The sequence below is a fragment of the Poecilia mexicana genome, unplaced genomic scaffold (genome assembly GCF_051168715.1).
Source record: "Poecilia mexicana isolate PSO_F unplaced genomic scaffold, ASM5116871v1 scaffold_11, whole genome shotgun sequence".
NCBI classification, from domain to species: domain Eukaryota; kingdom Metazoa; phylum Chordata; class Actinopteri; order Cyprinodontiformes; family Poeciliidae; genus Poecilia; species Poecilia mexicana.
In genome coordinates this window covers 24112092-24173039 of record NW_028263380.1, presented here as the reverse complement: position 1 = coordinate 24173039, position 60948 = coordinate 24112092, and the positions used below count along the sequence as shown (strand labels likewise).

Genomic DNA, 60948 nt, shown 5'->3' with positions numbered 1-60948 from the left:
AATGGACATAATTAATTTAAATTGCATGCATTTCAATTCAGTTTGCAAACAAAGATTTGACGCTACTCTTGAAATGTTTGACACATGCTATTGCTAAGATCTAAGCACATCAACTTAGCATTTTTGAAAAAAAATTGTAAATGAAATATTAACACAGAAGAGAAATAAGACAGTTACAAAACACTTGAAGACTAAACATTTATGAATATATTTGTTATTGTCTTAGTTGACATACAGACATATTTTGACTTATTTAGTTGGCATTCCGCTGCATGTTAACTGAGTTATAATTAAAAACTTTAAATTGCATAAAGAAAAATATTCCAGTCAACTGAGTTGCATTAATGAATAAGTATGAATATGTAAGTTTCCACCTCACATGCTGCTTTATAAACATTTTAGAAAAAAAGACCAGTATGTAAAAATGTGGGGAAACGATTTAAAAGAAAGACTAAATGAATATGTGTTAAATGTAAATAAAATCTAAATACAATAATTAAAAAAAAGTTTCTTTTTACATGCTGGCAGGAAAAAAAAACTCCTATTTACCACCTTATCCGTGTGCGTGAATGCACAAGGGTAGATTTTAAGTACGTCGGGGGGTGTAGTTTTGGGGTTGTGGGCGTGGCCAACGTATGCAAACGATCCACGCCTCCGAGCGCCTTTCCCCCGTGAGCAGTGACGTGACGCGAGCGGCCCGTGTTGGTTCCAGCTGACAGGCGGAGGGAGAAAAGCGAAAACCGAGGAAAAAATGCGCGAGTGTGTTTGTGCGCGTGAAGGTGAGAGAGGGAGGGAGCGCGAGAGAGAGAGAGGAAAATAAGAGCCATCATCTAGCTGGCTCTCTCCACTACTGGATTTTATTATTTTTCTTTCGGGGGGAATCTCTTTATTTCTCTTTATTTCTATCATCGGATCATTTCGATCATTTCACCTCAGATTTGATGGATTATTCCGCCCTGGAGACTTCCCACCGCCGATTCTTCATATTCTGCTGATTCTAATCATCTGTCTTCGCTCAGTGCACGGGACTACCTTCAGCCGCCTTCTTTCCTGCTTTTATTATTACTGTCACTGTTTGTTGCTTCCATCTGGAAGGGAATTTTTAGGGAATCTGTCAGGCTGACAGCCGAGCTGGACCGGTTTTGTTTCCACAAGCTCTAAGAGGACTTGGATCAGTCGTTTATAAGTGCGGCGGTGTTTGTTTCGAGAGGAACGCGGTTACAGCAACTCCAGAGGGATGAATTAAACCCGCTCAGCATGCTGCCATTTTGGAGATAGACCCCCCTCCCGCCCTACCACCCTCAGTTTTTAAATTTTAATTTCTTTTTGCACATTTTACATGGGCCGAGGGGAAAGCGGGATATCAAGAGGAGATCTCACGCACGCCTCACCTGTCTGCGCACCTTTTTTACGGCGCGCGCGTTAACTACAATCTCTGAGTGGATTATTTTGATCTTGAGCTCCAACTCTGCAGGTTGCTCCGCTCCACCTCCCTCCACCTGCCCCCTCCTCCTCTTCCTCCTCCTTCTTTTCCCTAGAAGTTATGTCAAGGCCTCTCACGCAGCTCCTGCCGCCGGATCTCCCAGCAGGGGCCACCAGCCCGCAGTTTGGGGCCAGCAACCCTGCTGGAAGTGGCCCCCAAGGCGGTCACCTGACCTCCATGACCAACCTGAAGTCTCTACTCCAGCTTCCAATCAAGGCCGACCAGAGGGTCACCAAGGACTGCTGCGAGATGAAGGGTGAGTGAGTGCACGTGAGAGCAGAGGAGGGGTTCCTAAAAGCATGGGAAGTATTAAAGGGAAACACCTCAACCAGGGAGCCAGTGCTGGGATAGCACACAGAAATGAGCAGGAAACAGGAACAAGAAGTTCTCAAACACCTGTCAGTGATGCTTGGATGCGCCTTAAGGTGTTTATACGATGCATTAAATGGATCCAAAGCAAGCATGGTCAAATCTAACAAAAACATTTGTAACGATTTGCATTTATTTTACTTATATCTCTGAATTCTGAATATTTAATCACTAAAAACCCCCATCTTATTGAATTATAACCAATTATAACTAAACTTGTGTTTAAAATAATTTCACCTAGCTGGTTTAACCTCCCATATTAAAAATCAAGATAAAAAATACAGTCTTAACACATTACTGAGACATTTGAATGTATTCTATGAAATATGTAAGCCTTTTTTCCCGACAACTATAAGTGTCATTTATTTTAAAGAGCAGGGATTCCTTGCAAGTGTGATTTCAGCAGTCATGCTGTCGTTTAAATAGCCAGATATCAAGAACTAGAGTCTCATGAATAGTCTGTTGTGATCAGGAGAAAATAAGCAGGTAAGTTTAAATTTTTGGATAAATGATATATTGTGTCCCCTGCGAGTCACTGTAGTATATGAGAGACTTGTTATTGTAACATTATGCACAGCATATAACCGTTCTCCACATTGTTTCTTTACAATACATGCCAGTAAAAGGAGTTAACAGCAGTTTTCAAATTTGAATGTTTTTGTTCCTTTCATCAGGTAGAACTGAAGCCAAAGACCGCAATGTTTGTGCATGTTAAGGGTGCGTTTGATTTATTAGTCAGGGACATTCCCCATTTTGGCTATTACTGCTTCATAATAATCTGAGATTTGTTATTAATGACTTTGGGTTGTTTCAGAACAAAATAGACTTAGCATACCTCCAGCATTTTACACTCTCTCTGCTAAGCTCACACCTCTACAACAACGGTTTTCCACTCTTGAAAACAAGCACTTCCTGTTTCATGTTGCCAAAAATTCAACGTTAAACCTTTTAAAAAAATTTCTTCCAACACCAGTTAGGGTACGGTTAGGGTTTTTGGAGTTAAATCACCATTGAAAATTGTACTTGCAAGCTAACATGCTATATAAAAGTGTAAATAATTCAGCTGGCGGTAAATACTTCAACAAATTCAGTTTTATAGTGTACATTTTACTCTCCAGTGGAAAGCCTGGAGACTTGTAAAGAGCAGTAAAATGTTTTTGCATTTGCTCATGTTTTATTTGCCTAATTTAAAATCCACTCTCCTCTAATTTTCTACTTTTTAAATTGAGGCAAACACTATAATAACAAGGTTTGGATTTCGACATTTAACTTTTGCCATTCTTCTTTGCAGATTTGGAAAATAATTACCTGGTTGAGTCTTGTTCTGAAATGCAAACAAGCATTAATCATTATAGAGTCTCTCAAAGGAATATTCTGGGGGATTATTCATGGGTGTATGCATGTGTGTGTGCATGTGACTGTGTGGGTATGTGTGATTGTAAAATACAGAGGAGCTGCTTACTCAACACACTCACATGCACACTGGTTTCCCTTCAGCACTCTGTCTGCAGGCCTGCTGGATTTTTTTAGAGACTTTTGTTTTGCATTTGGTGGTGAAATGCACTGATCTGGATGAGAATGAGGGGAAAAAAAAGAGTGGTTGTTTCTGTTGAGTCTGATTCTCCTGACTGTTTAGAAAGAGGTTAGTGAGAGGAATTGAATTGTTTCCCATGCCCCAGCTGCCACGACAAAATATTAACCAGGCTGCTTCTTCTTTCTCTCCGGCTGTAGAGATGTCATCGCTGCTAAAACATACACATGCACACACACACACCTGATAGGGTGGCTTTTTAAGTTTACATTGATCCTCCAGCTGATTACTCTTCTTTTGCAAACATCTCAACTCTTATCTTTTAAAACAGCAAAAATTGTGTCACAAAACCAGCCGTCTTTGGACTAGTGGTGTCCTGCAAATCAAGTCCTTACTAAGAGTAGTGAAAAGTGAACACACACAGATGTAGGAAAACAACAGAGAAGTTGGCTAGCGCAATTTGGCGACCCCTGGTGGTTTGTTGGTGCAGCTGCCGCTCTTTCCTCTTGATTTTTTTTCCCCTCTGTGCATGAGGAGGAGGATGATGATGGTGAGCACAGCTGACAGGCTCTCCGAGGAGCCAGAAAGCATCTGAAAGGCTCCCACTACCCTCGCTGTCAGCGCGTGCTGCATTCTCTGCTGATAGGTGATGCATCCAGGGGCAAACCAAGGAAGGCTTTTCCTTTTCCAGTTTGCCTCTGGATCTTGTTGCCCTTCCTTTTCCTCTGTTCATAGTGGACTCTTCTGCTGTGTTTTTACCCCTCCGCCCCCTGGCTGGCTTTGTTTGACGCCTTTGCAAACACCCACTCCATCTCACACATTTCTCTCCCTCTCTCTCACACGTCTTTGAGTTTTTTTCCTCTGTCTTGCTCTCTTCTCGCCTGATCCCTCTGTTTTTCACTCCCCAAGACTCCCTCTGCTCATTTACATCTTCTCAGGGTTTGTTTTCCTCTTTTCAGTCTCCTCACTGTGGCTCCTTCTCCAAAGTCATTCATCTCTTCTGTCTTTCTTGTTTTCTCACTCTTTTTTTTCTTGAATGTCTTTCTTAGATTTATTCAAATCATCCATCTTTAGAGTTTCTTGCCCATTCTTTCTGCTGTATTACATTCAGTTTAAGCCCTGGTGCACTTTAATGACTTGTCCACATTAGTTCAAAGTGTCACTATCGCTTAAATTAAAGGTGCCACTTTGCACGTATTCCTACCATCTACTTGCCCTCTGTAGCTGAAGTAGATGGTAGTCGATGGTAATGTAGCTGAAGTGTTACAGCTGCCTTATAGAGAAGATCTTTGATGACTTTCTGTACAGTTGATTTTGAGTTATTTTCTTACTTTATTAGGTTTATGCTGCTGCTTGTTACGGGGGTACTGTAAAAACGCAAGCACTGATTGGCTGATTTATTTTGTTTTTCCAACCATTAAACTATCAAAATGTCCCTGACCTCCTATTGTTGTAGCACAGCTGCACTGCTGTGTCTTACATATTTCAAACTACAAAGTGTTCCAGCTTCTTCTGCAAACAACAATCTGCTTCATAAAGTGATGAAGCCTGAAGGAAAATAATGCTGATGGTATTCAAGACAACAACAAAAAACGAGGACTTTCCTCTTCATGTTCTCATTATTGAACTGCTCAGTTCCATCAAACGAAGTGTGAATCATTTCGGGGGACTTTAACTAACTTAAATTAACACGCTAATTGTGCACTTTAATCGCTGCCCCTAATTTATTAGTAGTAAAGAAAACATTTCTGCTCAACTTAATAGAGTGAAGAAGTTCAGCAGGCTCAGCAGGTGCCTCTGGGTAACGTTTAGATCATCGTTCTGCACCTGTGACCTGGAGTTAGAGAAAAAACACCCTGCAGGGTTCCTCTGAAGACATCTGCTTCTATAAATACCTTCTTCTTATAAATAGTTAAACACATCTTTGATCGTGATGACATACAGGCTTTTATGCCTTCAATTACAGCCCTGTGCAAAAATATTAGACCAGCCTGCCGTTTCTGTGGCCTCATTCCAAGCTGTCAGAGTTAATTTGATTGTTTTGATCATTCCTCAAGGCTCTTTGATGACCTTTTAAAGCACCCTCTGAAACTACTCTCACTGGCCACTTTATTAGGTATACTTGCTTAGCAGACACTTAACTCAGATAGTAAACAACTTAACATTGAGCATTTTGGAAACTGCTTATCTACTCATATTTTTATGCAGTGCCATATCTCAGGTTTACTAGTACTACTTTAAGTGACAAATTATTTTGTTTATAACAGAATATGTTCCCCATTTTATAATGAAAATAATCTGCCAGTGGAACTAGTACTTTTTCATCAATTATAAGGAATTTCTTACTTAAAACAAGCTTCTATATCTTGCTGAAAAATTACTTGTAAGTTAGCTTTGTCTTAATTCAAGTGCATGAAGATGTTTGCACTGGAAACTAGAATAGAAATACTGGAAAAATCCAGTAAGTGCATATTAAATAACACTATAACTACACTTTGAGTTTGCAATAAAGTCACACTCCTTAGAAGCAAAATATCAAGAAAGGAGGAATTTCTCAATCAGTTGGTAGAGATATGAATCCAAACAAACAACAAACCAATCTCGAAAGCGACCGCTTAAACAAAAGCTAAAACGATCCCTTCTTCCTCTTGTTGTGACAGTTTGTTATCCTGCCATTGGTGGCATGTTTAATTTCCCCTCCTGGTTTTTTTTTCTCCACTCTGTGGAATAACTCAGAAAAATTAGGAGAAAGCTGCCAGGCAGGTGGTAAAGATGCTGCCGTGGAGAGATTAGAACGAACACAGTGGCCTGTGTCCTCTCCTCCCCGTCTCTCCGTCCCTCCGCAGCTGTTTTCCAGCTGTATTCACTCACGTGTTAAAGCTCTTCACTTCTTGGCTGCTGAGAGACTCTTCCACAGTCATTCTATCCTGCTCCATTTTCTACCCCCTTCTTCCTTTCTAAATAAGCTCTTTTGGTATTTCATCACCTTTCTAATTTAGTGTGCCACTTATTTGCATTTTGTGGTGACGTTGCCATTCTTTAGAGTAACGCTAATAGAGAACCGTTGCATGACATCATTGCTCCATGTATTTATTTACTGACTCATTTTCCTTGGCTTCCATGTATAATGTGAAGGATTTCCTTTTTTGTGGTGATGGTTTATTGATGCGGCAAGCCCGCATCTGTCTTTCCATCGGTCTCGCTGCCTCTCTGTGGGGTCAAAGTTTGAGGCTGGTCAACTTTATTTTTAGATGCCTTTTAATGATTACAGCTAAGTGCTTCTGGAGAGTGAGGGGGAAAAAAACGAGAGAAAAAAGGAGAGGAAAAAATGGGTGGAAACAAATTTCTCAGCTGCTTGTAGAAGTGTTATATTTTCTTGCCTTAGTGTAGCACATTAGCTGTGGAAAGCCTCCACAAAAAATGAGACCATAATAAAAAATTCATAACCTCATAATCTTTTCCACATATATTTTTACATTTATCCTGAACTATTGAGCTGAAGAACAGACATTATTTTGGAAGAAAAATAAAGAAAAAGATACATAAAAACGTCACAATAACCTAGTTGTTTAAAACTATGTGTTGAATCACGTTTCAGTTCGGTTTCAACACTCAGCAGCAGAATTTCAGATTTCTTTCATAGGAATATTTTAGCATCTTGACTTGACAGCATTTATGCCATTTAAATTCATATATTCCATATGATACATAATGTTTCAGGACCATGGACAGTGCACAAGAATGAGAACAACACAGAGACACACAACCATGCCCACACGCACATGTTTATTGGAGAGACCAATAAACATAACGTTTATGTTTTTGGACTGTGGAAGGAAAGCCGGAGTGCCTGGGGAAAACCAATGCATGCACTTGAAGAACATGTGAACTACATGCAGACAGATGCTAGGAACATCCTACCTGCAAGGCAACACTGCTACCCTCCTGTTTGAACAATTATGACTAAATTTCTTATTTGAATCTGACATAAAACCAGAAAATGCACTGAAAAAAATCAATAAGAAGAGCAAAATCTTGGTATGATGATTTTTTTGCTGAGTGTAGAGTAGATTTAATCAGCGACTGAAAGGCTTGGCTGTGTGAGGTAATGTGTCATCGCTGTGTTCTGCCCACTAAAGATCAAACCTGTTGAGTGTTTTGTTTTCTCCTTTGCAAAATGCTGCCATTTTCATCTTTTATTTGGAATTTTAAAGCATTCTTATTGCAACTCTGCAGCTGTTCTGTTGAGGGGAAGAACAGCTGTGAAATGAAGTGGCATTTTACTGCATTGTTTTGACAGGCCTTTGTTTAGTGTTTAATAGAAACATCAATAAATCATTGCACATCGTGGTTAGAGGGCAGTTTAAGAGGAACAAACTAATTAGATCTCAGTGGAGGAGATAATCAGGCCTCTGCCTTTGTAATTAGAGTCCTTGTTTAATGTATTCATTGTCTAATTGCTCCGTTTCCATTTTTCCAACATAATAGTTCCAACTTGTCTCACCTTGTCAGAATAGAGCTGATTTTGAGATTTTATTTGACCAAATAGATTCCAGCAACTCAGAGAATGGATCATTTTTCTGACCTTTACTTGTCAAACTCAATCAGTTTCATTGGACTGTTTTCTGAAATGTCCTTCCTTGTCTTCCTCCAGACAAAGATAAGCCGCAGGACTCTGATGAAGACTCGCTGGGCATCAATAACGGGGGCCCCGGCGGGACGGGAGGGACCCCAGGCTCCGGCCCGCTGCGACCCAACTCCCAGTCGGCCTTCCTGGGGCCACTGCTGTGGGAAAGGACCCTTCCATGCGACGGAGGCCTCTTCCAGCTGCAGTACATGGATCTGGAGGAGTTCCTGACTGAGAATGGGATGGGCATGCACAGTAATGGGCCCAGCTCAACCAGCGCCCAAATACCCTCCCAGGTAGGATTATGACACATGGAAACCACTGAAGGTGTGTCCGAACTACTGACTCATTTCCACTGAGCAGTACGGCCGTTTGGTAGGCTGTTTTGTCTGTTCCTACTGTAAAAGCAGCCAGTATAACCGACCCATGCCGCACCGAACTGCTCAATGGAAACAAGGCGAAGGATTGCAGCTGCTTTTTGACATTAAAATGCATAAAAACAAAGGAAGCTTAAAAGAAATGTTTATTTAGGCAAAACGTTATTCTTTCACTGAAAAACATAGCTAAAGCAGACCTTTGGTTTGAGTGTTTGTATTCAAAGAGAAAATTAGTTTTTTTTTGTATCATGTATACATTTCTTTTATAAAAAGAGTAACTGAAGCTGATAATGTAATTCCTTTCTCACTTTTTCAACATGAACCGAACAGAACATTCTATATGTAATCCATGACTTTTCTGTTTCTTTGTGGTATACATGGGGTCTAATGAAGAGGCTTGTTTCTCTTAGCAACACCTTATAATAGGAAAGACAAGAGAACATCCCATTCAAGTAGGATATATGTGTGTTGATCTCTAAACCTCACTAAAACAATTGCAGAAAATAGTGAGATCTACATAGCAACCACACTCTACACGCCAATTGGTTGTGTGGGAGTCAGGTCTGGGAAAAGCAATTTCTTCACAAGTGGAAATGTGTAAAGTTTTCTGCTACTACTGGAACCATGCATGACAGTCAGATTAGATTAATATGGAAATGGTAGCAAACACGGTGATGCTGTGGACCTGTTTCTATACAACTGGCCTTAGTAAACGAGTGCCTGGTATTATGAACTCTTTGAATTACCAGGACATTTTAAATGAAAATCTGCCATCCTCCTCCAGAAAGCTGAAAATGGGATTTCATTGTCTCTTTCAGCAGGATTATGATCCAAAACATGTGGCTAAGTCATAACAAAAATAGTTCAGAAGACACTAAATGAACCCTCCATGGTGATGTTAGTTTATCGTCCTACGGAAAATCATAAGTGCCTATAAATTATTTACCTACTTGAATGTATTACCTTTTTCTTGCTTTTACAAATCAGTCATGGTCTACATGATCTGCCTTTTAGACAAAGAAAAATAATAATAAAAAAAACATCTTTAAAGTCAAAGTAGAAACTGATTTCTACAAAATAATGATGAAAGGGCAGACAACATGGATGATCTTGAAACATTATGCATAGACATGCTGCACTGATGAACCCTGACACCAGGAATTCATCAAAAAGAGAAATAATTATTATTTTTTTTAAAGAATTCAGTAATCGTGATGATAGTTTGGATACTTTACTGAATAATTGTTTGGAGTTTATTAAATAAAATTTAAACTACCTGCTTTAAAATAAAGCTAAATATTTATTTTTAGTCCATCTATACATTCTCACTGGATGGCCAGATCTGTGTGGGACAGATCAAACATGAAACCGATGTAAACATTTCCATGAAGTTTTTACTCTGATTTTCACAGTTTGAAGTTTTCTGCTGCCTCTTCTGCATCCAGCGGAGCAGCTGCTACTCTTCCCTCTCTTTATTCCAACAAACCAGCTTCTAATGTTCACTGCTCAACGTTTGGTTTGATGTGTCGGGTTGGAAACTGTGCGCCGGATTCTCGCAGTGTGACAGTGACACTTCTGTCAAATCTAACGCACTGCAGGTTCAAATCCCGAGCAGAATGAATAATGACGCTACAAAGGCTAATGTTTCCCTCGCGCAGCTACAGCTTTCCTCATCACATGGAGGCAGAGCAGCTGTTCACAGCCGACATCCTCTGCAGTGTCAGATCTTCTCACTTATCTGTCAAATCTGCAAAGTGTTTCCCTAAGTCACAACGTGTCATAACAGGATCAGATGCAAGCATAGCTATTCTTGTCCAGAGTGAAAGTCTTAAGTCATTCCTGTTTTCTTCCTATGTCATTTAAGGAAAGTTTTCCAGGCTTCCTGTGGTTCTTTTATTGTGTTTCTTTGAACATTGGTTGCTTTTTTCCCAACATTGCTTTTGCTTCACTGTTTTGTCTCATTGATTTTCTTGCATATATCATAAATATTGTAGACAACGCAGTGTTTTTGACAGTTTGACATTCGAAAACAAAATGATTCCCACTGAGCAACAGGCTGATAACTTGACATACAAACTTTACTAGAGCTTTTCTGTTAGGTAGGTTCATTTCAGTGTTAAAGGATCCAGAGTAAATGAACAGTTGGATATTGTAAGTCAGCTCCCTCCACTGTTCTCACTGTTTCTTCTGGTTTCCAGTGATCTAGAGAGCAATTTATAACTATTAGTTGTGTTTTTGGGAAATAACGTTTCCGAACTCTTCCTTTTTCGAATCTTCCCAGAGCTCCCAGTCTGCAGTGCCGAACCAAAGCTCCCAGTGTCCTCCCACATCTCCTCCACCTTGTTCCTCCTCCTCCTCCTCAATGTCCTCTTCATCCTCCTCCTCCTCGCTCCTCGGATTGGAGACCGTTCAGCCACAGGCGCCGCTGCCGCCACCTCAACAGCAGCAAGGCATGATGGGAGGTCCGGAGTTACTAAACGGTGAGTGATGGTGAATTTCCTAACTCCAGAAGCGTTCGGTGATTTGATGGGAATTTGGTCAGTGGATCAGTAATCTGTGAATATTTGAACCACTTTTCGAGTGTTTAGGCCTGGTCTTTTGAATGCTTCATGGAGAATTGTTGAATAATTGGGTTTTCTAGTTGTTTGAGGAAAAATTAAGGAAAGTTTCATCCAAAACATATATAAATAAAAACATATTATTTAGGGGGTGACTTGCAGAACTTATTGCTGCTGCCTGCAATTTGACCTGATTTGTGCCCAGTTTTGTGCCATTTTGACTGTTGGAACCATTGTTGTACATTTCCGTTCCCGTCTATTTGTTCATTGGAGCCTGTGATGTTATCTGGGACACTAATGAGGACTAATTTGTACAAACATCACATTAACTAATGTAAATTCAGCAGTCTGATGGCTTGAACAGTAACCAGAGAAGGATTTACTCTAATTATGGCTCTGTATGATAAATGGCTGTGGTCTCTGACCCTCCTTTCAAAAGCCTGTTTTCATCTTTTATAATACTCTGATTTATTGGTTCATCTGCGCAGAGTTTGATGTGAAGCAGAGATACCAGAAACCAGCTCTTCTTCTCTCTTTTCTATTTATTTCTTTTGGCTAAGAGGAGTTCACAACAGTTTCCAATTTTACTAATTCAATCCACAAAATTCTTCTTCACAAAGCCAATGATCCTGGCTTTTGTTCATAGATGATCTCTATCCCTTTCCCCGTGATGATTTGCAAATGACAGATAGCCACAGCTCTTTCTTAAATTTCCCCGGATGTATAGACATTTAGAAGAAGGAAGACAGAGTAAGGAGACAAATGTTTAAAAAACAGTTGAACAGAAACTGAGGGAAACCAAATCTCTTAGAGCGCTGTATGAGAATTGCTGTGACACATTCCAGGGATCGTACACCGTCTGGAAAATTATGGAGAGGTATGGAGAGGCATGGGATTTCATTTCAAACTCAGGTTAAGTTCAAAGAACAGAGCATGGTATGGAGAAATGTTCATCTTTTCAGACTTAATTCATTTTCCCATTCTCCTACATTTTTTTATGTATTCATATGTCCATCTTTCCTTTGCTTGCACAGAATTTCCTTTTATTCCTCCATTTCCATTTCTTTTCTTAATTTAAAGTGTTTGAGTTTTATTGTATTTTATTGTATATTTAATTGCTGTTTTGTCTGACAACATGAGGCTCTAATTAAAATGAGAAACAACTGCACTTAGTTGACTTCTTAAATCTCTGCCACGACCAATAATTGAGAACAAAACTTTGCGATTTGTGGTGATCTTGTTAGGTCTGGGTTCCCAATCTGTAGGGTTGAGACCCTGATGTGGTCCACGAAACATTAAGTTAGGAGGCTTGAAATGATCTTCATGGATCAAGTTAGATTTGGAAAGGACCTAGACCAGCATACTTGCCATTAAGTGTTCAAACAAACAGAAACCATTAATGGATGAAAACAGCATTATATGAAGCTGTTTTCAGTTGGTTTGTTGGTTGTGTTTTAACTGGCTACAGAAAAGGCCAGAAGTCACTGTTGCTGTTAATGTGCCTTGTTAACCAGAAGCTGAAATGTTTGGCAACCTGTGGTACGAACCCAAACCAAAGCTGTTTCCTCAGCACTAAACTGAGTCAGCAGCAAGGAGATTTCAGTGGTATTGAGCAGAAATGTTTTAATCAGGTTGGAAAAGTCCAGAAAGAAAATGCAGCTGGAGGTGTAGGTGTAATGCTACTTGACACGCCAATGGCTGGCGTTTGCAAAGCAGCTAATCCCGTAGCACCAATCATTTTCCTAGGAACTGATAGGCTCTACACCCAAGAGCAAAAATAATGAAGACTGTAGATGTTAGCTTCTCCCGTAGTTTTAAGAAAGTTCCCACTGTGCATATTCTCACACATTAAGATATATTTAGTATTTTGACTATTAAAATAGGAAAATATAAGCCTTTTGAGTTGAGTCTCAAGTATTCACAAATTTCAGCTATTCACAGACAGCTGTGGTCCATAAACTCCACAAATACCGGAGGATTCACTGGACGTGGTTTTACTCCTGCCGAGTTCTGCCTGTAGTGCTATTGATATTATTAAACTTAAAGTCCATTTTTAAGATGATGTTAAACTATTTGAATATTTAAATATAACTCATTAGTTTTGTTGCCTAAACCAAAGCAGCCAAGAACTAATTATTTAAATTTACGCACCAACAATTCCAGAATTTCTCCAGTTTGTACAACGGCCTATCTTTACATTGAACCATCAGTAATAATCATTTCCCAGTATCAGCTAATATCAACTTTGTAATTTTATGAAAGATTTGTTCTTTTGGATTACACATTTCTTCTACTAACCAGATGCTCTCTAATATATTAGTATAAGAATTTGAGATTGATGGCTCTTAAAGACACAGAATCAGTGACTGAGAAATAAAACAGTTAATAAAATAGTAAAGCTGTTCACTGGGGAACCAAACAAACACTGAAAGCAAAAAGATGGAACAGAAATGGGTTAGTCATCTGGTATTCATAAGTATGGATGTATAATTAAGGGAGATTCAGATAATTCAGAACAGTTTTCCTACATTTCAGTGATTATTTTGCAAAACAAATGTTGGAGTGAAATGTTGCATCCTTAAATCACCTTAGAGGTTGATAAAATCCAAAGATGTCCAACAAAACAAACGGTTTCTGCTGAGGTTTTAGGTAAACCACTCAGGATCTGTGAACCTGTTAGTCTTCCTTTGTTTGCATGGATTTCCCAAAATGTCCAGCTTCAATGCGAAATACAGGATCTTCAAAAATGTAATAAGTCGTGCAAGTTTTGAATCTGCCCCTTTCATCTTCTGCTTGTCCTGTTGCAATGATGTGAAGAAAATACCTGCCTGACCTCATTACTTAAAAGGATGCTTGTTGCATAGTTTTCTTTGTGCTATATTCAAATTTCTTACAGAATAAACTGCTTTGAATTTGTAGAATGAAAGTCTTGCTGCAAAGAAAAAAAAGGGGGAAAAAACCAGATATGGAGCCCTGCAGGATCTGTTTCTGAGAATTCTTCCAGGGACCCTGCGCTCGGATTTTTATTCCAAGTCATAAACAACAGAAATAAGCTTCAGAGATCTGTGAAAAAATATTCTTTTGATGAAATGAGATACAGAGAGAGAAGCAAGAGAGAAAGCAGCAGAGGTTCAGTCAGGCTAGCGAGGCTGCTACAGAGAGAATACCACTGCTGCAATTCAAATGTGCCTCCAGTGATTGTGTGTCTTTGAACATAGTGTGTCAGTGTGTGTTTGTGTAAATGCATACCTTTTAGAAATGGGTTCAGTTTTGTGTGCAGAACTTTGTGCATTCGAGAGCACCTTTGTTTGTCTTTGTTTTGGCATTTGCATGCTGCTATTTTAGCTTTAATGGAAACAGACATTCATCCTGGTGTGTGTGTGTTTATGTGTGTGTGTGTGTACATGTGTGCTCTTTATTCTGAATTATAAACACGTGACTGGGTTGAGCTTGATGCATCCAGCCAGAAATCCCTCCGGTCGTTGTGGAGCTGAAGTGTTACTACAGAGCTGCAGAGAGAGCGAGAGAAAACCGGGAGAGAGAGTTAACCAGAGAGACTGATGGAAAATAGGCTGGAAATAATAATCTCATCCACATGCACATGTTTTACTTTGATTTTAATTTGTGCTCAACAGAAACGGAGAACAGCTCAGAGGGAGGCGACGCATAAAAACATGGATGCAGCTGTGGTTTTGCAAAGCATCCTGGTGATAGTTTTCATCTGCTGCAAAGCATGAATTATCACCCCGTGTCTCTTTGTTGAAAGGAAGTAAAAAAAACGACAAATAGTCACATAATGTTGGAGGTTAAGTGATGGTGAAAGTTTTGACTTCCATATGAACATTAAAAAAATCCAAGAGAGTCAGTGGAGCTTCAGGCAAAAAGTCTGAGCCCTGTTTTATAGGTGTAGATGAGTTTGAGAACGATGAAGGTGTCTGTCTCTTTAAATGGAGATTTTCCTAAAGGAGCTATCCTTTCAGATACAATAACTAAATACCCTGCAGTGTAAGATGACTGTAACTTAAATCCTCATCAGCATTCTGCTGTTGGGTCTACACAATACTGACCATTTTATAGCTAAAACACATCAAATAAAGTGCCTTTAATCAAAAACGAAGGTGCTACATACAATCACTAAATCTGTATCCAAAAATCTAGTACTTATTTTAATAAACTTATAAACTACACATAAAAATCTAGGCGGATCCTAAATGAGCTAAATGCTAAATGAGAGAATCAAAGTTTCTTACAGCAGTTGACTAAAGTGGTCAGTAAAGGAATAAAATTTGGTTGGACTTTGGGTTAAACTGAAAGTATTGGTTTTATTCCAAAGCCTTTGGCGTCTCCTGCTAAGCTTGGCATTTTCATACATCTTTCCCTGGTGCTTCATTCAATACCACAAAGAGAGGCTGGTAAAATGCATGGGCTGTAACACACTTTTAAGAAATGAATATGAATTCATCTGCTGCTAATTTATGATTTATGCGAAGCAAAGAAAAAATAATCTACTTTGTTATTGATATTTGCTATTATTGTCTAATGGGTTTCAGGCTTTAATGATACATTTGAACCAGTTTTTCAGATGGTAATGATTAAAACAGAAAGATTTTCAAAACAAACATGGGATGCACAAGGTTTTCTCTAAAATTTACCTACACCTTTAAGTAGTATCTGGTTATTGTTCCTTAAGTTTCAACTCCATCACATGCTTTTTGTTACCATCTGCAAGCCGCTGCACCTTTTGCAGTCAGGTAGACGTTTTTAACTCTTAGAAATCTGTGATAACTTTCAAACATGTTTGTTTCTGTGGTGCTGGTGTTGTACAGAATGGATTCAATAATAAATTGTTTAAGCTTTCCTGAGATTAACAACTAGATAGTTCTGTCTATAGCTCCAAAAGGAAAGTGAACTGAACTGCTTTTACAGTGGAATTAATGATTGCAATGTATGTAAACATCTAATTTAAGCATGCATAAAAACTTACACTTATGTTAGTTTTTATCCATGTTTTGGGCAAGAGTATTTACTTTAAAAAAAAAAAAATCTGTGATAATGTATCAAAATGTATAAAACTTTTTAAAAAGTGTACGATTTTGCATTTGACACCCATATCTGTTTTTGGATTTGAAATAAGTAAATAAATATGATTTTCTGGCTGTTTTTGCATTTAAGATATACTTATAATGAATGGCAAGCTCTATTTGTTGGCAGATACTTAAATAAGTCTACATCATAAAGTGAAACAGCATTCTCTGAGACAATGAGAATCCTTATTTTAAAATTGAAATTGACCTGTAGCAAGTTTCTATTCATTGCTTTCTACTAAGAAAAATATTGATCCCAAAAGTTTATCGAAATTCATTACTTCATCGCGTCCAGGTCATCATATCCAACAAAAGAGAAAAAAAAATTAAATTGCAAACAGATCGCTATCTTAACATTCCCTAGAGCCATTGCATGAACTCATTACTCGTGAAACGTGAAAACATGTGCCGCTCAGATTTTCCTCAGCTGTTACCCAGGCGTTCTTTAACAACGAGCAAATGTTACGCCACAGATCCAAAGGATCAGAGTAGATGACATTTCTACGAATAACCGTAGAATCTGGAATCTTGTCTTGCTGTCAGCTCGTCACATCTGACTGTGTTTCAGGTGAAGTACGATATGAAAAAAGACAGGAAAAATATGGTAAAGTGAAAAAAAAAAAATCACAAGTCTGATCAGTTGTTCTTTTGCTCGAGGCTGATCTGTCCTCCCAACTCTGTGGGAATCCAGTGGAGAAACAGACGTGTGGAGACTGACAATAAAGGCAGAGGTGGATGAGCAGATAGAACATTTATGCTGAAATGCTTCATATGGTCTGAGAATCACAAACAGGCCAGTCAAGTTTGAGATGTTATAAACAGATATGCATGTCTGATTTTGTTGTTTTTTAGACAGACTCGATAATATAAATACTAAATAATATTTTTGCATTATCTCATTTTCAATATTTAAAAGCAAAGCAGAATACTTTCCTTATCATTGAGTGGTTTAGCTGTGAAGATGTTTGTATTCATATGTGCAACGTGTGAAAAATAGTTTAGGTTTGTTTAAGCTTGTTTTTATGCTTTAAGACAATTATGCAAATGAAGCCAACACGTTATACTGTAGTGAAAAAACAAATACGAGGTGTTGTTCCATGTTTACATGCTTCAGACTGAACTCTGCTGTTGCTTAGTGTAGCTTTGAATCAGTTAAAGGTAAAATTTAAATGAGCAAACTAATTAAGTTCTGGTTTGCAGATATTTAACAGGAAGGCCTTTGGTTTTCTCGTCATATTTAAGCTAAATCACTTCCTAACTGCAAACATGCTGCAACATTATTTTTGAATAGCTGTGGCTTCTTCCTGGCAGGCATCCCAAGTACACCAGTGCTGATCTTTGTTCACTTGATGATAATTAATATTAACACTTCCTGGAGGGAAAATCTCTGAAAATCTATAGACGATGGCCTTGCAGGACTTTAAGCACTTTCTCTATTTGGGTTTGCTGTTTTCTTTTCAAGATTCTGATGTTTTTCTTGATTGCAGAAACAGTTTAAGTTGTTTAAGTTTGATGTATAAGTCATTACTTTGTTGTTTTGTGAATAGTAGAATTGAATATGTTAGGTTCAGAGGATCTGTAATAATCTGATGATGTCTTTGGGTTTGGTTAGACAAAGATTCCAGGATTTGACACATTTTGTACAAGAATGTACAAAATGCTTTTTCATATTCCCCAAAATGTTTAGCACAAAAAGTGCTAATGTACATTTATAAATAATACATTTTTGAGAACAATGTACCCTTAGGCGTCACAATAACAAATTTTGCTGAATGATAAATTATCCCTGAAGTTATTGCAATAAGTGACAATATTATTTTTCAGACCATTGTCAAATAATATAATATGATAACGCAAGTATGTCTCCTCATAGCTCAATAAACTTTAATTTCTAAGAAATATTTAACACTGGAACTGGAAGAATAGTAAAATATCCCCCCCAAAAAAATAAAAACTGAAGCCTCGCTGTCATCCGGTCTTTGGTAAAAAGAGAGAGAGACACAAGAAAAACAATCAATCATGCAAATAGACATTATTGAGCTTGTTTTAATTTATCATGCGGTTAACTGTTTTATTGCGACAGGTTTAACTTTACATTTTTTAATAAATGCAAATATATTTTATCCTTTGCATTTTATTTGTTTTCTCCAGCCTGTGTTGGAAAAGCTCAGCAGTTCAAAAGAGGCGATTCTTATCACTTTCAGAAGGCAGCTGACCTAAACACCGATTAGACCATCCTTGACCTTTGGAGCAACACAACAGTAACAGCTCAAACCCACAACTGAGATGGAACTATGTATGCAGTCAATCACAATTTCTGCAAACATGGCGGTTCTAAATTCCTCTCATGAAATGATGAAATCCTTAGCTGGTTGCACAGCGACTAAACCGGGCGCTTGTCTCTTTAAAAGGATAATGGCGAGCTTAGGCAACCAGTGATTTAACATTCAAGGCTGTGATTAATCCAGGGAAGTGTAGGGTTAAATGAGACACTGACTCTGCACTCTATAACACAGCAGAGAGAGAGAGAGAGAGAGAGAGAGAGAGCGGGAGGGGGGCGGGGGGTGGGGTAGAGAGTTCGCTCTGCATGTTCAGAAATCTCTCTCACTCTCCCTGTCTCTCACACGCCCGGGCCATGTGCAGCCGCCACATCACGTGCCGCTGCAGAGATCATCCAAGCTGGAGAGGCAGCATGCGAGCGAGAGCAGGAGACGGAGTGGAAGGGAGGGGAGGGGAGGAGGAGGAAACGGAGAGCAGAGCAGGGGGAGATTTACAGAAGGAGGAAGGAGTGGAGATTACAGAGTAAACAAACACTGGAGGAAACAGGAGACAAGTTCAGGCACTAATTCTTAACATTTCTCACATTTCACAACGTGCTCATGGCATAGATTACACGCCTAAATAAACTCCTCCTGAAAGCATTCTGTGACATCATTCAGATTTCCAAATAAATTTGACTTATTACATCAAAAAATCCACAATTTTAAACTAAAGATGCAACAATTCTTGACATTTATGATGATGAAATGTTTCCAAAGCAGGTCTACCTTCAAATGTGAACACTAACAAAATGAGTGCACATTATTTTGTTGTGTAAAATGTATGCAGGCATAAAAAATGTTTTTTAAAGAGGTTTTCATTTAAATTTAGAATTTTTTAAAAACATTTTCAATTACACATTTCTAAATGAGCAAAACAAATTGATGGAAACAATCCCTCACTACTGCTATTCATGCCTTTCTTATCCCCTTTAGTCAAAATCATGAGTTTCTCAGCTCACCAAAGGATTTTTATCACCTTTTGGTCTGTGGATGACCATAAAAAAGTTTCTTTTGTTTCTAGCTTTTCTGTTCATTATATTTTGGATCATTATCCTGCAGAGTTAGGTTTTAAAAACTCAGAAAATCAGACCCACAGCATCACAGATCCTCCACCTTAAAATCATCAGATGTCAGACACACCTGCAGGGTTTGTTGTGTTGCCGAGAAGCTCAGCCTCGACCTCATTTGACCCTGGCTCAGATTTCCTGTTAGTCAAGCAAACTCCAAACATTTGCATAGAGGTAGATGTTTTTTTTTTTTTCCTGGCATGTCTGCTACCTGCTTAGCATGTAGATTGTGTTAAATGCTGTTATGACGACTTGGAAACTTTTGAGACTTAGAGATGTGTTTATTTTGTTCTTTTTTTAACCTTCTGTATCATCCTGCTCACTGTCTGGTGAAAAAATAAACATGGATTCATATTCTGCCTTGTTTGTCAGAGTAACAGTTGCTTTAAACTTTAAAAAGGAATTTGCTCTCACTCTAGATACAGGCTGGTTTAATCCTGTAACCAATTTCTTGTTGTTGTTTCTAGACATTTTGATAAAAGTAAAAACATCAAATATTATTATATTTTAAAAAAATAATGATTTCATAGGACTAGATAAGCGTGTTAATAAGTTTGGCAGCAGTTATTGTCTTGCATGTAGTTTTGCCCCACTGATTAATGTACTCATAATTAAATGTTTTTCACACATCCTTAACCTGGAGTGTATATAAAAATGGTAAGCAATTAAAGAGCAGTGAGGAATAACATTAATGGCATCATTATAAAACACTTTTACGTCTTGGTTTAGCAGGTTCTAGAGTTACTTACCCCAAAGCCAGTTTCTTATTTGTGCTGATCTGATTGATTAAAGGTCCAATAGTTTCTGTCTTTTTTAAAGCACATCATCAGTTTAATGTAATTGGTTTGATGAACTGTTTGGAGTGTCAAGTGTGATTTTTTTTTAAGACATGGCAAACTTATCCTGAGTAACAAACAGACCATAAACACTATATTTTAAACTACTTGCTGTGCAGTTGTGCACTTTAAGCAGTCATATTCAGCTAAGTGAGATTATTTTCAATAGACTCCCTAATAATATTGTCTTTTATATTCATTTTTTCTTCTACCAGAATCAGAATCTGAGGTGGTAGAGAGAGCCGGTATGATGAAATCTGCAGATGTGTTGGTGATCGTACAGCTGAGACTGGGTTTGAGGAATGTCATGTGTGTCCAGACTGAGCATCTGCTGCCGTGGGCCTCTGTCCAACTGGCTGCATGTCACATCCGGATGAAAAATGCAAGTTCATACACTCGGAATATATTAGCCAACAATTTTTGCACTCCAAACAGTCTTGGAGTTTTATACACACACCAATATCAGAATGACTGTATTTTCACGATATATTTTGAGGGAATCTTGGGCCATATCTGCAGGCAGATGCTATTCTGCAAGTCAGGAAAGAGCCTACTTGTAGTGGTGGTCCCATAGCATTGACATCTGACATATTTTAACTCGTAGAAATTAGTTTTCTTTAAAATATTTTTTAGCATCTCCTAAATAAATTTTTCTTAAGCCTTTTTAAACACTTCACTGTTACTGAAAATAGTTAACTTTGAGCACTTACCTGTTGTTTTTGTTCTATGTTCATAGTGATCTGGTGAGATCGTCTGATCAGATCACTGGTTGGAGTCAAACAGGCTAAATCTCAGCAGAATCCAGGAACCAGACAATTTCTTAGTGGATCTCTGACCTCAATGGATGTAATAATACGTTATTATTTTCACCCTTATAACAGTGGTCATTGTGTTCAAACACCCTATTTTTGCTTCTGCATTCTTTTATTTCTTACTTTTAACATAATTTGATTTATTTTGGCAAATCTACAACATCAAACTGATAATTTACCAAAAAAGGAATAAAAAAGCCTTTTCCACCCTACTTGAGTCTGCAAAATGTTTTAAATTTATGTGACAAGTAAATAGCTGAGATTTAAGAAGACCTAAGCCTTTCAACAGACCGTCCTAAATGTTTTTGTTCCCTCTATTATGTTTGTCAGGACCTGTCAGTGCCTATTTACTTAACAACGAAGCAGAAATCCTCTTTTTATCTCAAATGTGTACAGAGAGAGAGAACAAAAAACGAATGCTGGCTTCAGTAAACAGCAGCATTTCATGGTAAACCTGCCATGTGGCATCTGCACGCCGTCATCTGATGCATTCAGAGGCCCAGTCAGTGTGTCATAATCTGATCTGACCACTGGCAGAGCGTCAGCGGTGATTTGGAAAGACGACGGTGACAGGAGGGGGAGGTCACTACGATCTCCATAATGCTGTGACATAACACGCAGTCGGTGTGTTGACACTGGGTGCAACACTCCCGGGGTGTGTCACCTGGACTCAGCTGTTTCTGGTGTGCGTCGGTGTTCTGGTGTTTTTGTACACTCATGTGAACACACACGTGCCTGTGTGTGTTTGTTCAAGTGTGCGAGTCCAGGCCTGTCTCGGTTTTTACGCACCGTCTGTCTTTTTTCAGATTCTCACGGTGAAGTTAGGAGACACAAGTCCCATTTTTTCCCATTTTTTTGAGCAATAGAAATTAATTGAAACCTGGATAAGCCAAAGCTAAACAATCATTCAAAGAAACTATTAAATTATTTTATTTGTATGTCATCTAGTTGACACATACTCCATTGTTATATGCAAGTAATTCAGTATTTGGTACTTTAAGAGAAATAAACTCTGAAGCTGACCCTGTGATGTTCAAGTCAAACTGAAAAATTTGATTAACTCTCAAAGCAATGAACTCCAACTATTTGCCTATAAACAAACCAACCCACCGTGTGCACTTTGTATATTTATGAGTGCAATAATAATCAGATAATGATCTGGGACATGTGCTTTGATGCATAAATGAGGATAAAATCATGGAATTAGATCATTTCCTGCTGAACCCAAACTACTACCGCTATCAAACTTCAAACAGTTTTATGTGTATCTGGAAAATCTGAGGCAAGCCAGACCTCAAAGAAAACTGGAAACCAGTATTGACCTGGAAGAGTCTGATCTCTAACAAGTCTGGAATTAAAACATCTCTCTGAATCCTGGGTGTTGCCTAAGATGAAGAATTAGGGCCAAAAAAGAAAATATTACGCGAATAAAGTTGTAGTATTATTTGACTTCATCATGTAATATCATTAGTTAATTCTCTTTATTTTTTCTTAGTATGACCCTAACACTGTCGTAGTTGCCAAAGACAGAAGAATTTAACTTGAAAGCATAAAGAGGCGGTGGAGCGTGGACCTGCCTCAATGTTTACATTCCAGGGAGGGAAGCCCTATTCATGTAACACACTCCTTATATCACATCGTGTTCTCTTCCCAGCTTGTAAATGGAAAAAAAAGAAAAGAAAAGCAGCTGCTGACAGAGTTCACAGCTTGTCTTTGTATCTTCCATGACAGAAACAAACAAAGAGGAAATGAAATGCTGCTCAAAGTCCTCATCTGATTATAGCTGCTGACAAGGTCTGCTGCGACTATTATTACTCATGCTGTTGTAAATGTTTCTAAAAGTAATGCTAAGCCCAAAGCTGTATCTGAAGGACTTTTGTCATAGCTGCTGCACAAGCCACAATTAGAATAGCAAAGATTCCTGCTACTGGACTGTGTTTCTGCACTGAAATCTTTTCTACTTGCTCCATTTTTCTGACTTACTAATGTGTCTGAAACAGAAACTTTGGCAATTTCTTTGTCATAGATGTAGTGTGAAATATCCAATTGATTGTTTCCATCATTTCTGTTTCAATCATCTTCGCCTGATTGAACGGCTGCCAATATGTTGCTTTTAAATATCACAACAGAAATGTTTGGTCCGAAATGACCTGCAGTATATGGCAAATCAGCAAAAATAATTACAATAAAATTTAAATATTTAATTGTAAAGCATTAGTTAAATCAATTTCATTATCTGACAGGTTTAAAATGAACTGGGTTAAACAAACAAGCTGATATGAAACTGTTCCAGCAATCATATTTAGAGGTGAAAAATAAAAGGTGTCTATTCCCTGATCATGTGTATTAATAACAGAATCTCTGTTTGATGTTGTATACGTTTTGGCACAACCAGCATAACAAAGGCACCGCCCGCCGGATTTACTCACCCAACATTAAAGTACAACGTTCCGCTCAGTTCACAGTGGTTCTGCTTTTGCCTCCGGGTGTAACGGCTGTGGAACAGTCTGAGCTTAACAGGACAATTAGGTAATTTTTTATAAGTATTTAATAACTTATTTGGAGTTTGTAGCTCATCTCGCATCTCCAATAATAAAAACAGCAGATTAGTATTTGCCTAATGGCTTATCTGAGCTGGCAGAGTTCCAAAGTGGACCTTTACCATCTAAAGACCACTCGTATTTCTCCAAAATGTTTATTTAAATGCTAGTGTGACTCTTGACCACTTTCTTTTTTGCATTACGTTGAAGTCTGTCAATATTTACATAGTAGAGAGGATAGCAATCTTCCATCTGAAATAATGTTGAAGTGGACTGGTTTTCTGTTTCCACTCAGAATAGAGAAATTAAACTAGAAAATTCACCATCATACTCAGTCAGGATGGTGGTTTAAATGTTCCACAGACATCATCAGAATTAGCATTTTGTGAATGTTTTAGGATGGTAGAAAAAGAAGAAGCTCAGCTCAGATTAGTTATTAGCTTCAGCATTTGGGAAACACTTATGGTGATACTAAACAAAGACATAAACAGCTTCTACTGCAGGTAATGACTGCACTGTCAAACTATACTAACTGTATTTATATATATTGTATTGGACACTTAATAATATAGTTACTTCCTGGTTTAAGTCTTTGGATGGATCACCGATAGTCAGCAGCACAGAACGGAGGAGGAGTGAATTTTTTTTGTGTTTAAATTTAAATGTGAAAAATTGTTTGCTTTCCAATATCTCTTATCTAAAGCAATTGGCATGACATTATTTCTGCATTTCTGTACATCTTCCCATTGTTAATAGCTATTTTTGCAGAATGGGCTTCATCAGGGAAGTGAGTGTTTATTTCGGTGGTTTTGAATGTTCTCCCAACCGGTAGGGTGTACCCCACCTCTCGCCCAATGATTGCTGGAGGTGGGCACAAGCTATCTCCTGCAATCCTGCACGGATAAGTGGGCATGGATAATGATGGCTGACTCACCAAAAATCATAAACACGTTTCTTTCTTGAGAGATTTCTCATACTGCCCATTGTTTCAATTTTGAGCCTCATTCCTCTGCATCATCTTATTTCATTGCATTACGCTGCGTTGAGCCGTGCTGTGTTAAATCAGAGTGGATCGTGGTTGACATTCAAATCAAACTGGATGAAATTGGTGTTTGCTGCTCATGAATCTGGAATCGGCCAGAGAGCAGAGCTGCTCTCGTAGAAATGCAAAATAAATAAGAGGAAAAGGTTCAAGGTCCAAACTCTTCCTAGCTGATAAGAACAGCTAAATTAAAATATGTTTTGCTGAAAACAATAAAAGTCAGCCCTGTTTTATTTAATGTTAGCCAATAAAAGAAAACACAACATTTTCATTTGCTGCTTCTTGTAATTGCTTTAAATTGTAGTGGGAACTCTTTTGAAGAACTAATTGAGTACAGTGCAGTAATTGTAAATACAATTTTAAAGGCTGCAATAAGAATTTGCTAAGGGTGAAAAGTCAGCGAAAAAGATACACAAAATTAGCTAAATTACAGTAATTTCTGCATGTTAATTGTTATCTTTCTCCTTGTATAATTAGCATGATTATCATTCTTTTTGTAATAGCTTTGCTTCCTTTTACTGCATAAGAAAGCTGATTCAGAAAATGACAACCTGATTTATTTTTAGGACAACATAGAATTAGTCTGTTTTTTTTTTCCAGCTTTTATTGCGTGTTTTCTCTTAAACATATTTCTGCATCACCTTCCTGCCAAAATGCCTTTTTTTGCAGCTGTGAGTTTGTTGCATTCAGATTTACATGTAGGTGGATCACGTGAGATTTTCAATGGATCAAACAAGAGATTAGTCAAGAGGAAGAGCTGCTCACCTGACTCTCGAACCGGAGGCTCTCTATTTTCTGCTGCTGTGGGCGTCTCTGCCCACGGCAGCTGATGTCTTCACATGTTGTTGGCAAACATCTGAGTGAAATGACAGCTCAAAATAAAATAAAAAAACAAAATAATCCTAAAAATGAAGCAAAGGAAAAGGTCTTGATGTATCAATATTCAATTCAGTTTCATTTTAAAACACTTTGCTGCTCTCAAAAATGAAAAATTAATGTTGCGACTCTCAAAGTTCTCCAGAGTTGTCATAGATGCTGATTGTTGTGGGCAGGAAGGATCTCCTGTAGCTGTCTGTAATGCAGCTCTTCTGAAGAAACCTGAGACTGAAGACACTGTTGGAAAGTGTCTTCATACTTGCTTCCTCTGTTCTAATAATGAAGGATTTTAACTTGTATTTCTTGACTTGATTAAGCATGATTAGGAATGAAACCTTTAAGATTATCTCACTAGATGGGCAAAGACCTTGAAAAGGTTTTATGTTTTCTTGTTGACATCATGACCTTTGTGTTCTGATAGGTTCATTTGCAAGATATTGGCGAATTTAAATCTTAGTTTCACATCATTTACTCACTGAAATATAAATGAATAAGAGCCTGGCGTGCAGAAATAGAGAAACACATAATCTCAGTTAAATTAATCCAAGCAGAGAGAATCAACGGCTGCTTCCTCCAAATGCCTCCTGCTCTCAGACAGGAAATGAAGCCAGACGGGGCCGCGTTAGGCGGCTGTTTACCCGGCAGCAGCAGAAGCCATGTTCTTGGATCAGCGTCAACTTTTCACCCAAAATGGCTTTTATTAGGACAAGGCTTTGGACAGACATATCCAGGATCAACCCCTTTCAGCTGCCAGAGAATCATCAGCAGGATTCACAGATGGAACAAATAATGTATAGATTCATATATTCCTCATATTTAGTGATTCTTTGTGATTAATAGGCAAGAGTGCAAAAAAAGAGCTTATGCATTGGTGCAAATGCATTTTTTTATATTTTGCGTCAAACGATACAGATGTTTTACTAATATTTTAAATATTTCTGGAGCTATAGTGCTCTAAGTTTTTTGATATGTTTTCTCTTGACATTCGGGTCTTTGTAATAAACTAAAAGGATGTGTTGTTCAAAAATACCAAAGCAAGTCAGCAGGCATGTTCAACCCAGAACTGAGACCCTTTTTCCCACCTAAGACCAATGCACAAAAAGCCAATGATGTACAGGGGACTGATCTGTTGCTGTAATGCCCCTGAGCTGCCTGTAGAGGCCATCAGAGAGCTGAAGAATCAGTGTATTTCAGTATGCTAGCGTTGTGGTAGTTCGGGAAAGAATGTATAGACGATGTATGATATGTGTAGCAACAGAGCGATGCGATTTAAAGGCTTAAAAAATAATGATCTGATGATCTGCTGGGATTTTCAAGCACTAGTATCTCTCATCCTTGCAGAATGGTCTGTTAAAGATGGCAAATCCATTGAAAGGAAGTTAGTTTGTCCTTTTTGACAACAGGCTCACCATAATTGGACAATATCAGTGGGACCCTTTGCTTGGTCTGATGAGTTTCTGTTTTAGTTGCCACTTCCATTTGGTAGGGTCAGAATCTTTGTGAACCTGATGGTGTGGATCCATCTTGCCCTGTATGAAGGGTTCATGCCGCTGCTGCTGGTGGTGTAATGGTATGCAGGTAATGCACCTTCAGGAAGTGTTGGAATGGGAAATTCATATCATGGATTTTTAGCTACCAAATCTGTGCCAATTGCATGATGCTATGTTGAATGTTTCTGAAATGTTATTAAATACAACACAAAGAATTAAGGCAGTTTGGAAGACAAAGACGGTCCAATCAAATACCAAAAAGATCTAATAAAGTGGCTGTCAAATGCAAGGGATCAAATTAAATTGATCCTTTGTAACAAAATATAAATTGCACATTATTCAGGTATAGTGCTCTGAGATTTTTTTTTATTGAATTAACACCGCATAAAAACAGGAATAAATTCAGTTTAAGACATTTTTTGAGTTTACCCTTGACTATTGAAGGTAACTTCTCAAAAGCTCAGAAAAAAGGCACCAACATTTTAGAGTATATAGAGGACAGGGTTGAAAAAGTCATGTAGGCTTTTATCAACTACTTGCTAAGTGGAGGTCTAAAAATTTTTCTTTTCTGCTTTGCTTGTTCTCTTTGCCGTGTACTCACTGGTAAAAATGACTTTTTATGCTTCTGGATATCTTGACTACTCAGTGCAGACTGGTAATCAATCAAGGACTTATAAACAAAAGTCACATGGACCCAAAATGCACCCAAATGTTTAGTATAGAGGGTTTTGGTAAGCTGTGATGATGTGGCAAAGAAGACATATTGATTCTTTCTCTACAAAAAAAGGCTCCGGTTTCAAAGTTTACACCAACACTTTTCTCTGCTAAATAAACAACGGCCAGACGTTCTTTAGAAAAATGTATTGAAAACCTTCCATAAGCTAATTATTAATCAAACATTTGAAAAGTGTATGTAAGTATGAGGGGTAAAAAGTAAGAAATCAAACAAGATTCAGTTTTACATCGTTACTGCTGAGGATGAAGAATCATGATGGTTGCATGTCACTATGCAGTTAAATCAAACCTCTACTTTGGATAAAACTGCATCCAATTGAAATTACGTAATGTGGTATAAGATGCGAAGTAAAAGTGTAAACCAGGGCCAGTTTTCTGCGCTCATCAAGGAAGCCATCAGCAAAGTCCAGAAGGAGCCAAACTGAATGTAAACAACACTAAGAAGATTTTATCTCCGAGTTCAGCCGGAGTTCAAATCTGAAAACCTCCACCATTCACAAAGTTTACATGTCCACTCAATGAGTAAATGTTTTCAGCTGGACGTCTTACAAGAAGGGATTCTCACAAAATTGCTTCACTTCATTCAGCCCTACCACTTTTCTTCATGCATTGTCAGTCAGAGGTTGGTTGTGTTTTTTTTAGCTGATCTGAATAATGACATGACTGACAGCAAGCAGCAGCAGCAGGTGGCAAGCAGCAAATCAGTGTCAGTTCTGCTGCTTTGACTGACATTCATGTAAAAAAAAAAAATGCTTTGCATGCAGAAAAAGCCCCGGAAAATGGTTTGTACGAAATACTTTCTGTCCTCAAGACAGTAAAGCAAGGTGAATTTGATGGCAAACCCATAGTTTCTATAGATAAATATTTGAAATATGTTCATTAAAAGCAGCTTTCTATATTTTTTGTGGTTACACATCGGGAAAAGCAGCAGAAAACTATGTGTGATGCTCCCACCACTGTTTTGGTTGATATTGTTCTCCATTTACACAGCTATTTATAAATGGTGGCACAAAGCCCGGAGCTCTGAAGTGTCTTACAAATGTTGCCACAATACATTTCTGACTAATGCCGAATGATTTCTAAGCTAACATTTGAATTTCTCCCTATTGAGGCGATATGTCCTTGCACTAAAATAAGGTTTCTCCAGTTAGCACAAACTGGAAAGAAATGTCATGATAACTAGCGAGTGCAATGATTTGGCTGAGAATGGACTTACTATTCCTGGTTCTGTGGCGTTCCGTTCAGAAAAGCAAAGATGGGCTAAAGCAGAATAGCTGCAGGCTAAAGAGCTCCATGGAAGGATTTCACATCCACTGGCACATAATGTACCAGCAGGATCCACTGGCTGATTTGGCCTTAATTAGGCTTTGTATTCCTGGTCATTTCGTACTCTCACTACACTATTTTAGGCCTAAAATAGTCTCAAATGTATGTACATTATGCATTCTTGAATCAACATTTTATTGTATGCAAGTGATCATTAATGTCTTATTGTAGATCTGAAGTGAAATTAGATTTTTAATGTGTCAAAGAACAGAAAGAAAATCCGACTTCTGCTCTGGCAAGTTTTTCTGACTCAACACTGACACCAGGTGGATAAACTTTGTCATTGCATTTTTTTTGCTTTGTTTAAGAACAAGTTTTAAGTGCCCAACAGATTTTAAAAGCAAGTTTTACACATTGAACACAACCATAATTAAGTAGAAAACAGCAGAGAGAAAAGGGGGAGGAAACAGCCAGAACTTCTTTACTGCTGTTCTGAGATGAACTGGAACATAATGTTCATGACCTGTGGGGTAATCCCCTTCATGGACATTTCAGGCTCAGGGTGAAGCCTGGGGGACAGAATGTACAGCTTTGGTTTATGCAACTCCAAAAACAGACCAATACCCCGAGGTTTTCATTATACCAAGAACTTGTTGAAAAAATATCTATGAATTTCCTGTTTCTAACAATAAATCTTAGAATCATCTGATTAATTGGTTATTTTTTAATAAGTATAAGTAATGATAACTAGTAGGAACAATTATTGTCAGCCTTTAACGTATAAAATAAATGTAAGTGCAGCATTATGATAATTTATAATTTATTTTATTTTATTTTTTAAGTTGATCAGAGTGTCCTGGAATGATCTGTAAATACTCTTTTTTTCTGTAACATAAATATGATCCATTTTTCTTAATATATCTTTCCTAATGGGAGAGTCAAGAAAACCAATCATACAAACAAGGCGGATGTATGTTAATTTATTTTACGGTAAAGGAAAATAAATATTATACTAAATGTCCATAACAACCATTAGATGCTACATGCTAACTGGTAAAGAGGCTTTTTTTTTGCATTCACTGTTAAGTGGCAGATCTGTGATGCTGTGGGCTTGCTTTGCTTGTAGTTGTAAGGGTTTTGAACTCTGTGAACCACCAGGGCACTTCACTCTGAAGACTTCTGTCAGCTTAAGATGGGTCGTTGTTGGGTCTTTCACCAGGATTATGATAATGGCTCTAAACATATGGACAAATCAGCACAGAACCGCTTCATCTGACACAAAATCGTAAAATCTCTTTCTTGGTCGTCTCATTCCATTTCCCTCTGTTGGGATCTTTTCCTCCATCATCTCCATCCTGTTTGCCTTCAGCTCTGCTGTTGCTCTCTGGCAGCAGATGGACTCTAATCTGCAGCTGAAAGTAAAACTCCATGATGATGATGATGATGATGATGAGTGGACAACCAAACGAGTAATTAAGCTGCTGTTTCTGTTTTCCTTGTATGCCGGTGGCGTGTAAAGCAGATCAGACATCAGTGGAAACATGAAGGCGATTAAAAGGACTTAGCACACAATTTAAATAATGTTTTGTTTGGTGGTGTAGTTACACTGAATTTAGTTATTTACTATCTCACTGAAACATTTAATATGTCTTAGAGTAAAAAATTTGGATGTAAAGATCCAATTTTTTAAATAAATAAATTGTGAATAATCTTGGAATTATGTGAAGATGAAATTAAATATGTATCCTGGGACACAGACATATCTGTCAGGAACCTAATAAAAATCCAAAAATACATATTTTGTTTTCCGTAGGTGGGCAGTCAGTGCCCCAGGACCCCTCGCCCACTTCCACCTGCCCTCCAGGGCCACCCGGGCCTCCGGCTGGTTCCAACGGCAGCAGCGACATCATGGTGAACTTTGACCCTGACCCGGCAGACCTGGCACTGTCCAGCGTGCCGGGGCAGGAGGCGTTTGACCCACGGCGGCATCGCTTCTCGGAGGACGAGCTGAAGCCTCAGCCGATGATCAAAAAGGCTCGCAAGATGCTGGTCCCAGACGAACAGAAGGTACTACATCTCCCACAATCCACTTCTGTCTGTTCACTGTAGCAGAGTGTTTCTTTGTTGAATCTCAGTGAGAGAAACGTGTTTAACTGTAGGTACATCAATCCAGCAAATACAAATTATGATCCACGCAAAATATAGATATATTTATAATTACATGTAATTTCATATTTACATTTTGGAGAGTTTAAATATTTTTGGTTGACTGGCTTCAAACTCTGTTGATCTAGATGCCACACTATAATTATGTGCTAAACGACACAATGAATATGTCAACATAACTCTGAATAGAGCATTTATTTCATGATTTGATCACATTTTGCAGAAAAAAAAGAGTTGACTTCCAATAATCAATCAGGGACTTTCTTCTGATTCAAATGACATGAGACAAAAAAATAAAAATCTAAATCTAAAGTCTTAACTTGATCATCACAAAGGTCACCGCTCTGTGCTGAAATAACTTAAAAAAAAAGAAAAAACCTTAGGGAGCGTGACGTCCAGCTGGTATTAATGCCTCTTGACAAGAGCTCTAAAATATTTTGTCCTCAGCTCGTTGCACAATAGGCAAAGCTGTGATCAATTGCTCATGGTTTCACAGTTCAGCACAGAGCAGCTGCATCTCCTGAAGCGCTTATAATTTATGGAGAGATGAAGGCACTCACCTCGCCGTGTTCAGTCGCGGTTAGTTTCATCAATCATGTGTGCAGCTATGGAAAAAAAAAAGATATTGGGTCAATCCTAAAGGTGAGTTTCATATCAGCGCAGCTCTTCACGGGCAAGATCAGCACTGCAAAACTAAAGTGCCGAGTATTTGTGAATCGCATCACAAATCAAATTATTTCACATGATTTTACGCCAACAGACACAGCGGCAGGAAATGTTTTATGCTAAGTGAGGTTTAACCTTTTGAGAAAATCTCCAAAAATAAACAAACAAACAAATAATGAAAATATGAAAACACCACAGCTGAGGTAACGTGTGACTCTTATTCTCACAATAATTGTTGCAGAAGTGCCTTTTTCTCTGCCTGTAGTCGTGGCCTGACGATAACCAGATGTAGATCGATCTGTAAAGGAAGCAGTAATTCTTTTGGACCCACGCTGATCCGCTCATCATAAATCGTTCAGATAGAAATCTCTGGTTTTGGTTTCTGTTTGACCTGTTTTTTCAGCTCTGTAGGCTCTTATGTTATTGCTCTGCCCAATAATCTCCTTCTTTGATCTTCAGTAGAAGTCAGAATTTTTCTATGTGACCTTCAAACTACAGTATTGCTGCAGGATTTCTGCAGAGGGTTTATTGGTTCAACAGAGCAGCTCAGCGGGTCTGCTTTGTACAGCTGGATTGGGAATTCGCTCCGGGTTTATTGAACAATGGGTTTTTATTGTGCATCTTTTCAAATGGCATGTTTTAGAGCCTCCAGTTAATGATTAATCAGTCACTAAATTAGTTGATGATTACTTTGATAATCACCATTAATTTTCAGCCCTAGTAGTGATATTTATTCTTCCACATTTGCTCACATTTTTCTAATCTTGCCTGATGTAAGCTTCATCTTCCAGTAGTTAGGCAAGCTTCAAGAAAATGTAGATTTTCATCTATCCATCCATTTTCTTCCACCCATTGGGGTTGGGAGAGGTGCTGGTGCCTATCTCCAATGGTCAACAGGCGAGAGGCGGGGTACACCCTGGACAAGTCACCAGTGGTCATTGTTCCCTAACGTTCTCCATCTGAGAATAGTCTAGGATGCTGTTAACCAGAATTGGGAGGTTATTTGCGATATATTGCGCAGCTCCACAAAAAACTAGGCTTACTTTGTAGCGTTTCTTCTGTTCTTGTGTGCTGTCGTAGCTTTAATGTTCTCTAGTTGTAAGCATTGAGCTGTTGTTGCCTTTTTTTCCTTTCCTGCCATCTTTCTACTCATCACATGACTGACCCTTGTCATCCCACTCTCTCTCCTCTTTTTCTTTTCTGTCCTCCTTTCACCTTTTCTCCCCCACACACCCCAACATACCACACCGGCGCCGCCGACAGGACGAGAAGTACTGGAGCAGGCGTTTGAAAAACAACGAGGCGGCCAAGCGCTCGCGAGACGCACGGCGGCTGAAGGAGAACCAGATCTCGGTGCGCGCCGCCTTCCTGGAGCGGGAGAACGCCACCCTCCGGCAGGAAGTGGCCGACATGAGGAAGGAGCTCGGCCGCTGCAGGAACATCATCAACAAGTACGAGAGTCGGCACGGAGACTTGTGAAGGCGGAGGAGGACGACGAAAGAGGGGAAGGATCTGGAGAGGAAGAGGAGTTGAGAGAAGGGTACGACCCAACGACAGCAGCACTTTAGTTGAAGTGGCGAGGGGGCAAAACCGGAGTAGATCTGCAGTAAGCGCTGTGTGACACCAGGCGCAAACATGGCCAGTTTGGTCGAGTTTTAGCAGGATGCCATGACTGAAAAGTGCAGCGATGCCACTTTCCCCCAGCTTGACTCTTCATATTTGCTGTTTCACTGAATCCACACTCTGTACTGTACGGTCACACCGCATCCGTCCCCTCCGACGCTGTGCTTGCGCCCGGTGTTGCACTGCGTTTTTTGCAGGTAGTGCATTCTGACCTGCTGCTCTGGCCAGTTCAAACAGGGTGTTGAGTTCACAGTATGCCAGTGAAATGTCACTTTTTAAGCTCAAGGCATGGACACAAGCCAGGAGAGATCAGAAGTGTAATTGTTTTATGGGGTTTTTCTATAACTAGTACAAAAATCTTATATTTTTGAACTGGGCAGGAAGGTAGAACTAGTCCAGCAAAATGGTGGGGGAGGAGGAGGAGGAGGAAGAAGTCATGCAGGGTTTTCGTCCAGAACGCAAAGAGATTTTGACAAATGATTACTGTATATTTTTCTATTAGCAGAGATATTAAGGAGGAGGATTTTAGAGACAATCTTTTGTACATTTTATATATTGGGGAAGGGGCGGGGATTTCAGCTGGACAGTCATGGGGCCACATATAACTCTTTTCCTCTCAGCTGATTATTGCTAGTAAACAAAAAGATCTATTTTCAATGTTACGGAGCGGGTTAGTCCGAGGAAGATGTGTAACAGAGAATGTATCAAGGTTGAATCAGGTATTTCACACAGACAAGGCGAGGTAACTCAGTAATGATCTTTTTTTCTTTGCGATGAAGGGAGACGGAAGCATGACCAGAGGGAGAAACAAAAACTGTATAGCTTAAAGAAACTTTAGTGTTCGTTTTTTTTTCCTTGTGAGCTCGGTTTGAGCACTTGAGTTGTTTTCTTCTACTTGATTCCGTGTCCGACTTTTAATAATCACAGGGCTTTTTTTTGTTGTGAAGGTGAAGGAGAAAAGGAAAAAAAATAATAATAACACAGGAAGTAATTAGCCATCCAAACAGCTGGATGTGAGCAGATGTTTGAGAGCAAAGAAAAAGAAAGCAGTGTTTTGCTGGCAGGTTTGCATTTAATTAGGAGAAGAGCTGCTCACGTGTGTTTTCTATTTACTCCTCAGTCATGTCCAGGAAATGCGCTAACTGGTTTAGGGTTGTGACTGAAAATGTCAGCATGCAGACACAAACACACACACAGACACGCCCAGTCCTCTCCCTCATTTGAATCTTTATTGTTGTTGGTGATGTTGTTATGGACTTCTATGGTGCTGACCTGATCCTCCACCTGACAAACACACACACACACAATAGACAATAATCATATTTACACATATGCAAACACACATCTCAAACACATTACTGAACTGCCTATATATTTTCTTTGTCTTTTATTCCTATTTTTAGTTCACATTTTCTTTCTTTTGTTGTGTAACGTAATGAAAACTCCTATATAGATTTACACACAAACACTTTGTCTATACTTCTCCTTCAAACTTTACCCAATGAGAAAGAGAAACGCACCCTACTGCTACTGTACCATACAACTGTACTATTAAATATTAAAGTATTCACTAGATATATATGTGTATACGATATATGCTTGAATTATGTGATTATAGTTGTAACATACATAATTGAATATATTACTGAAAAAAACAAGATTTCTCTCAGGTGTTTCTTTTTTTTTGTCTGAGGTATAAAATCTGTTCAACTATGATAATAAAAACAGACGCAAAAACATCTTTAATCAAAAACCAGATTTTTGGGAGGGTTTATTTGAAGAAAAAGTTGTAGTCTAATGTTTAGTTGTCAGTTTAGTCCAGTTTAAAACCAACTCACTTCAATATTTCATAGAAAGTTAAACAACAGGCCTCAGGACTTTTCACGAATCCCCACAGTTACTGTTGCTATGCCTGTCAAGCTCTGGATTCAGGAACGCCATAAAGGTTTAAGGTTTATTATGAGAGTTGACCACGAGGTGCTGCTACTTTGTATTGGTAATCGTGAAAAAGAAAAAAAAAACATTTATGTTAACACTGAAAGATGCAAACTTTCTACCATTGAGATTTCTACTGATTACATTTTAGATCCACCATCTTATCCAAATAGTTGTTTCTGGCTCCAAAAAAGCCCCGCTTGGTCAGAGCTCAATGCTAACATGCTAAAATGCTAATATCGAATCTCTTCCCACTGCATTTTCACCCCCATTGACACTGAAGCAGCATTTTAGTTTAAAAAAGTTGTTCCTATTTGTTTTATATGGAACTGTAAGCTGGGAGATAAATTCAAGACCTGGATCTCATTTTAACGAGAGAGTTTTTGTTAAAATAAGAAAGTTTCTCACGTTTAAATATTGAACAACAATAATATCTTTATTGTCTGATATTAAAATATACTAAACATGAACATTTCAAGACATTCTTTTACACTTTCATGTTAGTGACACTGTCACTATCACCACCTTCAGGCACTCGATCAGGTTTACAGCAATTTCATCTGTGCTGTTTTTTACAGTTTTTTCTACATTTTATTCAGATGCGGAAGAAGTTTGGAAATTTTTTATTTAGATAAAAGTGGAACCAGATGGAAATATACTTGTATAAAATTCTTCTAACATGATAATCATAAAAGTACTTTGAAGTCGAAGGACGTTTTGGACATTTTGTTTTGCTTCAGCACTGACATGCTATTTCAAAATTTCTGAATCAAAAGTTACAGACTTTCCAAATGCACCACAATGTTGTGCATTAAGTTCAAAGCTTGGCAGGCATCTGGCTGCGGTCTGTTACACACTAACAGAGGTAGGGATGTGAATCATTTTAGGACTGCCCAGTTCTTATTTACACATACCAACTGTACCCTTTTCTACCTGCGATTTAGTCACAGTTGTAATTATTGCTGCTCTTGTGTTTCTTTTAAATAGCTTTCTGCCTGTTTTCTTTAGGAGATGTTGTGTTTTGATTTTTGGCACATCACCCTTTGATTCCCAACAGCAGCTTTTATTCGATCTGCAGTGGGTATGTGTAAACCTTTTTCTTGTCCTCTTTTTAAGGTAATATTTCTAGTCTGACACAAACTTTTGACTATAAATCCCCATAAAAAGGAATCTCAAAGCTCCTTCCAAGTGCATATGAAGGTTTCTGTTCTTTCTTGAGATATCTGGGATTTATGATTTTCTTTCACACACACCTTTCAGAAACCTTTTGACAGTGCTATTTTTCTATGTAATTGTGTTGTTGAGCGTGTTGCAATTTTCTCTGGCGGGTTTTTGAGGCCCACTCTTCACATGGAGGCAGCAACAATTTGCTGCTGTCAACAATGCGGGTAATACTGACAATAACGACGATAACAATAATGGACACAGCCTTGATATTTCTTCTTCAACTTTGTGGATTCTCAGCCAACTTCTCCTTGTCGTGATTGACTGTTATGAACTACAAGCGCAACTCCAGCCGGACTCCTCACCAGTATTGTGCGCAGTCCACAGCGTTGATGGCATATGTTGGTATTTTTTTCTCCCTTCAGACACAAATAAAGGCTAATCCCTATTCACTGACAAAGCTTCTCAAGTGTCTTGATGTGTGATCGTAAAGTGAGCTCAAACCTTGCGACAAAACTGCCCTGACTATTATAGACAGTGCGTGAACCAGGAAGCTATTGAATAATCACTGACTTCATAGCAAAAAAATAATGACAAAGGAAAATCATCTGACTGGTGAACCTATGAAACACATTTCAGGTTTATGGTTGTGATTAAGTGTGTATCATAGTGCTAAAGTAGGACGACATAAGAAGTGGTGTTGCAGAACCAATTAATGTAAACGGATTTGAAGACCTTTTTCAAACAAAAAACTACGGTAAGAAAGATTATTCACAAATGCTAAACAATTCAAACGTCTGCCAGTTTTCTTGCAGTTCTCCAGTTGGCTGCTAAAAGCTATTAAATCATGGGGGTACTTAGTTTTTCACAAACGGCTTTTCTGTTTTGTCTCCAGTTTTGATGGCAGGAATATGTTGCATATTTATGGTCAGATCCTAATATATAAAGAGAAAATACAGGGAGGGACATTTTTCTCTTTTTATTGTGGTTATGTACTAGAGAGTTTTTATTTCACTCAATGAGTTAATTAACTTATTTACACAAAAAATGGTCAGGGCATAGTGTAAAGACTAACACTGCTCGCTCATGAACAACGTGTTAATGATGTTTGTTAGAAATTATTGTTTTTGGCTTTTTTTTCTCTTTTTTTGCTGTTTCCAAATGTTTCAATTTATTTTAGAGAGTCACATATTCAGTTCTTTTGCTATCTACCACACAATGTGTTTTTTTTTTTTTTTCATCTTTATCTGAAATGCAGGGCTATCTCTGAGACACTTATTTGTTTTTGTGTTATGTAACGTTTCCTAAATTTATTGTTGAAAAGTAGGGTACTAGATTATAAAAAAGTGTTTTTTTTTAGGATTCAGCTAAATCTTCTTCGCTCCCTCTTCTTTGATTTTTTTTGGATCCACATCATGGAGTAAATGTTGCAGGTCGTATGCATCAGCAGACCGTTGGGAGGCACTCAGAGCCTTCTGACAGAAGCTCAGACCTGCAGAGAATCTGCAGACACTATTTGTTAGCTTTGTCTCCTCGCCTCAGTGCTGCCCAGCGTCTGCGCTTACATGGGTCCTTCTTCATTCGACACGTGTCTCTGTGCGGATGCGTGCCCTAATGTGTGTTGCCATGGCTACCGCCATGAATTGTGGGTGTTTCTCAGTGAAACCCCTCCACTTAAGTTATGCAATGTACACCATTTCAAATCATTTGCCGTTTGTGTGTGTATGTGTGTGTGGGAGAGAGGATAGCGTCACCACCTGTATGCGGTGGGTTGTGTCAGCTGTTGGGTGATGTTGCTTTCACCAGCTCCCCCTCAGCATGTGGCCACCACCATCTGCCCAAACTGGTGTCGATATTCAGATCCAAATTAAGCAGAGCCGTCCTCCGTTTTCCCTGCATTGTTTAGCCTTATCTCACCGGGATTAGCCAGGGCTTCTACCTCTGCCCACTCAGCCGGAGACGGGGCTAGAAAGGCAGATTTTATATGACAAACCAGCACGAGTTGGCTTATAATTGCAAAGTGAAAGGAACATTATGTCTCGTTTCTAACATTTTTTTACAAATGAAAATCTTAAACGTGTGCTGTGTGTTTCAGGAAATTGCCTAGAAAAGTTTTTAAATTAGTTTATTTAAATATAAGTAGACTCACAATTTCCTTTTTCTTGTAGGAATTAATGTAATGATGGACATGAAAGGAAATATATATTAGCAAAGTGATTCCCAAGGAGGATTAGCATGAAATAAATCATCAACTGAAAGAAAAGAAACAAACAAAAAAAATCTTAAAGGCATGACTTTACAATTGACACATTTTTTTTGTCATCCACTTGTTGACTTCTCCAGTTTTTAAGAAACACTACAAAATATGCAGGCATGGTCAGGTCTGGATGTAGGGAAAATATCAGGCAGAGAGTTTACAACAAATACTGACTTAATAATATGTATTCTATGAAGGTATAAAAAGTGGAGTGAAACTGTAGTATGAAACAAAAACCAAGGTCTGCTAATGTATTCGTGTCCAGTATCTACACATTTTGTTCCATAAAATGAAACAATTTGAGTTTTTGAAATACATTGCTGTACTTTGACATGTTCAAGTATATATATATATATATATATATATATATATATATATATATATATATATATATATATATATATATATATATATATATATATATATATATATATATATATCACCAACTTTCCATAACCTAGGTAGGATCAAATTCTCAAACATAAGTAAAAGTATGAACAGCGGGGGGCAGCAGATTACCAAGGAGCTGTGGCTGTCAAACCACACACTCCATCAAACTAAAAATAGACACACAGTCATATATGTTTATGTATTTATGTTTGTTTTCACTGTCTGACTTTAAATGTTCTGTTTTAGCACAATTCGGATTACTAAAACCATTTCCACGTGCCAGAATAACGAGATATTTTTGGATAGAATTTCTTTAATCATCTTGCTGTCCTTTTCGTTAAAACTAAATGAGTTTTGGTCAAACGTTTGAAACATTCTCCTACAAGCTGCTCACAAATGTTTGCAGGAATTTTGCTCCACTCCTCCTGAAAACTGGTGTAACTGAGTCAGGTTTGTAGGTCACCTTGTGGTATTAAGTCGCAGATTAAATACCACAGTTTATTTAAAACAGGGTGTTGTGGTGACCGCTCCACAACATTAACCTTTGCTTTCCAATAAGCCACTTTGTAACAGATTTGGTGGAACGATGGGTGAATTTTGAAGTCACGTTTTTCTTCACCTTGTTGATGGTGTCTTGCAAAGTTTCCTCAGTTTTTAAAACATGACCTGTCGTCATCATCATGTCATCTACTTTAAGAGGTACACTCTTCCGTCTGCAGCAAAACACTAGAAAAATATAATTAACTTAAAAGGTTCCTTCTCTCTCCAAATGTAACAGTAGTAATTATGGCCAAACACTTATTTTGCATTTCAGCAGATAACACAATGTAGCTTTTCATATTATTTTGGCATTTAGCAAACAGAAAGCCATCTTGAAGCAATTTTGGTATTTCTAACTAAAAAGGGAAATGGTTAGCATGAGCTAATGCAAGATTATTTTATTAATGTAGTAAATGTAGATATCTGGTTTTGAAAATTATGAATCTTATTTTGATTGAGTCATTTGGATTTTTTAAATAGATTTCCCACCCATGTTTTATTGTATTTCTGTAAAGCAGTGAAGAGTCGCAAGTGATTATCTGGACCTTCCATAGGGGAAAAATATGGTATAAGGAGTTTTTGTTACTATAAATTGAAAAACTGTGTTAGGACATTTTAAATACAGATGAAATAATAACAGGTGATTTTAACTGTTTTCCATTTTTTAATAATTGCATTTGAATTTCCACAACATAATGACATTAAAAGTACCAGTACAAATTTTAGCTCTACTTTCTTGTCTTTAGATTGGAAATAATTACATTATTTTCCACAAATATCATCACCCCAGAGAATTGTATGTTTTTATTTATATTTAACCCTAAAATAGGTTATTTCATAATCACAACAAAAACTTTGCTTAAAAGTTAAAAGTTGTCTTTTTCAAAAGCTTAAATAAGTTTTGTGGCTTTGAAAAATGGGAGGCAGAAATGTCTATTTAGATTGAAAAGATTACTGACTCCAATCTAAAGACAGCACAGTTTGAACCTCTCATTAAACTGAAACCATTTATCTGAGTTTTATGATCAAGAATTGAGTTCAAGTGCAAACATCTGATAAACTTGACCGTACAACTCTGAATCTCTGCAGGAATTAGACACAAAGTGATATAAAAAGAGTCTGTTGGGGACAGATTTCAGAAAATACAAGACGTTTGCGGCAGCTATTTCTGCTTGTTAGACTAGCAGGGGCTGACGCAGCAGCTGGAGTTTGCTTTTAAAACTTTTACAACATGATTGCAGGCTCCCAAAATCTCAAGTCAAAGCTGAAAAGTCTGTTGTAGTGAGAACCAGTTTAATGAGTATCTACACCAAGTTGATGGAATCTTTAATAAGTATTGAAAAAGAAGAGTGACGTGTTTTAACACTCCTCAAAGTACAGCTTGTGCACATTGTGAATCTCTCTTTAAATGCCTCAATTCACACATTAACCCCACAACATAATGAAGAAGGACCACAAGCACGACCCATTTCTTCTGCAAAAAGGAGTGAAGTTTCTACTGTAAGCTAAAATAAACTGCATCTATTTCACATTTTAACGTAGATACAAGGAACAAAAAAGGCAGACTGTTTCATCAGACAGACATTTTCAAAAACATCTTGGGCATTTTGTTTAACCTTGTGTGGACGGCAGGTCACATCGCAGCTTAACTGTCACATCTGTTGCTGCTGCACTCTTCGTCTCACTGTGAGGATGCTGCTCTGAATGTCCCTCTGAGGCTCCCTTTGCCTTCAAACCCATCAGCTGCTTCTCCAGCTGATCCCAACCAGCAATCAATCACAAACCGACTCCAGATCTAAATCCAATAGTTCCTTTGTCTGCATTCAGGGATTTAGAAAATGAGCAGTCCAAATCACTTGTACTACTTCTACATTTTATTTTGTTTTAAATATAATATGTGACAGGCTGTAAAGTTAAAGTTCGTGAGCAGTAGTTTAATCTTTCATGATTATTGTCTTTACTGTGTTTAGAAAGAGTTCCAGACATCATTCAGGTCATTTTCTTACTTTTTACAGTTTTAGTCGTTTCATTTTTTATTCATCTGCTCTGGACCCGTTCCACTCAGAGGGTGGGACAGTTTCTGAAGACATTTCCAACCTGCTGTGACAACAGATGAGGTAAAGTAAATAAATCTACTTATTGTCTACCATAAGAAAATGTGGTTATGGAGTCCTAACTGTCACAAACAAACAATTAGAGCCAGGAGGAGGGTCTGAATGCTGTCAATCAGCTAGTGTATGCGCTTGTCGACCCTCCCATCACAGGCTTTTTGGGTTGTTTCTCTCTGCAGAGAGAGATTATATTATACTATCATGACATAATGATAATTTTAATAAATATGTAAAGAAAACATTTTTATTATGTCATAAGTTACTAAGTGTATATATTTGCAATAAAACCAACTGACCAACAGATGGTTGTTGTTGCTGTATGCTATACAATCTGTTCCACAGACTCCTCTCATAAAACAAACTTTAAGCTGGACGCGGTGGGGGGAGAGGCTGGAATCCAGCCATAAATATTAAAGTTGAGTGACCCCAGGAAGACATCAAGAAAGTCTGAATATGCAGAAAATATGGACTGGATTATGTTGCAAGTTACTGTCAACAACCAAACTGTAGTGAAATATGAAAAGTGCAGCACATGTGCAAATCCATCCATCCCTGTATTGTTGATCCTTGCAGGGTGACATTGGGGGGCTGGTGCCTATGTTCACTGGAGGAGCAGAAGTGTAGACCGTGGACAGGTCACCGGTCCACACAGGACAAATAGTTATGCATGCACACACACGTATCTAAAAGCAATTTCTATTGTCCAGTCAACCTGACTGTGGGAAAAGCATAAAGAAAGCTGTAAAGCTAAAACATGAGGCAGTCAGGAAGGCAGAATAAAGAAGAGAGACCTGGGACTGAGCAGCAGTTGTGAGGCCCACGCTTCCCCTCGTTTCTCTCTGAACAGCTTTTTAAATATCATCTTTAATCTCTTGCCTTCCTTGTCACCACAGTTTTGCCCCACCTGCAGTTGGTTTCATGTTCAGAGGAAGTCTTTTTAGTTTGTCCTCTAAAGTTTCCTGTTGTTGTTGACTCTTTATTATACCTGAAATGGAACCAGTGAAAAATAAACTGTGACAAATATTGAGTCTGGAATTGTTTAGATTTATTTTTTTCTTTTTACGTTACCCCAGAAAGCATTTTCAGTTGATGTAAATTTCACAAATGACGAGTGCAAAATGGTACTAAATAAATGCACGCACCCACACACACACACACACACACACACACACACACACACAGCTCCTATAGTGCGTCCCAGTTCTGGTGGTGTGTTTGTGTGACAATGAAGCAGGCAGTGAAATGTCAGCTGCAGAATACTGATGAGAGAATCAGGAGCTCTGATATAATTGTCTCAGGCCTGCTGCATTGTTGGAACTCCATCCTGAGATCTCAGAATGCCGGATTTTTCATAGCAATTTCACTGATGAATGCGGCCTTGTGGGCCCAGATTGAGGATGATTGTTGTAATGCGGATGTTCATCTTCACATAGGGGACGTGTATTGTGTTCATGTGGATCTCCACTCAGCACTAACACGGAATATTTCCACTTTCTTTCTATGTTGCATCAAGACAATGGTTGGAGGAAAAAAATACGAGTTTTCTTTGTTTCAGTTGTTTCTTCCTTACATTTCTGAACTTGTTAGCGAATAACAATAATTTTATAAGAGATAAAACATCTCTGGGTTTACATGTAGGTTTTATTTATTTTTTAAAATCATCTATAAAACATGACGATGCATTAAAATTACAGTCCTGCTTGGAGATTTTAGCAGTGATACGCAGTTTGCATTTTGCAGACTTTGCAGCTTTGATCTTTTTGGCCACGTTGCACGATTGCACCTAAAATTATTTATTCCTGCTGGGAACTTATCAAAGAACAACATCTTTAGTATTTAGAGGGGCATTCTTCTGCTTTTATGACAGGCTGAATGAAATTCACAGTGAGAATCTTAGTGCCAGCAACGGCATCTACTTGATTCATATTCTCCAGTTTGTGCTCTCTAACCAACCACAGAATTTTAATTGGGTTAAAATTACTTTTGAAGACATCATTCACATTTTAATTATCTAACACCTTGGTTATTGTAATGCAGTGTATTTCGGGGCCAGACAGACTGGCCTCTACGCCTACAGCTTTTTACAAAATGCAGCTGCTCATCTTCTAACTGGATCACAGCTGTGAGGATGAATCATTCCTGTACTGGTTGCTCTTTACTGGTTTCTTTGAACAACACAATTGATTTTAATATTCTTTTATTTGTTTTTAAATGTCCTAGTGTCTTCACCCTTACTTCCCTCATGGTCTTTAAAATCAACTGAGCAGCTGAAGCTCAGAGGTGATTGGACGTTTTCCTTTTGGATGGCTCATCCTTTTTCCTTGTTGTTCAACACAGCATGATATTTTTGTTCTTTTATGTGAGCTATTGTGTCCAACATTTTTTTATTAGTTTTTTTTATATTCTTAATGCACAGCACTTTAGTCAACCATTTTTTTTACATGGGTTTAATAAATGAATTGGATCAGATGAGTCTTCAAAGACTTCTTAAACCTTGGTGATCATTGTCCTGTTTGAAGACTCATGAAGCCAAAGCTTCATCTTCCTCATACTGAACAGGAAGTTTCGTAGGATTTCTGGATATTTGACTGAATCTCTATTGAATCTGCAAGTTTCCAGCTCCAGCGGAAACGAAGCCAAACTTCCCAGGCTGCTGTTCTTTTCAGTCTATCCTTCCACACAAGCTGCTGATTCATGCAGCACAAAAGTTTCAGTTTTGATTCTCTATTCCACAGAACTGAATTCCCATCCCTCTGGCTTATTTATATTGTGAGCAAACAGGAGCAGACTTCTCTTGTGATTTTGACTCAGTCGTGGTGCGAGTCTGGAAGCCTCCAACATTTAATCTGTGCCTCACTGTGAAGATTGAAACCTGAGTAGTTGCTGCTGCTACGTCTTGTTGCATTTGTTGTAATTCAATGTTTAATTTTAATTTGACCACTGTACACGTAATTTTAATTTCTTTGTAACAATATTAGCTGCTTAGTAGGTCATTGAAAAGCACTTCGCTGGCTTACACACTGGCTGACTTCATTTCCATATTGTAATATCATGAGCAAAATAGCTGAAAACCTGACAGCAGGTGGGTGTGAGTGTGTAGCAAAGAAGCTACTTTTCTCCAAAAATAACATCAGGACAGAGATTTTTTTTTTTTGCAGAAAGCACAAGATGGACAGCAGACGACTAAAGCACAGTTATTTATTCATATGAATCTTTTTTGGATTGTTTGGAACGGTTGGTAAAACATTTCTCCACAGAAGAAAAGGTGAGAGCTGAAACGACTCCTGAATTATGTCAACAGTGACTCATTCTTATACAAGCATGTGTGGAGTTGCTTCTCATCCAACGGAGAGTTATTACTCACTATTTTGCCCAAAAAGACTTCCATGACTAAAGAGTTGGAACAAACCTTTCAGGAGAAACTCTGTCCAACAATCCAGACACAATTTTAGGATAAACTTCTAATTTAACAAGCCAAAATGAATTAGAAAAGGTTTCCGAAGGATCAAAGCATTAAAATTACTGGACTTGTGGCAAGAAGATTTACTAGAAATCAATTGTCACCAAAGCTCAAAAGTAGGAGAATAAGCAAACTAAAAGTGATCAATGAATACATTGAATATGGCAAGACCTAAAGGAAAATAAACAAGGAGATGTTAAAAACAGAAATAAAAGAGAATTTAAAGATCATCACATATTCACTGTCTAAACCAACTGTAGAACTGAAACAAATTATTTAATTTGACCAATTTAATCTGCCTCCATTATTCTCCATAAAGACAGCATATTACTTTCTCATTTCAGACATTTATTCAAGATATTTAGAGAGTTTTCATTTTAAAAACGTAGCTTTGTTGATGCAGGTGAATTATCACATCAAAAATGTCTGCAGCATTGTTTGGTCAGAGACAAACTGTTCAATTTATGGAAAGTGGAACCCTTCTTTCAGGAAAAAAACAATCACAGTGCTTCAATGTGACGGATGGATGGACGGATGGATGGATGGATGGATGGATGGATGGACGGATGGACGGATGGATGGCTTGTATCAGAGGAAGGGAAACATGTAAATCACAGAGCAGTGCTGAAGGCAGCTCTAGTGTTCAACTCTAAATAAATGTGCTTAGTTTAGGTTCATTAATCTGTATGTTTTGGTATCAGTAAACAAAATCTCTTTGAATCAATCTTACAGTCTAAGCCTCTGTTAGAGGATTCTTGGAGTGGGAAAGGAGAGAAGAATTTATTAGACTTACAGGAAACCTGAGTGGAGCTATAAATCCTCTCAACACTATCAATATTCTGTTAATAGCTTACCTTAGCTCACTTAGACCCTGGATGCTTTAGCAGAGAGTTTTCTGCTAAACCCTCAGTCAACTTCTCTCAATTGGTTACGATATAAAATGCCTTCATGTTTTTTTGACAGTTTGGATCAGTGGTGTTCAAACTGTCAAGGACCAAAACCTTGTGTATTTTTTACTTAACAGTAAACTATGTATGGATTACTTTAACTAAACAAAGAAAGTTCATTGTTATTGGGAAATGTATGTGTAAGTCATAGAGACAATACTTTAAAGGGGTTCTGCATATTTGTTGTATTAAAAGATTGGTCTACAGTTTCCTATTCTGAGCTCAAATGAAAGATTTTGTCTAAATTCGGCAATGAAAACAGAATTTGAGTCATTCTTTGTTTCAACATGCTTTCTTTATTCTTTAAGTCTAATAAGTTGATTAAAAACAGATATGGGTCCACCCAAATTTTTGAGTAGAAGTCACCCGATATAGTCCTATTTACTAAAAAATGAAAGAGAATGCCGTAAATGTGATTCTTCAAAGACAAATCCTTTTCCAATGTTCAACATTTTTAATCCATCTGCAATAATTTTACCAGAATGAGAAATAAAAAAAAAAGTCTCCATCGTCATCAATCCCCTCTGCTGGCTGGCCAAATTATACATTTTTGAATTGCAAAATTGTAATTACAAAATCAATCCAGGGACTACAAATGGCCCCAGAACCACATCTTGGACACCCCAGGTTCTCTTTTAAAGTTTGTTTGCCATTGCTACACTAAACCAGTCACTGAACCATGATGCAAAATGTTTTTCTTTTTAAATCCGTTAGGACTTATTAAATGAGCATTTTATTGAATGTGAACCCATTGACCTGTGTCAATAAAATATTTTTTTCTTTTAAGAAAAGGAAGTAGACCTAAATATCCTGCGGTTCTGGCCCCGGTTGACCTTGTCTTCACTGACGTGTCCTTGTTGAAGTCTGCTGACATTTCCAGGTTCCTCTGGGGGCTGTAAGAGGATGAGAGTTAACAGAAAGGTGAAGCATGATTAATGAGAAGATGGACAGAGGGAGACAGCGGGGGGGATGAGGGATGATGGGGAAGGATGGATCTGAAACGGCAGAGTGTTGGAGTCAACAGAGACTAATGTGTTCTCCAGAGCCGCTTTAAGCAGATGGGTGTTCATCACTACTAAATGTTGCTACTTGAGTAAAGGAAAACATTTTATGCTCAATAATATTGAATCAGAATTTGGCTGAAATGTTCTATTGTCAGCAGCAAACAAAATGTTTGACAGAAGAAATAACAAATCTCTTCTTTAAATAACGGGAACATTTTTTCCATCCAGCATGTTCAAGAAGAAGGGTGAGTAAATCTGCAGTGATGGCATTCATAAAACTCTGGTTGTAATGATGACAAGAACAAAACAGACAAATAAGACTTTGAATAAAACCAGGGGCATGAAAAAACGTCACTTAGTTCAAATCTGCTGAGAACATTTTTACTCAAAATCATCACGGACATGAAAAATGTTTTGAATTCTCGTTAAAAAAACAACCATAAAACCATCGCAGATTCTTTTAATTTAATTTAAACATCATTGCATTGTTGGGTTTATTGTGCACATTTATAATTTTGTTTGTAAAATGGTAGCTAATCAGAAAGTGCTGCATGGAGACGGCACACACATCCCTGAGAAGCACCACAGTTCATATGTAGTAGAGATGAAATGGCATTTGTGATCCTACAAACTCTTTTTCTGCATCTTAAGGAGCTCAGTTTCATAGAAAGGCACTGATATCCAGATCTTGAAGTTTCATGGGAAGTTTGGATAGAATTATATAAAATGTTGAGCCGTATTTAAAGTCTGCATGCGTTTCTCTCCAGGCAACAGAGTAAAGTGTGCAGAACAACAGACCGTCTATGGACCCGTTTTAATTGGGATGTTCGGCAGTTAGAGAGAATGCTGTGAAGTTCGTGATGATGTGCTCAAAGCATTTTACTGCAATCCAGAAATGCAGTAATGATCTTAATCAATATGTAGACATTTGATCTAGGAAGAAAAAGGTCTGTGAACCATGAAATCTGACTCCTCCAGCGGCCATCAAAGTCGTTCAGTTAATCTGGAAGAGAAGCAAAAGTGTCTCTCAGATTGTAGCTGGTCTACATATAATTTTTGCTATCTTTAAACCAACTTCACAACTTCCTGCTTCTTTAGGCTAAAATAATTGTAACTTCTCTAACATTCAAAAACTGGACAATTATTCTATAGGATTTTTATCCATGGAAAAAATTCCCAGGATGCTCCACATCTCTGTCAGGACAGAACAAAGTCCTATTTTGTAAATTAATGATGGATTTTTGAATATTTAGCTGCAGTCTTACTTTCTCACATTTACGCAGTGGGTGATTGTCAGAGGCTCACAGTTATGATGGGTCATTTAGACGGTCTGAAGCCTTGACAGTCTGAACGTGTAGACAGCTCAACATTTCAGCTTTTCAACCGCGTCTCTCAGAAATGAGTTCAGCCTGTTCAGGTCATTTCTCATTAAACTAAAAATACAGCAATTTGAACTTTTTGGATTTAAAAAGTTTGAATTTGCCTAGGAAAGACTAACACTTCACACAGTTTCTTTATATGCTGCAGGTTTTGAATGCCTCAGTGGTCTTGCTGGGTATGAAGAGGAAACAGGCCTATCGCTTCTGCATTAGCATGTTTGCATGAACATGCAGCTGTGTTTGCATACGGATATTTGAATACATACAAATCACGTTGAGCACTTTTGACCCAAAGTCAGCTGTTGTTTTCATTCTGAGTGGATGGTGATGTGGGGAGCTACCTGTGCTGAATTTTTGCAGGTTTCCACTGGCTGTTTAAAATGAGTACATTGCTCGATGTTCCACTGAAAGGTCCAGTAAAGCTGAATGATGAATATGAAAGTAATGGAACTGAACAGCATGTTTCTAGTTCTGTTGCTTTTGGAGGTAAAATTGGGCTGGAAAACTCCAGTTGTTAAACTGCAAATATCATATTTACAATCTCATTTCCTTTGCAGCATTTGATTTAGGAGAATATCTCATGGTGTCATTTTCATGCAAATCATCAACCAGTCATCATTAAGTGTAGTTTTGGGCCTGTAAAGTCAAAGAAAAACTTCTTAAGGAGGTTTAAACACAAAAAGGACAACATTATATGTTTCTATAAACACAGAATGATAACGCCTTCCTCTTTTCTGAACAATAATCTGGAGTTCCATACGATTTTTAGCTCTTGCTGTTGCAGCAACTATGACAGGATCAATTTATGTGCAATTCATGCTCAGCAAAGGCTGTTCTGCATAACGAATTAGCAATTTGTACCTTCAAATTAAAAAGCCTTGTGCATAATTTATTTCCCCCGGTGCTGTATGCGCCTTCTCTGCTGTTTCAGATCCCGACACAAAACTGAACTGCTGACTGGAGAACGTAACCTTCGGATTTAAAAAGCCACAGTAAGCTTCAGGTATCGATCCAGACCCATATTGGCCTCTGCTTTGAGGATCAGAAGACGCATTTTATTTTTTCTGATGGTTACTGAGCAATGGCTGCTCAAAAAAACCTCAGCCAGGTTTGATAAATGCAGTCAATACTCCATCTAAACTCCTTAGTTTACTATAATATTCCCTCCTGTGACCACAGATGATCCCCTTTGCCCTCGAGCCTCATCACCACATTGAGCTGATTTGACTCCAAGGCTGCTAACGATGTCATGGAGTGCTCACTCGTGTTTATTGCAACTGTGAGATGCAGCAGTGTTCATGATTTATCCTCATTAGATTCCAGTGTTGGTTGTCAACAAGAATTATCATGCAAAGGAAGTAAGGCTAAGTGCATGTGCACAAACCGGCATCAGAGGAGGGTTAAAGAAGGACTTTATTAGATTGCCTTGAATTATCCTTAATTGTATTACTGTTCTGTTCTGTGAATGCAAACTAGTCTGTAAGCCGCAAAGGTTAACAAGACTAAATTTAAGAGAAAAGTTTTTGTTCTTTAAAGGCCATCTTCTGTAGTTGATGTAGTTTTTGTGCCAGAGTTCATTTTCTAGGTTTTATGAAGTTTTTTTTTTCCAAGGTGGTCTGTGGAGATTTTCCTGTTTGTTTTGTTTTTCCTTGTATTCAACCCAGTATGTTTAAAAACAAAACAAAAAAAAAACATAAACTTCTACAGGACAGAAGGAAGAAAGTCTATTCAAATCGTAGTATTTTACAGGAATATTCATTGGGGTTTAAGAGAAAATCCAGCACAGACACGACACAGGATGTGAGATAATCATCATGCTGTCGCCTGGCTGTAGACCCAAGTCTCCTAAGGTCTAACATTAAGGGTAAAGTCCTGTTCCCTTATCAACCTTCTGCATTTTTAAGATAAAATGAGAGTAAGAAATATTTAAGATAAGTTAGAACATTTGTGTTTAATTCAATTATTACCCAAATATATATATATATATATATATATATATATATATATATATATATATATATATATATATATATATATATATATATATATATATATTCTGTTGTTTAGACACAATAGTGGTTCATCCTTTTTGTTGTTAAGGTTTATTTTTAAATGTAAAATGAAGCAGGCAAGTCCAAAGATATCTAAAATCCTTAAAATAACTTGAACAAGTAAAAAAATATACTAAGATCACTTTAAAAATTGTTTGATGCCAAATGCAAAGAAAGATGAGGCGACTCAAGACTTCAGCCCCTTTAACCACTTTTTAACCAAGTTGAATAATAAACTGTACTTGACTGCATTGTTTGATCAACTTGGAGTGTAATTGACTTGGAAATTGTCTGTATTATTGGATTTAATTAATTATGTTTGCAAAATGCCTTGAGACAACATTGGTTGTGAATTTGTGCAATATAAATAAGCTGCAATCGAATGAAAGCAAATTGAATTTGTTTTTAACAAAGTGTTCTTTGCTCTCAGGCCTTAATACACTGAAAGAAACGACTCAAGAACAAAGATTAGGTGGACATGGACGTGGTGTATAGAAGTATTTGGCCATTTGCACATTTCATTTGCCTTTGCTTTGGCTTCACATCATCAAACTAACAATGATAACCTGAGTAAACGAAGAAGACGTTTGTAAATGGAAATGAATATGTGCTTATATATTTTTTTTCTTCATGATAAATTCATGTTTTGTATGTTTCCATCAAACAGGTGCTGAAGTATTTCCTGTTTTCTGGGTATTTTCCTCCTTCCTCTCTGGTCTTCATGTATGATTCCCTTTAAAAGCTTTACATTGTGTTGGTCAGACTTTTCACTGTGAGGAAATATCCCTGCAGCGTTTCCCACTGGGCCACAATCCACATGTTTGCCGAATAACAGTCAGCTTGTTTAACCACACTCTGTGATGACTTACCTTCCCAAATGAGTTTTATAATTTTCTGCTCCTTCAATCAAAACCATTGTTGTTGGGACCACGTTTCCTGTCACTCAGCGAGGTGCAACAGTTCAACAAAGTCTGCAAGCTCTCCTAATTGCTTTCTCCGGTGTTTGTTTTGGAAATCCAATTTGCAAGGTCACTTTGTAATCATTTCATCAAGTTTGAGTGATTCCTCCTTTCTTCCATTCCATGTAAAACAATGACATTAATTACAAAGTTCTGAGTCATATCTTGTAAAATAAAAATGATGGATTATATAAATTTGCATCACGTTTCTTCCAAAAATACTGATTCCAGAGGTTATGTTCTGAAATAGACTTAAAACTAAGTCTTACATATAAGTGCTAAAACATTAACTCCTTGGTGATTAATGAATACCTCCTGCATCACATTAGAGTATAAACTGTCTGAATACAGTTTTGTTTGCCAGGTTTATGCGTTAAACTTAAACCTGCAGGTGTATAATTTCAGATTACAGCTGTCCTGGGGATGTACTGCAGTCCAGGAAAGCTGCCAGGTCAGTCTAATTAGACATTAGGGAGAAGCTAAGGGCATGCTACATGCAGGGCAGACCTTTAAATAAAGGGGGGAAAAAACTAATGTCCCATTTAACACTCTTGTTTGAATTATTTAAATATGCTCTGGGTTTAGTTTTGGGACACTGAACTTTAGCACAAGCACTGACCTTCTGCATTTTATGAAAATGAAGTTGAGCTGTTTAGTCAAACCAGAAAATGAATCCTTAAAATGTAACATTACTCATTTCAAAGTGTTTTTTTAAGATAAAAGTTCATTGTGTTGAAAATTAAAATTTACTTCAAAATTTTAGTGCTTTACAAACGTTTTCCTACTCTGTGAAGTTGTCACATTACAACCGCATATTTCAGTGTATTTTATGATTTTTGTGCCAAACAAACACAAAGAAACTGGGACAATGAAAGAAAAAAGTGATTCTCAAAGGTCTGTTGTGCACATGCATCCAAGCCCATTTGTCAACACTTTCTGAATACCTACTGTATTTGCTGCAGTTAGCAAGTCGCTTGGGATACGTCAACACATCCAGAGAGCCATTCTTCTTTGCCAAACTGCTGAAGCTCAGTCAAATAGTGAGCATCTGTGAACATTAACGTTAAAGTATTTCCAGAGATTCTCGTTTTTAGGCCAGGATTTCGTGAAACATGCATAATCCTTGCTCTGGCTGTGTGGTTGACATGGTGTCATCGTACTCGAAGGTGAATCTCTCCTCTCTCAAGTCTTCTACACCTTCCAACTGATTTTCCTCCCTGACTGCACTCCATTCATCTTCCCGTCAAGTCTGACCAGGTTCCCTGAACTTCACAGCTTGATGCTGCTGTGCTTAGGCTGATGGGCAATGAGGCAGTTTTCTGCCTCACACAGCATTCTGCATGTAGGCCAGAAAGTTTAACCTTGGTTCCATGTTGCCAGAGCACATCCCTCCACTTGGCTGATTTTGCTGCAGTGGCTTTACTACAATGTTATCAACTATCTCAACAAAACAGTTGGTCTGAATGCATATAGTTTTTGGATTTTTACTGAATTGAATTCTCATTGTTCTCAATTCTAATGACTTTTGACTTGATCTGCTTTGCATTGCTTAAAGTTTCCATTACGAGCGTCGCCTTTAGTTGGAGCATAAACCAACTGTTTTGGCAAACTTGTTTTAATTAGTTAAACGGTGAAATCAAGGATTTAATCAAACCCTATTCCAGTTGTTGGATGGTAAAATTAAATCCGAGGTCAAATTTTACTGCATGGATCTTAAATGGCTATCTTTGGCTTTTAATTAGACTCTAACTATACCAAGAAGTTAAACACAGCAATGCAACAAAATTAAAGTTTCCTCCTTGTTAAATGAAGTCAGTAAAGGTTTATGAATGTGCCAATAAAACATCTACATCCAGGATACCCTGCCTCAGCGAGTCACACGCCTGCAAACTCAGGCTGCACCACAGAGAGCAAAGTATTTATTTCACAGAGCTTGATAGATTTTCAAATTAAACTGGTGACTTTGGAATAAGGCGGTGATGTGGAGTGTGAAGAAGCTCAGTGATCCGGCGTTACTGTAAATGTTCCTTCTCTAATGACTGTTTATGGAAGGCTGCCTGAGTGAATGAATGTTAATGACTTTGAGGAAAAAGCTTTTTGAAGGAGGTTCTCCGCTCGTACAAATACAGAGGCTCAGTCTTCCTCAGCTCGGCTCCCACCTCAGAGTAATGGTCTTTAGCTGTGGACACATGGACATTTAAAAATGTAGATAGATGGAGATGAAGAAAGTTCAGGAAAATACAAATGTTTCTGAATTTAATCAATCAGGAGCAGGCATGGGAAAGATGTATTTAGATTTAGACACACACAGGAATTTTCCCTCAAGCATAAACACACACATATGCACCCAAAATGCTCCCAATCTTCTTTGTCACGCCCCATTTCCCATCTCATATCTCAGCTGAACCATATCACTTTTTGTATTGCAACAGATTTGTTTGTCACATACTGTAATTAAGAATGTGTTGCCCCTGAGAGTGGTTTGCCTCTCCATCAGCGCTGTGAATGCTCTTTGGCTAATTACAACGTCGTCATGGCACACTGACATGAATGAGGAGAAACGCAGGGCAACACATTGTTGTTAGGAAGAGCTCCAAATGTAATTTGCACATTGCTGCAGTTGCAGGGTGAGAACATTTGATGTCACGTTATAGATTTGAACATCAAGGCAAAGTTTCACTGATGTCAAAACTGAGTTTCATCAGAAAAGACATGGTTTCATAAAAAGACACTGAACTTTTGGCTGAATAAATTCTGAATAAATGCGGTTGAATGGATTTCCTTACAGTCAGACTCGATAAGTTAGTAGTTGTCTGATTGTGAAAGAAGATGCAACTTTCTGATCTTTTCTCCCTCTTTTGGGGTTCATTTGCCACGACCAGCACTTTCTCTGGTGCAGTGTGCTGTTTGTGTGTTGTCATGGAAACTGATGCCCTGTTGTTGGGGATTCTGGCAATAGCGGTGCAGCTCTTACCCTGCGAGGTGGATGAGGTGATTTTAAGTTTTAGATAAAATAAAAATGTTTCTATTCATGTTAATCTGTATCTCTGTGTGCAGCACTGAAACCTTTTCAGAATCCAAACAGCTTGTAAAGCTTTTCTGCATTTGAAAAGTGGATGGTTGTGCACTTAGCATGAAATTATAGGGGTTTTGAGCAGGTTCTGTTATGGAAAAGAAGTTTGTTTTAGGAACAATGCTGAAGAATGGAGGAAAAGTTATTTGCAGAATCACCTTGCTTGACTTTTTGGGGGCCTTTGCTGTACGTCTGGATGCTCAGGGGGAGGGAGTGCTTGTTTGCGTGTGCTGGGCCACATCTGACAGCCATATCCTTTTACATTAGTATTCTGTTCCAATGGTAGTCTGAGTATGCATGCTGCAGAGCTGTTTTAGGACACAACTGTGTGTTTGTGGTCCAGGTATTACTCAGGCTGTGGGGACCTAAATCTCCTTATACAGACATGTTATGAAGATAAAAACTCAGGTTCTTAGCATAAATTGTTTAAATTTAGGGCTAAGCTCGGGTTTAGCATTTGAATTTGACAAATGATAGGTTCAAATTGGGTTCCGGGAGATGAATGTGAATTAATTCAATGTTTTCTGAATCCATGAGCACACAGCTCTGTGTCTGCACACACATCAGTGTTGGTGCAGATCACTGACGGTGAAGAATAATTTTAAAATTTCCACAAAATTATAGTCACTTCATGCTAAAAAAAATGCATGCCTGTATATCTCTGGGTGGCACTACCTAAAGAAAGATGAGCTTACACACACACACACACACACACACACACACACACACACACACACTGATTTAAGCTGCTTCTCTACATCAACGAGCAGCTCAGCTGGAGCTCAGTGTAAGCTTTATGGTGTGAGTGTTTGTTTGCTAAAGCATGCCCCAAGCTGCCAAAGAATGACCAGATTATGAATGAGGTGGTGATCTGAGAAAATAAAACAAGCATGGAGAGACATGAGAGGCAAATCTGGCAAAGAACAGGCTGTAAAGAATTAAAGAGAGTGAGAAAAAGCTGCTGCACTGAAACCAAGGATTTGTTGAGTTGAGGGGAAAAAGAGAAAAATGTCTAATTCCCCAACTATTTATACAAAACAAGAAAACGTTAAAAAGGTCAATAGGAAGATTTTTTTAATGCATATGGAAAATCTCAACACATTAAAAATAATGAACATCTTAACAGGAACAGCTGTTCTACAAAACTAGACTAAAGAGACCTTGGGGAAAGAAAAAGCCAAATCCTCCAAACACTGTGGAATATTAAGATTAGTGTTATTGTCCCCCTGAGTGAACATGTGGTTGGTCTGTTCAGCCTTAAGGAGAAATAAAGGAGCAATGAAGAAGTAGGTACAATTTCCATGTTTATTGCAAATAACTAGGCATCCTATTTTAAAAAAGTCAATAGTTTATTGTTCAGTTTAAGTTATTTAGGGGTAAGTTTATAGTTGTTAGACCTTTCAGGACTTTTAGAGCAAATTGTTTAGGAGCCAATGTAATTTTCTGTGCTTTTTTTGTTTTACCGTTGTGTGTTTGAGTTTTTTCATTGGGTTTTGTTATTTTATATGTTCCTTAGTTCTTATCTGCCTTGTTTCTATTTTTACTTCAGTTTTCCAGTGATTCCAGTTAAGTTTATTTCTTGTGTCAGGTCCTTTTCTTAGTTACTCTAGTTTTTATTTTTCTTATGTCTAGTTGTTTCTTCAGATTATTTCCTTTTCCCCAGTGTGCTCTCCCTGTGTCCCTTCCTCTTCCTCTCTCTCTTCATCCTGCCTTCTGCTCTCTTCCCACACATGCAACCCATCAGTTCATCAGCCTGTCTTTTGTTCAGGATTCACCCTCCCAGTACATTAGCACCTCATTCTCAGCTCCTCCTTGTTGGTTCCTCCCATCAAATCTTGTTTAATCCTGTGTATTCTGTTACGTCCCTGTTGATCCTGTCATTTTTGTTATATTCTGACTCCCTGCATACTTCATAGTATTTTTTTGGTGTACGTTGTTGTTTTTTAATTCCTTATTACATCTTCAAAACAAACTCAAAGTCTCAGGCTTGCCAGGCTCAACCTGCTGCATTTGGGTCCAACACCAACACTCATCACGCTATTAGGGTAAAAACAGCTCAGATGAATCAAAAAGAATGTTTTCAGTAGTCTACAGAAACATCAGCTTGATAACAGCTTCTCTCTGCTACCCACAAGGCTTATTGTGAGAGCAAAAGCTCAGCTTGTAATAGTAGATTTACATGAGTGCCCACTTCTCAAAATAACCCACATGACTTTAAATCTTTTATTTGGTGAAAATGTAATTGTTTGACAACCATCATTTCTGAGTATTAAATTAGAAGATGAAACTCGATTTCCATGTCCGTGTTTTGATCAAGAAGCTGAAGGAGCCGATTCAAACGGTGTTAAAAGCTGGCCTAGTTTTTGTCTTCAGATAGAAAAAAGCTGTTTTATGTTATTTATGTTTTCGCATCCACCTGAATAATGTGTAGTTGCGCCACTGCAATATATGATGGATTTTAATTAATTACCTTTGCAGTATTTGGAGGTTTAATTAATATTAGAAACTATATTTCCTTTAAAATGTTTTTTATCTACATTATTCATCATCTTTCTGAGTGTTTTTGTCATTCTGATGTTATAGCTACATATTTTTTGACATCAAAAAGTTTGTAAGACATTTTCTGACTCCACATCAACCAGTGATAAAATCCCATGTTTCCAGTTGCATTGTGTATCACGTACTGCTGGTTGTTTGTTTTTGTGGTATGGATAAGAACAAAAGTTTGATGTTTTGGGTGAAATATTTATGTTTCAAGGAATTCAGTTATTAAACCTAAAGGTGAGGCAATGTCTAATGTTCTCAGAACTTTGTGTTTGGTATTTTGGAAGTTACAAACATGCCTTTTCCCATGTAATAAAATATTCAAGGTCTCCAAATTTGAAATTCATATCACACATCCCTGGTCCAGGTGGTTATTCCTCCCTTCTCTACCTGTTTGCAAACAGTTAGCTGTAGATTTTGCTTGTTTTACCAAGATTTGAAATTATATAAAATTAAAGAAGCTAAATTTTGATCAAGGCTTTCAGCTATCCTCTCCCTTCCTCTCCATGCACGTCTTTTTTCCCCTCTCTCTCGTTTTAGGCTCCGTGTGAAACCAAAGAATGATTAGAGGGAGGCAAAGCTTCATATGTTTTCAGCTTTCTGGGATGCAGGACTGAATCATCACCACCATCATCGTCATTATGAGCACCGGCGGTGAAGCACGAGGCTGTTGGGGTTTAATTGGCTACTCTGCTGCACGAGGTTAGCCTCATTTGCAGAACTTGTTATCTAGCCGAGTCTGTGTGAACATGTTTGCGTGTGTACGTGTGTGTGTTCTGGGACTGAGGTGATGCTTTAACAAGGTTAGCCATTAGAGAAATTGCCTGGAATCTGTTAAACTGGCTGGCTGGCTTGGCATCATGTGTGATAAATTAATCCACAGAGTAATTTGAGACCTTTATAAATGAATATTCCCAGATATCTGTGTAAAATGTAACATAACCACAGTTAAATATATCACAGTTTGTATCATGTCTGACTCTTCTCACTACAAGCTTTCAGCTTCAAAATTGCTGTTTGTCTGAAGTTATGAAAATTGAGAAAGTTTCTTGAACACTACAGAGTTTGTGTAAGAGCGCCAGCATGATGTGTAATTATTACATAATATTACACTTCAATACAGATTGGAAGTACCGCAATGTTTTCATAAAAGGTTTTCTTATTGAGGCATTTATTAAATTAATGAGGGGAAGTTAGGTTGTGTGTAAGCTGAGAAAAAAAACATTTAAAAGGATTTTATTAAAGCAAAAATGACGGTAGCAGCTATTAGTTTTAGAAGGTAGAATGTTGATCTTCTTCCAAAAAACATTGTTTTATGTTTTTCACTACTGAGATTTTTAATGCCACAAGAAGATAGTCAGCTTTCAGGCCCAATCCTTAAAAAGTGCAGAAAGAAGAAGATGCAGAAAAAGTCTGATTACTTCTGTTTTATTGGGCTGAACCCTGGACCATCATGAGCATTTTGTCGCCTTCACACATTTGCATGGATTCTCACCAGGCATTTTAATTGGACACTCTAAAGTTGGAATGATTGTTTTTCAAGTCCTGGAGCCAATAATAAGACAATTAATCTGGCAGTAGAAGTAGTTAAAGCAAAGATCACATCCACATCAAATCAGTTATTTATCTCAGGATGATGTAATGTGACTTTCTGCTTCAGACTTCCTTTACCACACCGACTCTTGGGTGAAGATTAGTTACAGTCATATTCAATAAACTAGAATATATGTGTAGATTGTCAGATTAAAAGCAGCTTTTGAAAATAACAACAAAAAAGGCATTAAACATACTTTTCATTCAGCCTACATTTCTTTATTCAAATGTGTTTTTATTGATCTGATGTCACATTAAAACCTCAAATGTTGTGTTTTCATTAACTTTTAAAAGGAAATAAACATAGTTAACGAAAATCAAAGCTTGAACACCTCTGCATGTAAATAATCTACATCTGAAATAAATGAACTTTTCTATGCTATTCTAATTCATTGAGAGGATGTGTAATGTTGCATTCATGAGGTTTGATTTCATTATATGCATTTTAGGTCACAAACACACCATCAATTAATGTTTGACTTTTTTCAGAGCGTGCTGAGATGTTTAACAAAACGGTGTAAGGTGTTTTGAAATGGGGCAAGCATGAACATCCATGATGGAAGATAAATGCCATGTCAGAGGACTGCTGCTGGTTGGCTGTTTGACAGAGCGACTGGCTCTCTGCGCCTTCTTGTTTTGTTTCTGTTCAGAGCCGATTATGGTAATAATACCATCACGGGGATTTGGGATATGGAGAAGGGACACGGTGGCTGTGAGCTGCGCTGCATTTCTGCCTCAGAGGGGATTTATCAGTCTGTACACTCTGAGAGCAAAGATTTGGATTTGTGCGTATTTTGGAGGAGGTGGGGCTCCTGCAGTCTTCACTCATCTTTCTCTTCTATGCGATCTTCAAAGGGCCACAGATCTTTGATTGTCTCTGCTTCCATTCATTTCCCCTCATGATTGTGTTATGTTGCTCAGTCTCCATCATCTTGATAACTCTTCACTCTTAGCTTCTCCTCCATGTGGCCTCATTAGTCTTCATCTTCAGCCTCCCAACCGACAAAAACTCTCACTCATTCCCTTTTTCCACCCTTTGGCAACACGTTTCTGGTTCCCTGCATCTGTTTGCCGCAGAGATTCAGATGTGAGTTTCAGAGAGCAGGATGGGGAATGATGAAGAGAAAAAAAAACAACTAGACTGACTGCTAGAGGAGGAAGAGGAGTGGAGAGCAATTGATTCAGTGTCGAGGCTCGGTGCCAGATGTGAGGGGAAGGAGGGAGGTTTCCAGATGTCGCATAATTTCAGAAAATATCATCCACAAATGAAGAGTTTCTCCAGACGGACACACATGTGTTCATGCTCAGGCATCCTAAATTATTGCTGCACTGGTAATGACTTGTTAAGTATTCATACCCCCTTAAGTTTTTCACATTTTGTCATAACTGTAGACTTCAGCGTATCATTCCTCTTGTAAGAAGTTGGTTCTTAAAAACTCTTCTGTATCTATATATTTTTTACTTGTGATTTTTTTTTATATTCCTTACATTTCAAACAATTTACTTTGAAATGGTTCATTCTTAAAAGACTTTTTCTAACCTTGTGCTTCAGGTAAAATTGATGCTCACACTTTTGCTTGAGTAAAAGTCCTCTGTACTTTTGCAAACTCCCGATGGCGCCAAAATTTTTCAGGCAAAGAAAAAAGACTTGAAATGTTTTTCTTTGTAGATATCAAAGTCTGTTTTCTCAAACAAAACTTGGAATCAGTTTTGCCTCTTCAAAGCCCATAAGGCTCCATTCATTCTAGTAAAAGAGCCTAAAAGTCCCTTTTATGTCATCTCTCTTTTTCTATTCTTATATTAGCATAGTTGCCCTTAGTTTGTGAAAGGTAAACAAGTGAAAATTAGCTTAAGGTCACAAGCTAGCGTCCAGACAATGTCCTTCAGGATTATCTTTTGGAGAAAGATCAGACAGCAGAATTCATGGTTCCTTCATTTGCAGCAAATCGTCCAGATACTAAATCTGAACATCTTGTTGGTCAGACCTTGTATTTCTGAAATGCTGTGTTGGCGAAGAAGTAGCAGGACGGACACGCTCCATTGGGTTCCACTTTTTTCTCGTCAGCCTTGTC

At 38.0% G+C, this 60948-nt stretch overlaps 1 protein-coding gene and 1 long non-coding RNA gene across 2 annotated transcripts; both read left to right on the top strand.

The window, feature by feature from the left end:
* The first annotated feature begins 601 nt into the window (after positions 1–601).
* On the top strand, positions 602–37028 carry dbpa (D site albumin promoter binding protein a). The gene is made up of 5 exons (XM_014990209.2): positions 602–1739; positions 8038–8306; positions 10669–10867; positions 30828–31081; positions 33110–37028. The coding sequence occupies exons 1-5, from the start codon at positions 1544–1546 to the stop codon at positions 33323–33325; spliced, it is 1134 nt and encodes a 377-aa protein (XP_014845695.2). The 5' UTR covers positions 602–1543; the 3' UTR covers positions 33326–37028.
* Positions 37029–41544: 4516 nt separating this feature from the next.
* LOC148156561 (uncharacterized) lies at positions 41545–51861 on the top strand. The gene is made up of 3 exons (XR_015764566.1): positions 41545–41872; positions 49588–49659; positions 51138–51861. It is a non-coding gene; the product is annotated as an uncharacterized LOC148156561 (long non-coding RNA).
* Positions 51862–60948: the final 9087 nt, after the last annotated feature.

Bases quoted from the DNA above. Each gene is read 5' to 3' on its own strand.
- dbpa (XM_014990209.2), top strand. From the start codon at position 1,544: ATGTCAAGGCCTCTCACGCAGCTCCTGCCGCCGGATCTCCCAGCAGGG. The intron at 8,307-10,668 runs GTAGGATTATGA...GAATCTTCCCAG, and splicing joins GCGCCCAAATACCCTCCCAG to AGCTCCCAGTCTGCAGTGCC. The intron at 10,868-30,827 runs GTGAGTGATGGT...TGTTTTCCGTAG, and splicing joins AGGTCCGGAGTTACTAAACG to GTGGGCAGTCAGTGCCCCAG.